The sequence below is a fragment of the Hibiscus syriacus genome, unplaced genomic scaffold (assembly GCF_006381635.1).
Source record: "Hibiscus syriacus cultivar Baekdansim isolate YM2019G1 unplaced genomic scaffold, ASM638163v2 tig00001674_pilon, whole genome shotgun sequence".
In the NCBI taxonomy this organism is placed as follows: Eukaryota; Viridiplantae; Streptophyta; class Magnoliopsida; order Malvales; family Malvaceae; genus Hibiscus; species Hibiscus syriacus.
The window spans coordinates 433,258-504,473 of NW_024061880.1; the positions used below are offsets into that span (position 1 = coordinate 433,258).

General features: G+C 33.7%; 7 protein-coding genes and 2 pseudogenes across 8 annotated transcripts; 5 read left to right on the top strand and 4 right to left on the bottom strand.

The window, feature by feature from the left end:
- Nucleotides 1–817: 817 nt before the first annotated feature.
- On the bottom strand, nt 818–4,375 carry LOC120130698. Its single transcript, XM_039147882.1, has 11 exons — nt 4,102–4,375; nt 3,939–4,033; nt 3,718–3,825; nt 3,253–3,335; nt 2,827–2,960; nt 2,548–2,597; nt 2,369–2,461; nt 1,532–1,623; nt 1,282–1,388; nt 909–1,002; nt 818–873 (listed from the first exon to the last, which is right to left on the bottom strand). The coding sequence occupies exons 1-10, from the start codon at nt 4,297–4,299 to the stop codon at nt 961–963; spliced, it is 1,002 nt and encodes a 333-aa protein (XP_039003813.1). The 5' UTR covers nt 4,300–4,375; the 3' UTR covers nt 818–873; nt 909–960.
- Nucleotides 4,376–6,913: 2,538 nt separating this feature from the next.
- On the top strand, nt 6,914–10,781 carry LOC120131164 (annotated as a pseudogene).
- A 559-nt stretch (nt 10,782–11,340) lies between these two features.
- LOC120130709 (sphinganine C4-monooxygenase 2-like) lies at nt 11,341–12,546 on the bottom strand. The gene is made up of 2 exons (XM_039147886.1): nt 12,305–12,546; nt 11,341–12,218 (listed from the first exon to the last, which is right to left on the bottom strand). The coding sequence occupies exons 1-2, from the start codon at nt 12,530–12,532 to the stop codon at nt 11,655–11,657; spliced, it is 792 nt and encodes a 263-aa protein (XP_039003817.1). The 5' UTR covers nt 12,533–12,546; the 3' UTR covers nt 11,341–11,654.
- A 1,540-nt stretch (nt 12,547–14,086) lies between these two features.
- Nucleotides 14,087–30,034, bottom strand: LOC120131183 (origin of replication complex subunit 6-like). 2 transcript variants are annotated; one of them, XM_039148238.1, is made up of 8 exons: nt 30,024–30,034; nt 15,802–16,004; nt 15,574–15,695; nt 15,392–15,472; nt 15,088–15,199; nt 14,952–15,014; nt 14,769–14,856; nt 14,087–14,368 (listed from the first exon to the last, which is right to left on the bottom strand). In XM_039148238.1, the coding sequence occupies exons 2-8, from the start codon at nt 15,919–15,921 to the stop codon at nt 14,328–14,330; spliced, it is 627 nt and encodes a 208-aa protein (XP_039004169.1). In that variant the 5' UTR covers nt 15,922–16,004; nt 30,024–30,034; the 3' UTR covers nt 14,087–14,327. The 2 variants fall into 2 exon arrangements, 1 of the variants encoding a protein (XP_039004169.1); XR_005516900.1 differs by lacking the exon at nt 30,024–30,034 and having other exon boundaries at nt 14,088–14,196; nt 14,278–14,368; nt 15,802–16,137.
- On the bottom strand, nt 16,939–20,541 carry LOC120131175 (cullin-3A-like). Its single transcript, XM_039148226.1, has 2 exons — nt 20,050–20,541; nt 16,939–19,127 (listed from the first exon to the last, which is right to left on the bottom strand). Exons 1-2 carry the CDS (start codon nt 20,208–20,210, stop codon nt 17,090–17,092), a joined length of 2,199 nt encoding a protein of 732 aa, XP_039004157.1. The 5' UTR covers nt 20,211–20,541; the 3' UTR covers nt 16,939–17,089.
- On the top strand, nt 23,188–24,440 carry LOC120131196 (ran guanine nucleotide release factor-like). Its single transcript, XM_039148244.1, has 4 exons — nt 23,188–23,389; nt 23,471–23,506; nt 23,593–23,730; nt 24,329–24,440. The coding sequence occupies exons 1-4, from the start codon at nt 23,315–23,317 to the stop codon at nt 24,419–24,421; spliced, it is 342 nt and encodes a 113-aa protein (XP_039004175.1). The 5' UTR covers nt 23,188–23,314; the 3' UTR covers nt 24,422–24,440.
- Nucleotides 30,035–37,625: 7,591 nt separating the features above from the next.
- On the top strand, nt 37,626–41,967 carry LOC120130590 (calcyclin-binding protein-like). The gene is made up of 9 exons (XM_039147805.1): nt 37,626–37,636; nt 39,348–39,440; nt 39,896–39,921; nt 40,039–40,200; nt 40,377–40,615; nt 41,262–41,501; nt 41,587–41,646; nt 41,736–41,753; nt 41,908–41,967. The coding sequence occupies exons 1-9, from the start codon at nt 37,626–37,628 to the stop codon at nt 41,965–41,967; spliced, it is 909 nt and encodes a 302-aa protein (XP_039003736.1).
- A 17,629-nt stretch (nt 41,968–59,596) lies between these two features.
- LOC120131203 lies at nt 59,597–61,145 on the top strand (annotated as a pseudogene).
- A 2,658-nt stretch (nt 61,146–63,803) lies between these two features.
- Nucleotides 63,804–64,750, top strand: LOC120130719 (HVA22-like protein c). The gene is made up of 5 exons (XM_039147892.1): nt 63,804–63,927; nt 64,010–64,036; nt 64,104–64,226; nt 64,305–64,554; nt 64,646–64,750. The coding sequence occupies exons 1-5, from the start codon at nt 63,869–63,871 to the stop codon at nt 64,712–64,714; spliced, it is 528 nt and encodes a 175-aa protein (XP_039003823.1). The 5' UTR covers nt 63,804–63,868; the 3' UTR covers nt 64,715–64,750.
- The last annotated feature ends 6,466 nt before the right edge of the window (nt 64,751–71,216 follow it).

Genomic DNA, 71,216 nt, shown 5'->3' on the forward strand with positions numbered 1-71,216 from the left:
TCATCCATTCTGAAAGTTGAATGCAAAAGAAAATAGATGGAATGTTTGAAGAAGGATAAATGAATGTGTCTTTTCCTTCACCTAGGGATTGCTTTGAAAACACTACATAATTCAGACTCTTCAAACTCATGCAAGTTGGAAGTTAATTATAAAAGGTAAAACTGTGTTTTTCATCACTCAATTTCCCCATATTTTTGTTATAATATCTTAATTATAAGAATCATAATTTAATCATTGAATTTTTTAATTGATTTTGTTTCGATTACTCGAACGTTAAACAAAAAAATAACATGGTGGCATGCACTGTTTTTTGCTGGTAGCATACACTGCTTTTTTGCTGACGCAGAAGTCATGGGTTCTTCATTTTTTTTTTTAATTTCATTTTCTTCCCCGACGATGAAACTTTAAGAGTGAAAGAACTCAAAACATGCAAAGTGGGTAGCAGATGAAAACGTGATTTTGTATCTTTCCCAGTATAAACAAAAGGAATATCATGGTTTCTAATTATAAGACATCTTCCTCACATGTGCTTTTAATGCATATGAGCAAAATATTTATTCTTCAGCATAGGGTAGCATAGACGAATGAATCATTTGGACAAAGCCCTACGTTCACCGCAGAGTGACAATAAAAACTCGAGTTTTCCTCAATGAAGTTAGTGCAGTGTGCAGGGGGCAACAGTTTTAGCAGATTAGCAAGCATTTTTAACCATGTCCATGAGTTTGTCTTCGTCAAAGTTACACAATTCTATGTAAATAGTTCCACTGGAGAATCGATGCTCATACTATTCTTTTGTTTGTTGCAAGTTGACTGATCAATTTTACACATGAATGTGATTATAACATCCATGCCGCTTGGTCCGACATTTTACACAATAACAAGGAATCTATTTTTAAAAAGCAAACCTGCATAAAGCTTCATTGTCCAAGCCATCAGCAGTTGCAAAATCTCAAATCTTTATCAAGTTGCTTGTAACAATTCCTTTAGGTCATAACCTTGCAACTGCACAACACAAGAAACAGGAGATAAATCGGTTTCTACTTTCTCTTTTATGCTAGGGAGGCGAAATTTTAGAAAGGAACAAACTTATAAAATTCCAAGGGGGCCAAAATAGATTTTCAATAGAAAATACAAAGAAAAAAAATCTAAAATATATGATAATTTAAAATTTTCAAGGGCGACTGGGCTCGGTCCATCCATGCCTGTGACATTTATGGATGCCTAGTCAAAATCATGGTCACCTAGCAAACTTCTATATATCATTTGTACTGAATATTTTACCTGAAGAAAGGTAAGAAGTAAAATCACACCCGAATTCCAGAAAGCATGGATTGTGATAGGAGTCACCAGATTGCGAGTTTGAGCATATGAAAATCCCAAAGCAGCCCCTACAAAATACCAAAAAATCTGTTGGTTTGACGCCCAGTGAAAAAGTTCATTGTTTGTATGCATTTATTTAGATGTATTTTATCAATTGTGAAGAGTGAACTCGAGCAATGATTTTTATCAACAAATCCTTTTCATATGTTACCTAGTATAAATAACTGGGGAAACTCTCCGGGAGTGAGATGTGCAAGTGCAAATGCAGCTGCACTGATAATTACAGAAACTGGCGTAGGAACCCTGAATTAAGAACAGGGGAAAACATCAAATTGTTTATTTCTGATAAATAAACTTTCACACTCGACTTTGTAATTTTTAGCCACTCACATATCTTAGTTTGGATAAAGTGAAGGAATAAATATTGTTTATTTTGAATAGTTATTATTTCTTACTTGTGTTCTTATTCATCTTTCAAATATCGAGTTTAGATTTGTAATAATTAAGTTTTTCCCCTTGTGTTATTACTTGTGTACCAAACCTAGCATCAAGAAAGAAAAGATAGACTTGTTTAACATATACTTCATTATCTTACAATTAATAACCCTAAAACGTTCCAAGCAATCCTTGTTTCAAACTGAAAAGATTTCATCCTACAAATCCTACTCTGTATCTACATTTAAATGACCACATGTACACTTTGGTAATTAACATGTCTTTCTTACTGACTAGATCCACCTTCTTCTAGTGTTCTTAGCCTTTATAGAATATTAGAATTCATTACAAAATCACTTCCTGTTCTTCCATCACCCACCCCAAATTAATTTTTCTATTATCTTGTCAGCAACTTATTTTTATAGGGTGAATAACATCTTTGAAATTAAGGGTGTGTTTTTTGTACCAAGAAAATGCTTTAAGTCCTTAAAAATTGCCCAAACTCCACAAAGTTTGTCAAAAAATGGGAAAGTTACTGTTCACAAGTTCTAATAAGGCAACACAGCCAACAGAGCTTCATATAGTCTATCAAGATAGGGACAAGTAAAAATACCACTTTGTCAGTGATGTCATAAAAAACCCTCGAAATACTGTCTCCTCAAGAATTGGAGCCAGAATACCTGTGACGCCCACCAAGCAAGCAGTGCTACAATAGTTATCAACCTGATCAATTCAACTGGAATTTCACATGCATAATACTCAAACTTATAAGCTACATATCATCCAAAGTACCTGATACTCGAGGATCCAATCAACGGAAGCAAGCGAACTAAAGCATCAGTCTGGAAAAAAATATAGCCCCAAAAGTTAATAAAGATTCCATTATGCTAGAAAGCAAATGAAGTTAGATTATATTGGTTTTAGCTTCAAGAAGACAGTAACCACTCGAAATTCCTTAGAGAGCAAAGTCATCTAGCTCATTTTCAAAAATTTAAAAATCAAAACAAACATGAGTTTAATTTACTTGATTATCCCTTTGTTAATAACAAATGGTTTGAAATTATTTCTAACCTCCCTTTGAGATTCCTCGCCACGAAACAAGGACATGGCAGCCCCTGTTAAACCAATAGCAATAACAGCACCAGCAAGACCAATCACTGCCCACAAGAGCCATCCTTTCTTTAGATTGAAAGGTTCTTTCAAATCTGAAAGGGTATACCAAACATTAGATTGAAAATCTGGAATGCAGCCTCAGAGAATTACAGTCAAGTTTGGCTTTAAATCTTTATTAAACCTCTACCTAGTATCAACACAAGTTTTTCAGCTTTACCATAAAAAACATTCAGAAAGGTTGATTAGCAGCCTTTCATGCAAATGCTCATATGAACTAGAAAGCTAAAAGAATGAGAAAATGCAATTTCGAATGTGGACTAACTTGACAATGCAACATTTTCTTGTGCAGAACTAAAGCAATTAAGAGGTTTGCGGAAAAGATACCATAGCGGAATAGGTATTCAGGAAGGGGCCCAAAAGTGTTGGCTATACCATACAAAACGCCAAGCACAACTATAGTTGTAATGCTGCAAAAAAACAGCAAACAAGAAGTGAACACTTTTAAAACTTAAAAAAGCCCCCTACGATGCAATTCCATCAGTCCAGGCTGTTGAAATACATAATAAAAGCAAGACAATCAACATGGCATAAACTGAAAAGTAAAGAAATTATAAAGCAAGTTCTACAATTCAGTTCTATGAGGAGAATCTAAGTTTCAACATAGCTCGCCAGAAAATGAAGTAAAGACTTACCCTTAGAAGTTAGAACACAATGTAAACAGTCAGAAATTGACTATTTGGAAATATTAAACTAGCGATGTTAATAACTATTAATTACAAATCACTGTGGACAACATCTACAATAATTCAGTGCGGTGATACTACAATTCGGGGTAGTGGTAATGAATACCTTTGATCCACAAACAGTATCTCAGCCTTCTCGTCCAAATTTAGTGTCTCGATATTAATTCCTAGATAAGGTATAGCAGCCGTCTCTAACAATCCTGTCAAGATAAAACTGCCTGGGAAAGTTTTAATTTCGTTCTTAACCAAATACAACAAATAAACAATGGCTAAAACAAGAGAGAGCATCATTTCAGAATCTTCATTTGAAAAGTGAAGTGAGGAAACCTTAAACCACAGGCAAGTGAAGTTAATGAAACTGTTTGCCACTCCCATGGAACCTCCCATCGCTTGAGTATCGGCCACTCAAGTTCAGTCTCTTCCTGGTATTTCAGAAAAGAAAATTAGTGTTTTACAGGTTTTGTTTGATTGTTTGGTACAAATATTTTACCTTTTCTGGGAAATTGGAATTGTCTTTTCGGCCATTGAAGAAGCAAAGTGGAAGCAGTCTCCTCCGAGTAAGCATCGAAGTAATAGTGGGGAACTTTACTCTGTTGGGAAGAATGGCGGGCCGAGTTTGTTTGGCGAAAATTCTGGGCGATGCAGAGAGACAGCATTGAGCTGCACTAGTAATCATCGTCCCAACCATTGTTTTGGTTGGATTCAAAGTTTCGACTCAATGATTTCGAGCAACAGAGCAGAGAAACAGGTGTTGGCTCTCGTGAAGTAGAGGATAAGGCTAGTGGTAGTATGGTTTAAACGAGACATTTGCTCGAAACCCACTCCATTTGGGCCCAAAACAATTTCAATTCCATTCCTCGGATAGCCCAACCCAGTAACTCGTATGATAAAAACATCAGTTCGTGCGACAAAAGTGGCCAATAGGCCAAAAATTAATCCATTACGTTATCTCCAAAATTAATTTGGAACCGAGGCAAATGTTATAGTGCAAGAAAAATTTGTTACGCTCACATAACAAATTTATTAAAATAATATTTTTTATTTAAGTTTGTCATGTTAATGTGATAACCTCCAAAAAAAATATAATTTTATATTAAAATTTATCACATCGAAGTGAAAAGTTCTAATAAAAAATATATTTAATTAGAACTCGTTACGTCAACGTGACGAGTTTCAAGTCACTGTAATAAATATCGTATATCTTAAATTAATTTTAAAAATGACCTAGTAGACTAATTTTTTTTACTGGTGTGGTCTGTTGGTCAATTTTACCCAGTTCGTGCTGCCGATGTATTTTTCTCTATTCTTGCTCAAGAAGTGTTTATGATATTATAGTTTTTTATTAATGTTACAGTTTATTTTAATATACAGTATACCATATACTAGAAAGTTATGAAATAATTTATAAAGAAAGGGTTTCGAAAAATAAGACGAGGTGAATAAATAAATATATATATATATTATAAAAATATACCAATATTAATAGGTTATGTGATACTATTATAGGGGTGTTTAAACGGGTAATTCGGCTAATCAACTGAATTGAATTATCTAAATTTCATTAACTGGTTTTTTTCTCTTTAACCGTTATCTGAATTGATTTTTTCCAAAAAAATTATTCGAACCGAACTAAATTTGGTTAATTGATCAATTAACCGAATTAATCAAAATTTATAAATAATATATATTATATTTAATATTTTTTGGTTTATTCGGTTGATTCGGTCTGTTAATTTCGAGTTTAAACACACCTAAAGGTAAATAATATATAATATTAAATATTTAATAATTTCAATTAATTAACTGATTTTAAACCAAATTAACCGAAATCGAAATTTAAAAAATCATTAACATTTAACTAACCTAACCTAAAATTAATTTACTGAAATTTCGGTTTGGGGGATTAATTCAATTTTAACTTAATAATGAGCACCCTAGATACCAATCCACCAAATGGAATGGGGGCATCGCGGGGAACAGTTTTGTCAGTGAAACATTTCTTCATGTCTCTTAATTACTATTTTCTCCATCCAGTATCTAGCGTTGAGATATATTTATATAATTAAGAAAGCAAACATAATTATCTATTTCAATCCCTCTATTCTAATTTTTCAGAGTTTGATCCTCATAAATTAATATTTCATTTTTGAAAACCTTTTACAATATGTACACAACAAAAAGGATTTTCTCATACGAAATATAGGGTGTTGGTAAATTACCTTTAAAGACCGATAGATCAATATGGGTAAAGGTCCCGAAAGAAATCTCATGTATTAATAGGGATTTAACATTTGGTAAAATAAAGCCAAAAGGTAAAGCTTGCTTGAAAGACTTTGGTAGCCAATAATTGCCCTCTCTTTTCGACATCACCTGCTTTCTTAATAACTTGAAATCTTTGCCCCAGACGTTAAACTTTTTTTAAAGCTGAAACCAAACCAATTATGAACTTGTTAAATCTCCGTCGTAATCCACCTGGCTGCCACCGTATTTTTTCATCTTTAACACCAACACCATTCGATGCGACTCACTCATTCATCAGTCGGTCTACGGTTACTCTCAATGACGGTGGTTCATTCACAGCCTCAATTTACCTCGTCGTCTTCTCTCGCTCGTCGGTGGTTCATTCACAGCCTGTCTGCCACTCCTCCTCCCGACGCGCATTGCGCAGCCTGTTCTCATGCAGAAACGAAGAAAAAGATTGGGTCAATTCCACTCAAATTATTGTCTGAATTATATAAAATAAAATTTTAAGGTGTCACCTAAAGTTTTGTTTCAATAGTTTTTCGAAATATGTGAATCCGGCTGCAATCTAAACAGTTTGATTTAATTTATTAATAAAAAAACAAATTATTTATTAAAACTATTTTTCAGAACACATCAAATCTACATAATCCTTTAAAAAAACAAATCTACATGATTAATATAATAGTAAATATTTAATGCAATCGGACTTACATATTTTTAATATATTAATATTTAAATTATTGACGAGACTGATAAAATCATTTTATCCGTATTAATATCATAAAAACTAAATTAAAAGCATTTAAATTTAAATCGATAAGGAAATATAAAATTAACCCAAAAGTATAGAAAATGAGGCATATTTAAATTACCAACCTTTTTATAAAAAAAATAACTTTTAGGAACTTTAAATATTAAAATAATCCAGCTATCAAACTAAATGCAATACGACAGACAAAGATAGAGAAAGATTTGCGTTTTCGAATTTCTTGATAGCTCTTTATCGCAATCCAGTCCCAATTAATAAAGCCACGTACAGAGCACAACGTCTTCGTGCTTTATTTTCCTCTTCTTCATCTTCATATTTGATTCTTTTTCTTTTTACTATAATTGAGAGGCTTTGGGGTTTTCTCTCTTTCCAGTGTTTTATTTACACGTATCCTTCCGTTCACTGCTACAAGAATCCCCTCAACTTCTCACATCATCGTTAAAAGATTCAATTTTGTTGACCATTTTGAGATCTTGAACCATTGATGCCATTGGTGAGTTATCTGACATTACTTTTCCTTCGATTAATCATGATGTTATTTTATTTTATTTTTTTGTTTCTGATTTAAAGATTTTTTTATCTTTCTTCTTCTTAAGAAAGAAAGAATTTACTCAAATGAGCTCTTGGCTAGTTCGCGTAAAACCAAAGTTAAATCCGCTGATCTTTGTTTTTATATACATATTTAGACGTTAAAGAGTTAGCTTTATTGTTTTACATGTTGCAGGTTAATATTTAAAAAAAGAAAAAGAAAATGGCACTGAAACCGAATTCAGCTGACGCTAGAACAAGGAGTTCGATTCAAATATTCATTGTTGTCGGATTGTGTTGTTTCTTCTACATATTGGGAGCGTGGCAAAGAAGTGGTTTCGGTAAAGGGGATAGCAAAGCTTTAGAAATGACCAAACATAGTGCAGATTGCAACATCGTCCCGAACTTGAACTTTGAAACCCACCACGCCGGTGAAGTTGGTAACTTTGATGAATCCGAAAAGCCCAAATCTTTCGAGCCCTGTCACCCTAATTACGTTGATTACACGCCTTGCCAAGATCAAAGGAGCGCCATGACTTTTCCCAGGGACAACATGATTTATCGCGAGAGGCATTGTCCCTGAGACGAAGAGAAGTTGCATTGTCTTATCCCAGCGCCTAAAGGTTATGTGACCCCGTTTCCTTGGCCTAAGAATCGTGACTATGTGCCTTATGCTAATGCCCCTTATAAGGCTTTGACTGTTGAGAAAGCTATTCAGAATTGGATCCAATATGAGGGTAATGTGTTTAGGTTCCCTGGTGGAGGAACGCAGTTTCCCCAAGGGGCTGACAAGTACATCGATCAGCTTGCTTCGGTTATACCGATTACTAATGGGACAGTTAGGACTGCACTTGATACTGGTTGTGGGGTATGCCATGCCTTTCGAAAGTTTTTCAGTTGATCTGTTTGCTTGTACTCTTGGAGTGCGTTGCTCTGTGATCTATTTAGATTTTAGGTACCGAGTCTAACAATTGGTCCTTTTTTGTAGGTTGCAAGCTGGGGGGCATACCTCTGGAGTAGAAATGTTATTGCCATGTCGTTTGCTCCTAGAGATTCACATGAAGCACAGGTTCAATTTGCTCTGGAAAGAGGCGTACCTGCTGTTATTGGCGTTCTTGGAACCATAAAGATGCCGTATCCATCTAGATCTTTTGATATGGCTCACTGTTCTCGTTGCTTGATTCCATGGGGAGCAAATGGTGAGTCATATATTCTATTAAGTTTAAAAAGTCATGCTCTTTTGACTAGATTTTGTCCGTTTAGGTGTTGCTTTAGTGAGAACTCTGTATAGAAGAAGTTGAGTAACTGATCATCATTATGGTTTTTCTATTTGCAGATAGAATGTACATGAAAGAGGTTGATCGTGTTCTTAGACCTGGTGGTTACTGGGTACTTTCAGGTCCACCAATCAATTGGAGGAACAATTACAAATCATGGCAGCGTCCCAAGAAGGAACTTCAGGAGGAACAACAAAAGATTGAGGATGTTGCCAAACTTCTTTGCTGGGAGAAGAAACATAAGAAGGGTGAAATTGCCGTTTGGCAAAAGAGGGTCAATGATGAAGCTTGTCGTGGTAGGCGAGATGATTCTAGTTTCTGCAAGGCTGGAGAAGCTAATGATGTCTGGTATGGATTGTGCTTGAAAGTTTTAAAATCATACAATTTGCAATAAAAAACAGTATTTCACGTCCTTGTTTAAGTTACAAGCAGTAGAACAGTTGCGAAATGGTAAAATTGCAGTGAAGTAGATTGCATCTGCTCTGGCAGTGTAGCTTGGGTTCAAATTAGCTTCACACCTTTTCACTTATGTCATAGTTTATCTTGTCAATTGTACTAGACGTTGCCTCATTCCTGCAAGCATTAGAAGTCAAAACCTGCAATGCATGTCTCATGACTTGGAACCTATGTCACAGGCCTAGCAGTTTAGCAATTTCATTAAGCCTTTAAACCAACTGCAATAATTATCTTCTGTTATTCTTAAGCAAGCATGGGATCCATATGTTGGATCCGAAACCTATTTGCATTCCTTTCTGAGTTCTAAAACAAATTGATATATTTTTACACTTCATATTGTATGGGCATTGCATTGGATCCCAGTAAGCTAATTCATTTTTGTTCTTAAAGTCATTTTAATCAATTTCTCTTGTGATGGTTGTTAGGTACAAGAAAATGGATTCATGTGTTACACCTTATCCAGATGTTAGTAACCCCGAAGAAGTCGCTGGCGGGAAACTGAAGTCATTTCCAGAGAGACTATATGCAGTGCCTCCTAGAATTGCGAGTGGAAGTGTTCCAGGAGTTTCTGTTGAGACGTACCAGGAGGACAATCAAAAGTGGAAGAAGCATGTTGATGCTTATAAGAGAATCAATAGGCTTATAGATTCTGGTCGGTATCGTAATATTTTGGACATGAATGCTGGGTTGGGAGGGTTTGCTGCAGCCCTTGATTCTTCCAAATTGTGGGTTATGAATGTCATGCCCACCATAGCAGAGAAAGATACACTTGGTGTCATATATGAGCGTGGATTAATTGGCATCTACCATGACTGGTAAGGCTTACTGAACTTTATAGGTAATGAGAAAGAGAGGTAAAAGGAGTTGCTTTGCATATATCATTTTGAAACGGGAGAGCAATCAAGTAACGAAAGAGGATCAAAATTTAAGCTATATAAGAAACTAAACCTAGATTTTTACCTTAGACCACTCTGGTTCCCTTAATATGGTGGCATAACTTGAACATGGTTTGATTGTCTTCCTCTGGTTCAGGTGTGAGGCCTTCTCCACATACCCGAGAACATATGATCTTATTCATGCCCATGGTCTTTTCAGTTTGTACCAGGAAAAGTAAGTATTCCTAATTAAATTGTGCATTTCAGTACTTTTGAGCATTCTATTATATATGAATTCCATTTTTTTGGCCTAGTATTGATTGGATTAAGTGAGTTCACTTTTAGATGTGATTTGTTTTACCATACTTGTGAACTTTGCTTATACTCTGTAAATAAAGCCAGGAGTTTTTTGTTCTCATGCTTTTGCTCTATTTAACTGCATTTTATTATGATTGTCACATTCGAATTGCAAATGCTCGCTTGATGCCTATATACTCCCATAGTCTGTATTCTGTAAATTCTATGGTTTTTAAATACCTGTATAGAGCTCGTCATTTTTAGATCTAGTTGACATACCATTTCTTATCATTTGAACTTCATATATTCAATCCAATGTTTGCAGATGTAACCTGGAGGACATTCTATTGGAGGTGGACCGAATTTTGCGTCCAGAAGGTGCGGTTATAATCCGTGACGAAGTAGATGTTGCAATTAAAGTGAAGAAGATTACAGCAGGAATGAGGTGGGACACTAAGATGGTTGACCATGAAGATGGCCCTTAGTTCCTGAGAAGATATTGGTTGCTGTTAAGCAATATTGGGTTGCAGGTGGAAACTCAACAGAAGCACAGTGATCGGCCATGGGGAGCAGACTTGGAAACCTTGTGCCATGATCTGCTGCTGATGCTCTCTGTTGGTAACATGATTCCGATTAAATTTCTGGCCTGAAAATTTTTGCTGAATGACTGTTCCGGTGTTAGGGAGGCAATTTCGGTAACAAAATATGGATTGATATGAATCACGGTGGGTTGGTTTGTATTAAATTATCAATATACAGCTATAAATGCTTATACGCATCCAAAGTTGCATTATATTTTAGTTTTGCAGAATGTTGGATGGCGTAGTTAATGCACGTTTTCTTTTCTGTCAACGAGATAAATAAATTCATTGCAAAAGATGAAAGATGTTTTCACTTTCCCTACCTATTGAAGTGCCATCCAAGGAGATGTCGATGAAAGCGGCTCCCCCGTACTTGGAATTGGGAGCCGAAACAATTCATTGAATATCGAGAGTAAAGGGGAAACTCATGCAACTCCAAAAGTTGAAGACACTGAAAGTAATTGTAATGATATGGAGTATGGATTTGTTCGAGATTAAGAGCTTAATGGGGAAGCCGAATCACTGCAAGTCAACACAGAGTTTAAAATGTTTCCAACCACCAAAAATCAACGTTCAAAGGCGACGTCGAGTGGGGTGTAACAGCTCGAAAGATCTCTGGTGACGAGCATAAAACAAACCATGAGGGAAATTTAGAGCCGAGAACACCATGCTGCGGCCATTGCTTCCGAGCCTACATGAACACCATGAGTTCTGGCCACTCAGTCCCTTCTTATGACTAGAATTTACTACTATCTCCTACTGTCGGCTGTCTCCTACACAAAGTAGCATGTTTACGACCCATTCGTGATTTCATAACAAAGTATGCAGAACTAAAACACTTCATTTTAACGCAAGTCTTGACATTAAATCACGAATCCGATTGATTTTAGATTCATTTCTCCTAAAAGACCAAGCTTTATTCTTACTAGTAAGTTCATGACAAATCTGACCCCAATTAAATTTACAACTTTGCAAGATTCATATTTCCAAAGCAAAGCAATGATTTTTGGCCTCAATTAATCCTTGCTCTCCTTTATAGGCTGCAATTTGAAGCCCCCTCCTCCTCTTTTCTCCACCCTATAATCCATATATGTCCCCAAGATTTTGTCCCAAAAGGGAAAGAAGGGTTGAGCAAAGTTATATTTGCCACCGTAGAGCTGATGATGCACGTCATGATACGCAACATTGTTCTTAAACAAGAACTGAAAGGGATTCCAGGGGATCCAAAATCCGCTATGGTCGTCCACCGATTTCATGATGGAGATGGATGAGAAAATGGCCGATGTCATCGGTGACATCCCTGATGCGTAAACAGCTAACGGGCTGCCGATGATGTCGAAGAGAAACCCTTCTAACGGATGACTGTAGAATGCACCGTATGCATAGTTAACAACCAGACGATGATGCTTGGAGTGCAAGTGTTTGTACAAGAACTTGTTCTGGTGCAACCATCTATGAACGAAATACTGGTAGGTATCATAAACCAACAGCGAGATGACGATCTGCCGAGTTATAATGATAAGAGAAGTCGACTGCCCCAATGAAGCTCCGGTTTCGGCATCGACGTTTCCTCTTGTCACCTGCATGAATCAATGGCAATGCCAATACAAATGAATGAATAACCCAAAGTTAGAGAAGATTGATGCGAGTACGAGTATGATGATACCATATGCAACAGATTCATAATGATGGTGGTCAAGAATTGTTGACGGAGGACACCTCTGATGACCGTTCCTTTGGATACTAAATTCTTGTTATCTCCATCTTCCTTGGGGTGCAACCTATAATTGTTGAACAAGTTCCCTAGAACAGTGTAGAGTCCTGAATAAACCCAGTACACAACGATGGGGATCAAACTCCCCTCCACCATTTCCTTTGTTATCTCCAAAGCCATAGCACAAGTTTAGAGCAGCGGAAGCTTTTCAACTTTTCCTCACCATTCTTCATTTTATAACTTAAAGAGTGTACTCATGGTCATGGGTCCACAAATCTGACAAATCTTCTATTTGGACCAATATAGTTATCGTTATATGAATAAAATAATCAGAATTTAGATCTTTATGTGTCAATTGTAAATCTATCTGCGTCGATCCACGTTAGTCATGAAGGATAAAAAATTCACGTTGGCCCAAATAGAGAAGTGTTCTAATCATTTCACTATACAACAAAATGCACGAAACTAACTCTTAGTGATAAAAAAATTATTGTTATTTTTTTAGATTTTAGATTCGAGCACTAAGAAGACTAGGAGTATTAACGGTCAATGTCAAATGATTGAGAGATATCTTTGAGCATATACTACATTGTATTTACCCAAATTAATTTAAAAAAACTATACAATAAAACACTTTTTATGTCAATTTTCTCTATTTCAAGAAAAAATAATATTGGTTTCTATTTTAAATTTTAAGTATATGATTTTTAAATGACCGTGTTAATCGGGAATGTCTAAGGAAAGACAGCCTAATATAAGGCTAAGAAAAATGTATGTGTTAACCAGGGATGTCTAAGGAAAGACAGGCTAATATAAGTTTAAGAAAAGACGCTACCAGAAATGTTATTATTCTTTTAACATTTCCGGTAGAGTACTAACTAAAATGTTATTTTTTCTACCGAAAATGTTAATATCAAAAATATTCATTTTAGGTAGCGAAATTAACATTTTCGATAGAAAAAAATAACATTTTAAGTATCGTTCTATCAAAACGTTAAAAAATATTAATATTTTTTGTAGTGGCTTTCTTTAGCCTTATATTAAGCTACCGTACAAGAAAATTACCCGTGTTAACCTCGACGAGGTCCAATACAACTATTACACTAATCAATGCTAATAATTGTTTTGAAATAGTATCATCATTTCTAATAATACATGGCCATACAAATCATAATGGGTAATGAATCAAGTTAAACCTTTTAATAGTATAAGAAGAAAATATGTTAAAAAAAAATTAATCGTTGACAACACACAAACATAATTACTTGAACTCAAGACCTCGAGAGAGAATAGCATTTCCCTTAACTACTAAATTTTCAATCCAATTGAACTTTTAAATAGAAAGATAAAAAATGTATATGGAACATTATAATAATATTAATTAAATATTTGATATCAAATCTTTTATCATTGTTGTGTGAATGATTTTGATTAAATAATGGAGAAAGGTATTAGGTATTTTGTAGTCCTTGTCTGACCCAAAGTAAGAAAGATATGCGAACTGTGAAGAATCCAAAGACGGCATAAATTATTCAGAAATGGAGCAGAGTTGTTGGCAAATAATTTTCCGAATTCATTGTTAATGGCTTCTGCCCAAAATAATTTATCTTCCAAAGCTGTCGTTATTGAACATTTCCATTACTCATAAGTCATACACCCAAAAAAAAATTCATTATATAAAGTTTTTAAGAAAAATATATTATCCTACAATCGTATGCTAAACGTTAGAATATAGAGAAATTCATAATTTCGATGCTCAATAATAAATAAATATTTCAATGTCATAAAACTTGCTTGAGAATGCTAAGAGTGGTCCGCTTGCAAGGTGCTGAAGAAAATGCACACTGATAAATGCATAAAAGTATCAGTTATGTCGGTTCTTGTTGAGTTCATCTTTTGCAGAGATTTTTTTGTTTTTTCATTACCTTCTGTGCTCTTCTTGTTAGATGACAGAACAGTTGGTTTCCATTCTTCATCAACTTTCTCTGCGTCCTTTCGCTGCTTGTAACTCGAAAACTGCAAGAAGCTGCTCATCATAGCTCTATAGTACTTAACGTACAAGAAAACAAATTAATGTTGTTGTCAAGAACAATATTACAAATTAATGTTACAGAAATTGTTTCACAATCAAATCACAATGCTCCATATCTAGAAAACTATGAAACCAACTTTCATCCAACATTCAGTAAACTAGTTTTATAGATGCTGCAGTATTACCTCTGCTCCATCATCGGATAAATAACCACCATCACTGAATTTTCTTTTCTCAGACAGATCAAAGCACGTTTCAGAGAAAACAATTCCCCATGTGTTGAAAAAAGCATATGATATTAAAATTGTACTGTAAATGGTAGAGCATCAAAAGCATATACATAGATGGTTTCCAATTCAATGGCAAGTCAAAATGGACAACTACCTCGGTTTCCTTTCGCTTCCTTGGGATTTTTTCTCTCATTTGAGATTCCAAAAACATCATGGCACAGATCTTTCATGGAGGTAGAGACCTGTATCAAACGTTCCAAACAAAAGCTTAGGGCACTAAACATCTACAAATTAACAATGGATTAGATTACATGTAGGGAAAAACCATATTACTTACACAAGAAAATTCAGATTCAGAGGTGCCACAAACCTCAATCAACCTAACCTTATCGATCTTCAGCTGTAAAGTAGATATATGTAAAAAATAAATAATGGAATAAAAACATTTGATGGAATGATTAGATGTGTATTACCTTGTGTTTTTTAGCACACAAGTAAAATGACACGGCAGTAAGCACTGGTATGGTGAAGTCTGCGCTCGCCTGCCTGGAAGAAGGCAGTGATGCCATAAACCGGTCCTTGTAGCTGACAAAAACAACAGTTAAGTCACTCAAACAGTTCAAAGAATGGTAAAAGAAAAACGTTAGCTTTCATCTGATGATCAAACGAAAACCGACTTGGATTTGTAAACCTAACAATTATGAGTACAAATCATCTAATTTTGGGATTTAATCATTCAGACATTATTTCAAATATTGAGATGGAAAAGGATCTTACAGAGATAAATCCTTCTTCACAAAAGGGATGAGCCTAACGCATCCAAATTGAATCCCCAATTCTCTAATATCCAACATTGTTCTGAAACACCAAAATTTCCCCAAATCAGTCACAATCTGAGTTCAGATATAATTCGATTTTACAATGCAAAGAAGAAACAAGGAAAAGTAGGAGAAACCCACTTGATATTTAGACCGTTCTGCAAGGAATTGAAAAATCTAGTGTAAGCCTTTTCTGACACTCCACTCAATTTGACAGCCTTTTGCCTATCAAATATAACCTCACAAAACCTACAAACCTCTCCCTACAAGCAGAACAAAAAGGGAAGGATGGAAAATAATGGATTAACACTTCAGATTTGAACTTCAATGGGGTTGAAGTAATAGGTAGTTAGAGGATGCAGTACTTACGACACCGATAATGGATGAATCGAACTGCACATCGCAGAGGCGTCGGAGTTTCGCCGCTTTTCGGACCAGCATCTTGTGTTGTGAGAGATCAAGCTTTCTCGCTATATCTGAAAGATCCATATTGGCCCCGAACCCGTTATTGGATTTGCTTTAATTCTTATATGATTCCATGGAAAACGGAGAACTAAGTCTGTGCTACTTTTCTTTATGAAAAATCAGAAATGCACGAAGAAAGATAAGTGGCAGAGTAGGCTAGAGAAGCTAAATTCAGGCGTTTTTTTTTGTTCGCGCCGTTCTTTTCCCGGTAATTCATTGGCGCCAAAATATATAATTGCACTTCATTTCTTCTTCTTCTTCTTCCTCTTTTTGGATTTTACTGCTTTCTGTAGGATTCCCCCCCCTTTTTGGTATGATTGTATAGGATATCCATTAATCATGTAAAAAAGCTATAATTAATGTATATTAGGTACAATTTATGATCATATTTAAAAAAAATAAGAGAAATGTAGATAAAGATAAATTATTTAAAAAATGGGTTAAAATCAAGATCAATTCAGATCATCAGATGTATATAATTTTATCGAAGTCTTTTTTTTAAAGTGAAAAAAATGATGTCAAATGTCGATTTTTTTGTAATTATTTACACTATTGGTATCAATATATTTTGACGTAGCATTTTGAGTATTTTAAATTTTTTATATTTATACATATTAATAATGAAATGTATAGTTTCTTCAGAAAATATATATCATATGAATACAAATATGCATCTACGTATATTTAAATACAAATTTTAAATTAAAATTATTAATTAGATTTTTAACAACTTAATTTAATAATTATAATTTAATTAAAATTTGTTTTTAATGCAGTTATAAGTATATACTCGATACAAGCCAATCGGCATTGACACATATGACCTTGGAACTAAAACACAATGAATGAATTCGACTTAAAACAACCAATGCGTAGGGTAACAAGGATAGTTAATAGGCACTTGCTCTGTCCTTGGTTTTAGTTTGCTAGATAGCCTATCCAAATCCAAGTAAAGGCTGGCTGAACTAAAGATAAAGGGCCTGTCCTTAGGGATGTGAAGGAGCACAGATTAAGCAGTGCAGTAAAATAGCAAAAGCATCAACCAACACATATCCATTCAAAGTTCAAACAAAATGGAGCTTGCTTGCATCGTATGTAAAACAGATTTTAACAACTGGGGTACAATTTCATTCGCCAACACTAACCTTTTTCCAAAAGAAACAGAGAGATCTATTGAAGCCCCGTCTTTAGGTTAGGCTAGATACCGATACAATTTCCTATCACTGCTGTCCCTTTCTAAGAATTCTCGCTCGATGAGAGACTCGATTCGTTTCTTGATCTCCGTTGGATTGACCAAGAACCGCGACTGCAACTGCTTTGTGACCTCGGCTATTACGTTGTTATGATCCAGCACCCTCCTCGATTTCATGATCCTAACAACTGCAGCTTCGATCTGCGGTTTCCTGTCCTCCTCCACTCTTTGTCGAGTCTCTAGCTTTTCGGGTTCTGATTCCTTTTGTGCAACCACAGTTCCAATCTTCACTTTGTAGAATTTGCTTGTGAACTTGTCGTTGACAAAAAATGCATCATCGGTACCAATATCTTTACTCATGGGTTCCTTCCTTAGAACATTCTTTCCCTTAACACAGGCCATCGATTGCAAGCACCTTTTCAAGTCTGAAGCAGGGATTTCAGTAGCTTGTTCGATCTCCTTGTAGCTAAGCATATCAGCATTGTTGAAAAGCATCAATACACACATTTGGTATGTTGAAACATTCAACTCATGCTTTTGACCCTTTCCAAAAGTGGCTTTTATATCTGCTGTCCCCATGTTAGTTTGCCAGGACAACCTCCGACCCGTATGGGTTCCGAGATAATATGACCGGAACTTCTCACACAGTGTTGCCATTTCAATGGGCAGGTTGCAAGTGATAGTAGGCTGAGTGGGCCAAGACCCTGTCGTTAGTACCTGAACAACTAGGGTAGGGCCATCTTCTAGCTCAGGATGGCTGGTATAAAACCATTGCATTGTGTCCTGTGAGGTTTTCATGTCTGTAAACATGCCTTCTAATTTTGAAGTAAACTGATATCCACATTCTGTCTTAAGCTTGACTATCAGACTTCTCTCTGCGTCATCAGATACAGTTTTTCCCGACAAAAGCCGCTTAGCTAAGTGTTGTTTGTAGTACTTTTCAAACACATCCTTCTCCTGCAGGTAGCGGAACAGCATCATAACTTTATCAAGAATTATCTCCACATCCTCCTCACTGACTCCTTTCAATCCTTTGCGAAGCTTATCGTCCACAAACAAGGAAATGAACTCAGGAGAACGAGAATTCAAGTTAATGAAATACTCAAAAGAGGAGTTCAGGGCATTCTGGAATGTCTTGGCATTGCTAAATGCTTGACAAATGATTTTATCATATTTGTCCCTTTCATCCAAGAGCCGCTGGACAAATTCCACTGGATCTTTCGAATTTTCTGCATCGGTAACCAATTGTTTACCAGTTTCTCTAAGGTGAGAAGTCATCACATCTCGTATCATTGAGAGACCGTTAAGAACTCTTTTAAATAAATTGTACATTCTACCCAAGTCTTCATACTTGTCATCAATAATCATATTTACCAAGCCAGAGTTCTCCATGTGGACTAGTCTCATCATGTGGTTAGCAATCATCTCCTTCTCCACCACATTAATTATCTTGGCTTCACTCTTGGCATCCAAATAGTGAACAACTCTCTCGATTTCTTCATTTAGACGTATCTCCGCCTTTTTCAGATAGTCCCCACAGTCACAGCACTCAATAAACTTCTGAGATTCAACCTTATAAAACTCCACAGAAACCTCAAGAAATGGCTTCTCAAAATCCTCCTGGTAGACAGAAGAACCCAAATCCATAAGCATCTTGATTATATTCCTCATCAAACCCCGGTCAATAACTTCACCAGTTCGCTCTCTGTGCACTAATTCAAGAAGCGTGCTCAAAAGCCTTGACTGTATTTTGCCTGAATGTATGATATTATCCCTCCACAAGTTAAGCCCAAGCTCATGAACAGGGGTTTTACGGGTATTTGGAATATAAGTCCGATCCATGTACATCAATATGTCTCGAATCATTTGCAGTGCCTTGTTGTGGTCATTCCATTTCCTGTTCAACTCTTCGAGAAACAAATCACCTTGAGCAGCTTCTATAAATTTTAATACTTCTTTGAGGTGTGCGGTCATAGTTGTAACAAGTCCAGAGTAAAGTTTCTCACCAAATTTGTGCAAAACCATATTGTACGCATTCCTGAATTCATATAAAAAAAGTCAACATGTAAAGAAAATAACCAAAATTTAATTAGCTGACGTGAAATTTACTTGGGTGCCAAAGAGAGAGATCTCACTCTTGCAAGCACATACAGAAGTTCAGCGCAGATGCAAACTTCCTCTATAAACAACTATGGGAAATTAAGATACAAATATCTGAACTTACCCTAAACTAGTTTTGAATTACAACTTGGACAAATACTTTCTAAAGTAAACAACAAAAGAAAATATTCAAATATCATTTGCTTGTTATAAAATACAAGGACAACAAAGAAAGCGTAATAGTCATTTGCTAATTGCCACTCGAAGCATAATACCAAAGAAAGCTAGTTGCTACTTGCTCTTTGCCAATCAAACACATATCAATAGTCGTTTGCATGCAAGCGAAGGAAAGAGAAATGAAGAAAGAAGCATAAATACAAGAAGAAGAAAAGTCAGTTGCAACTCAAAACTAAAGGCATGGGGGCGAAGAAAGAAGAATAAATACCACCACAATAAGAACCTTTCTTCACCTTTTCCCATCAAATTTTGTTCTTATAAAAATTTCGGGGTGAGGTTTCAGAGACATAAGATCATCCAGGAACGGGCAATGCTATTGTTCCCAAAATGAAAGTTACTGAAACAACACCTAGAATTGTTTAATTAAATCTCTTCATGCTGGTTACCTTCATACTGGTCTCTAAAAGGTATTTTCAACAACTTCGTAACCTAAACCAATATACAACCTAACCTATCAGATGAGAAATTCTTCAAAGTTTCAAGAAATTTATAAAATGTTTTTCAATAACTCAAATCCAAATTCATTTCATGAAAACATATAACGTTTTTCATCAAATGCATAGCAATAAGCAACTAAATTGAAACATCAAATTACAAAAATTTAAAAAAAAAACAGCAGAAACCTGTAAAGCTCTTCGAAACTGAGGCCACTAGCATTATGATTGTAAATCTCATGGATTGCATGCTCGAGAATTTTCCATGTCTTTTCAGCATATTTCGGATCCACCACGACCCGGTGCTTAAACGCATCTATCTGGAAATTCTTTTTCTTTTGATTACTCATTTTCTTCCCTATTTTCCTTGTTAACTTCAAAGCCCAAATATAATCCGAATGAAAACCCGCCCGGAATAAACAGATTTAACCCCTAATAAAAACAGAGGATCTACGAAACGTTTGATTAACAAGAAAAAAAAAAGCTATTGGCCGATAAATTTCGCCTTCGTATAGTAGCGCGAGGTTAGACGATTAGGGTTTGAAAATGGTAAGATTAATTTCAATTACAATTGAGATATATGTGTAGAGATACGGATTTGAACAGTATTCCCTAAAATAAATGAAACTAATAAACAGATAATTAGGAATAAATTTTAGTTATAATTAAAAATATTTATTTAGTTTGGGATACCGAAACGAAGATACTGCTGGGAGATAAAAGAATACTTCGCCCTCTTATGTTACAACGTTATTATTTTAGGTACCATATCATAACGGCCATTAGGTGACACGTGTTATATTTTGGTAATTTTAAAATTTTAATTTAAAATGAAAAATGAAAATATATTTTGAAAAAACCAAAAATTTCAAACAAAAAAAAACTTTTAAAAAACTTCAAAACTTTGAAAACTTCAATTACAATCCCTAAACCCACGGCCGAGACCGTTTGACGTCGATCGGACCTCCACCCTATAACAAACCACGCCAAATTAAACTTCGGTCAGTTATCAAATTTTATTGACACTAGATATTTAGTATAATGAGAGGGGATGCAATACTATACTATATTGTCAACATATTATCAAACATGTGATCACATATTCATGGTCTATCTTCTCCTCTATCTGCTAACACAATCTTTTTGTATGTGTTATGGGACTTGCATTCAATGTCTAAATTGTTATTGGGACAATAAGACTTTTTATTTATGAGAACTGTTTAAATGATGTAACTGATGCCTGATTTCTTTTGAACTTTGTTGATTTTATAAGTCTGTTATGATTGTGTTTTTCTTTGATGTATGTTTATGTCATTTTCTGATGTATTTTATAATTCATTATTGCAATATGTTCTGTTTGTGTTCTTTTTTCTTTCTTTCCACTTTAACTACTAACTACTTTGATTATGCGTTTTCATCAAATGTTGTCTTTGATGGATTACAATGAATAACAAATTGGGCATCCGATGTAATTAACAACATCACAACAATAAGAACAAGTTGGCAGCGCCATTGGCTTCTCGACGAACCCACCGAGTGGAAAACTACGAATGGGGGTTCAACTTGGACAGGTTCAGAAAGGAAAAAGCGAAGCACTGATAAATACGAGTGTGGATGCTCCAGTTGTTGAACCACTGATGCGAAATCGCTTTCGATTATAACTAATGGCAAACACAACTCCACCGCCATGCCAAGACCATAGGTAACTGCTTGAGACTCAACCACTCCAACATCACGCTGTCCAGGTAGACACAACGCACAACAGGCAAGAACTAGACCGGTACTGTCACGTGCAACAATGCTAATTGCCGGAGGACCCGAGGACCACGAACATTGATCTCGATCGAATCAGGGTGTAATTTTACTTCAACATGCCTGCTGAGGGGAATGGATGAAGTTTGCGCATACTCCAGTGGCATAAAACAACTAGAGGTCACCAGGTACCAATCAGGCAACATTGACCTCATCTAACAAAACATTAAATGATATTCTAAATATATTATATATGTCTCATTCAACTTGTTGTAAATATTAGGTATTTATGTATTTTTTTTCTTTCTAACTTTATTATTCATCACAACTAAATCTTAAGTTATTACACTCACTTTACATTTCAACATCACAAAAACTAAAACCCCAAACAAATACCCAAAAGCATTAACTTAAAAATCTTAAAACAATCCAGCTATAAAATTCTAAACCAATGTAAAAACTGAAATTGATAAAAATTTAACAAAGATATATTTTATGAAACACATCTTCCTCCTTTTGTCATACAATAATATAAAGATATATTTTATAAAACACATCTTACTCCTTTTTTTCATACAAGAATATAAGAATAAGACGTATCACATATATTACATTTTATAGAAAAGTTTTTGTAATGAAATGTGCCACCATCTTACATGACATAAAGTGATATCATTTTCATAGATGATTTAAAAAAACGTTATATATATATATATATAAAATACAATGAAGGCTTAAAATCATAAAACGTAAACTAAACACAAAATTATGACATTTACTACGTCCATTGACACAAGAAACTAATCATTTAATATTATACAAATATCATATAAAGAAAATGTTAAAACTCGAATAAAATATAAATACGAGCATTAATAGACGAATCACAATAAGAGCTTTAACTACTGAAAGACCACCGACAACCTTAAGTCAGAGTCGAAGTATCATGAGAAAATTATGTCCAAACGTAAACTGTGTATTCAAATTTAAATCTGATGATCCAAAACAAAAAAGACCAACATGATAACAAATAAACGACATCTTAATCTATTGAGGCGACGTTAAATACAACCTTAGAAAAAATCAAAATGACCAAATGAAGATGAAAAGGTCAAAAAAGTATTAGAATATTATAAAAAAAAAATCATAAAAGTAGAATTATTAAAAATTGAAAAAAAAGACTACATATATGAAAGTGAAAGAAAAATAAGATATATTCATATTAAAATTAATGTCATTGTGGATCAAACAAATATGAAAGCAAAAAAGGAGGCCAGCGATGATGATTGAGAGGAAATTAGGTTAGAAAACGTTGAATTTATATACTTTTGAATAATAAAACCTAAATTACAAGATTGATCAAACCAAATTATTTAGTAGTTTATTTTATTTGAATATCATATTATGGGCTTGCATGCTTAACGAGTTTATTTCAAAGCACAACATCGTCTATCCCATGGGCTCGTTTTTTCAATCGAAGTCCCTCTTTTACCCTCACAAATAAGCTTAAATTCCAAGCTGAGATGGCGTAATTCAAACGCTCCCCCCAGACACACATTTATAAAAGCACCGTACAAAAAAAAAAACCGCGCATTCTACAAAATTCTCCGCGAAAAAAACCGGACCTTTTTGTTCTTCGCCTCTTCTCTCACTGGAACTTTGGTATTCGCCCATTCAATATTATTGGATATTTTCAGTAAAAATGTCGGCAGATTTATTATCTGAAAGGCCGTTGTTTGGTGGAGCAATCTCAACTTCTTTTCCTCTTAGGTTTCAGGTTACTCATCCTCCTTTTCATCTCATGCTTTTATCACAATTTATGACTAATTCCCGTTTTTTACATTGTTCTTTATTGCAGGATGTTATTAACGTCAGACAAGTTCCCGATCATCAGGTTAGTTCACCGTTCTCCGTTATTTTTGTACTTTTTTTAAATCCGTTTATTTAGCTGATTGTTTTTCATTTTTGAGTGAACTAAAGGAGGTGTTTGTGCACCCTGCCCGTGATGAGAGCTTAATCTTTGAGTTACTAGATTACAAGCATGAAGTTGGTGATGATGGTAGCGCTGTCTGGTTTCTTCGAGATCTCGCCATTGAACAAGAGGGTGAAGGATTCGCGGTAATCTTTTATGATGTCTTATGGTAGTTTATCGATTCTATTGTAGTTAGGATATTGTAATTTGAAGCAATCGTGTATTTGAATTAGTTTCGTCAAGGTACTCTATTTTATGTTTGTTTTGATTTTACAGATTTAGAATTTTTAAACTGAAGAAACGTTGCATTTCCTATAATCGAATTCGTTGGTTTATGGCACTATTACGTAGCTTTTAGTAAGACCTTCGAACTTTTATATATTTTCTCGTCTAGAATTAGTGTGATGTTTAGTTGGTGTTTGTTCTCCTGTATTTCTCAACATTTTTAACTTATTCTGTTTTTTCTTCTATTACACTTATAATTACTATTTTTTTAGATAATGGGATATATCCTACAAAAGAAAATGATTGGTTCTGCCTATATGGCTATACCACTGTTAAAGTTACTAAAATAATTATGATACTGTTCTTTATGATTCTCTTTCTTACTTCACCGGGAGTAGTTGATGTTGGAGACATCCAGAAAATTGTTTTCGCACATTACATGATTTTCTTTGCTTGGTAATTGTTTGAGACTTGATATGGTTGTAGGCCTGACATTTCCTCTGTTGCTACATGTTTCAGTTGCTTGAGCAGTCAACAGTGGTCGAGGCTCCTGGGTTGTGCTACAAAAGCATTCCAGCCATTGTTACAACTGCAGTTGGCCAAATGGTATGAGTCATTTAGAAGGGATTTGCCTAGAGTATTCATTTCTCTATTGTTACAGCTGCAGTTGGCCCCTATATCAGACTTGATTTCTCTTGGTTAGAGACATAACAAATACTTTTGCTTTATTGTTATCAGGCTGTAATTCCATGACTGTTAAATGGTTGTATAGTATATTGTCGGGATGGTACATTGTTTCTTGGTTAATTCTTTCTTAAATTTTCCTCTCGGAATTTTTAGGGATTGGTTGTGAAACTTGGAAGCTTAGGCTCAGCTTTGTGCTTGATTTGTAGTTAGGAAACAGTAATAACAACTCTGCTGTGTTGTTAATCCGTTTACTAGTTGGACTGTTTTATTATGAGCATGGTTTTTCTTTTTTAAATAAATGATCAAATTGAAGGTTGTTTGTGCTAATGCTTGACTATAGCCCTCTCCTTGATAGGGAAGCGGTGGCGGATTGATGAACGTTGCTCTTGTTGAAGAATCAAACCTAAAAAAGCTCTAGACTCGATGAAGAACAATAAGAATGAATGAGGAAGGTGCGGCAATAGCTAGGATTCTTTAGGGTTTCTTTTAGTGCTAGAAACAAGAAAAGAAACAAGATTAAAATAAGATAAACAAAAGATAAAGGAATTAAGAATAGAGAAAATAACCAAGAAATCAAAGATCTCCCTTATGAAAGTGAACGGTAAAGATGATTGATGGCGTGGATGGATGTGGAAAATCGATGGATAATGTCCTATCGAGCCCTCCTAGTCGCAATGAAAAGGCAAACACGATAATATGGCTCTAACCAACCCTCTAGTCGCGATGAAAAGGCAAATTGGAGTGTGAAGATTAATCTCCCTCACAAGAACTTGAAAGAACTCCAGGAGAAAAAGCTTCGAAGGCACAAGGCAATCAGCACTTGCAAAAACAAACTCTTGTTGTATTATTGATCAAAGAAATCTGAATTACAAAGTTTAATAAAGTCTCTTTTATATAGGGGCTGAGTTCTAAAGGTCATAAATAATTAATGAATAAAATAATAATAAACTAAACATATATTAACTCTAATTCCTAATAAAATAATAATAACTAAAGATAATATTTTTAACTCAATCTTAATTCCTAATAAAATAATAAATCTAATCCTAAAAGATAATGCATCATCCTATATTAAGTTATATTACAAATAATCAATAAAAATATTGAAAATTCGTAATATTTACAAAATCCCGTATTAATCCCGTATAGGATTTTCTGCATGCACCGTTTCAGTAAAATAGCCATATCTTGAGTTCCCGATATCGGATTGATGCGATTCAAGAACCGTTGGAAAGATAAAGACAGACGGTTGTATCTCCAGAAGACATCTTGACTAAATAAGATCAGAATCCCATTCAAAAAGTCGTCGTAAGTCTGCTTCTATTCTGATATTCTTTTCCAATGCTTGGACAAGTGGATCATTTGAAAGAGTTATTACTTCTTCCTTTGATGTGAGCCTTGTGATGCATGTATCATCCTCCCTTTCTTCAAAAAGATTCGACCTCGAATCTGAAACATTAAAGGGAGCAACATTAGAATCATTTAATGATTCATTCACATTATACTTACCGAATATATATGCTTTGAATCTTCGAGACTTTGTTCTTCTAATAGGTTCGAGTAGAAACATTAGTCCAAAGAAGCATGTATTATGGACTCTGGTGCATGTATCATTCCCCCACTCTTCAAAAGGATTCGTCCTCGAATATGAAAATCCAAGAGAAAGAGAATTATATTTGTTGGAAGAAAAACTTTGAAACATTTACCAGGATCAATGTGATGTGTCTTTATGCGTTTTAGTCGAGGTTTCTTCTTTGTAGGAATGATTTCTTGTAGTCTTGAAACCCTCTTTTGCATACAAGTCTTGTAATATGATGTTTAGGTTGAAATTCAACATGGTGCTGACCACTGTTGGTTTTCTGTATGATTGCTTCAGATAATTTCTCCATGGTTTTATTCGTGTGTGGCGAGAATGAGTGATTAAAAACCATATCAACTGGTTTGTTAAAGTAATCCCTTAAGTCTCTTAAGTGTAGTTCATGAATTAAAAATTCTCTGGAGGAGATTTTTGGACTGTAGAACCTGTTTAGTTGGCAAGGAAACTCATATACACGATAAAACTCATTAGAAGCACTTTTAAAAGTATGGGTAGAAATATCAGAAATATCAGAAATATCCGAGTTATTATGATATAGATATTTGATATGTTCAATTCTCGGAATATTAATATGTGTTTGATAGGTAAGAGTATACCTTCGTGGTAGTGCATCATCTACTATGTTTTGTTTACCTCGGTCTTTGGACTCCCATAAATTGTGACTCTTCATTGATATGACATAGTGATTAGGGCTTTCAGGTGGTAACCCGTCAGGAGGGTCACCTAATATTATTCGACAACTCTTGGCTATGGAAGATGGTGTGGGCCAGTCTCGTGTTGCTTTTACTATTTCATCATTTACATGGATTTCCTGTGCACGAACTATAAAGCCTGTAGAGTTGTTCAAATCATGCTTCGTCATTATGATGGCGTCACGACTAAGGCTTTCCTGGATGTAGCCTTTTTGTAACAAATCCAACTCTTTGGTTTCTTCGAGATTGTATGTTTGACGAGGTATGATGGAACCTTGAATTAGATTGATTTGGCGTTGTTTTCCTCTTTTCAGTGGTAATTCGTTAGGTAGATCACCTAACACTTCTCGAAAATCCTGTAAAAGAGATGAAAACACACTAAGCAAATCCTTGTTAATGTTAGAAATTGAAACAATTGATTCCCTAAAGCGAACAAGGATGCAAGGTTGTTTGTAAAGAAGGTTCTCTCTCAATTCTTTTGTGCTCACACATAGATTTTGAGTCACTCTTTTCTTCTCACATTTAGGTTCATTCACCTCCCATGGGTCATTATTCTTTTGGCTTTTATAACTAGTGACCTCTTTTGCTTTTGCCTCTTTCTCAACTTTTTCTTTTTTTGCTTTCCCTACCTCCTCACAAATTATCATTTGATCTTTAGGGACTGGAAGTGTGTCATTCTTTGCTGGTCGTTCTTTCTCCTTGTCAGGTTTGTCATCTCTTGGCTTTTTTAGAGAAGATGGAGTAGAAGACGAGGAAGGATTTGAAGGATTACCTTGGTAAGATGATGAAGTACCTAGGTAATGTTCACTGAATTGAGATCTCCTTTGGATTTGTGCTTCGATTGTCATTGCTTTCTTTAGTGCGTCTTCAAGGTTTTCGTACCCTTGTAGATCAAGAAGATCAATGATGTTTGAGTTTAAACTGACGATGAATCTTGACACGGTGACCTCTTCTTTTTCGGTTATGTTAGTCCTATTGAGTAAGGACTGCATCTCCTTGTAGTAATCTTCAACTGAACTTCTACCTTGTCGAAGTCGGTGTAGTCGTTGTTTAACTTCTCGTGTATAATGTGTCGGTAGGAATCGGTTCCTCATGGTTTGTTTGAGGTCGGTCCAAGAAGTGATTGTTGGAATTTGGAAGTTCTGGATCTTTTTCCTTGTTTGCATCCACCAAGTTCGAGCATATCCTTCAAATTGTATGGTGATGAGGTGAACTTGTTTAGCTTGGGGGCAGTCATGGTATGCGAACATGAGATCAACTTTTCCTTCCCATTCGATGTACTGTCTGGATCGTTGTCTCCTTTGAAAGACGGGATCGTGAACTTTGGTTTTGTAAAGAGTTTGGGTGCTTGGAAACGTGGTTGTTCTTTCTCGGTACCAAAAGTTCAGCATTGTTTGGTCTTGGATTATGGTTTGGTAGATCCAGTTGTGGTTCTTGTCGTTCTCTCACGATTTCATCAAATCTTTCAATTTGAGTCGCGAGTCGGGCAAATGTGGCTAAGATAGCCGTAAGTGTCTTGTTGTTAGTGTCGCCCATTCTGAAATCATAACACTCAAAAGAAAATTTTAAAGTAAAATAAAAATAAAAGAAAGAAAATTCAACAAAGCAAGAAACCTCACAAGTCACTCCAAGAAAGTAACACAACGAGAGGCAAGTAAGCCGATCTTGTACTCTTTAAAACTCACTTTACCAAATAGTCTTTCACAGTTCGTATCGGAGTTTGATTACTAGCAAAGGCGATAAGAAAAACCTAAAAGCTCTAAGAGGCCAAACAAAGGTTAGACTCCAAGAGAACGAGAATGCAAAGAAAGAAGAAGTATGCAAACTCTTTAGTCCTACTAACACAAATAAGATAATGTGTTAGATAATGCAAAAGAACAATAACAAGGAAAAACAAAAGAACCTAAAGCACTAAGAGTCAAAGAAAAAGGGACCAAACCAGAAAACCTAGAAAACGCTGGATCAACTTGAGCAATGTTTTTGAGGGGGTTACCGGTGTCCAAAAATTTTGAAAAATTTCTTGAATGTCTTTCGATGCGTCAAGAAACCACCTGTAAAATTTCAGAACCAAATACCTTCAGTAGTATCCAGTAGACTCTGTTGAACAGTGAGTCCTCAAACAATCTGTTTTTCTTGATCACTTTTTTCGAAGTTATTCTTGATCTCCAAAATTCTGATATTTCGTGTGAATGATCTCCAATATATGAAGTTTCAATCTGGAAATTTTCATCACGAAATTCCTCCTGTAAAATTTTCAAGAAATTCGACAAGATTCTAAACCGAATCTGCCGATGAAACTTGAATGATGTATTTGAAGGCTCCAATGAACTCCGATTGGGGTGAAATTTGGACTGGGGATTACTCTTAGAATGAATATAATTTATAGATAAAATCAGCCCTAAATACCTTCGTTTGTATTTTTTTTTTGAAATTTTAGCTTTTTTGGCTTTTTTTGGCTTTTTTTTGCCTTGTTTTTTGTTTTTTTGAAAAAAATAGCAAACTAACAAGAAGGATTTAAATCTAAATTAAAATTAAATAAAAAGAACCTGAAACGCTGAATCGTTTGTGAACTAGCTCCGTTGGGGTACCTTGACGGTTTTGTGTGCAAGAACAAGCAAGATTGCTTGTTTCTCTCCAAGAATCGGCCCAAATCTGATACCAATTGATAGGGAAGCGGTGGCGGATTGATGAACGTTGCTCTTGTTGAAGAATTAAACCTAGAAAAACTCTAGACTCGATGAAGAATAATAAGGAATGAATGAGAAAGGTGGCAATAACAGGATTCTTTAGGGTTTCTTTTAGTGCTAGAAACAAGAAAAGAAACAAGATTAAAATAAGATAAACAAAAGATAAAGGAATTAAGAATAGAGAAAATAACTAAGAAATCAAAGATCTCCCTTATGAAAGTGAACGGTAAAGATGATTGATGGCGAGGATGGATGTGGAAAATCGATGGATAATGTCCTATCGAGCCCTCCTAGTCGCAATGAAAAGGAAAACACGATAATATGACTCTAACCAACCCTCCTAGTCGCGATGAAAAGGCAAATTGGAGTGTGAAGATTAATCTCCCTCACAAGAACTTGAAAGAACTCCAGAGAAGAAGCTTCGAAGGCACAAGGCAATCAACACTTGCAAAAACAAACTCTTGTTGTATTATTGATCAAAGAAATCTGAATTACAAAGTTTAATGAAGCCTCCTTTATATAGGGGTTGAGTTCTAAAGGTCCTAAATAACTAATGAATAAAATAATAATAAACTAAACATATATTAACTCTAATTCCTAATAAAATAATAATAACTAAAGATAATATTTTTAACCCAATCTTAATTCCTAATAAAATAATAAATCTAATCCTAAAAGATAATGCATCATCCTATATTAAGTTATATTACAAATAATCAATAAAAATATTGAAAATTCGTAATATTTACAAAATCCCGTATAGGATTTTCTGCATGCACCGTCTTCAGTAAAATAGCCATATATTGAGTTCCCGATGTCGGATTGATGCGATTCAAGAACCGTTGGAAAGATAAGAGACAGACGGTTGTATCTCCAGAAGACATCTTGACTAAATAAGATCAGGATCCCATTCAAAAAGTCGTCGTAAGTCTGCTTCTATTCTGATATTCTTTTCAAATGCTTGGACAAGTGGATCATTTGGAAGAGTTATTACTTCTTCCTTTTATGTGAGCCTTGTGATGCATGTATCATCCTCCCTTTCTTCAAAAAGATTCGACCTCGAATCTGAAACATTAAAGGGAGCAACATTAGAATCATTTAATGATTCATTCACATTATACTTACCGAATATATATGCTTTGAATCTTCGAGACTTTGTTCTTCTAATAGGTTCGAGTAGAAACATTAGTCCAAAGAAGCATGTATTATGGACTCTGGTGCATGTATCATTCCCCCTCCTCAAAAGGATTCGTCATCGAATCTGAAAATCCAAGAGAAAGAGAATTATATTTGTTGGAAGAAAAACTTGTGAAACATTTACCAGGATCAATGTGATGTGTCTTTATGCGTTTTAGTCGAGGTTTCTTCTTTGTAGGAACAGATTTCTTGTAGTCTTGAAACCCTCTTTTGCATACAAGTCTTGTAATCTGATGTTTAGGTTGAAATTCAACATGGTGCCGACCACTGTTGGTTTTCTGTATGATTGCTTCAGATAATTTCTCCATGGTTTTATTCGTGTGTGGCGAGAATGAGTGATTAAAAACCATATCAACTTGTTTGTTAAAGTAATCCCTTAAGTCTCTTAAGTGTGGTTCATGAATTAAAAATTATCTGGAGGAGATTTTTGGACTGTAGAACATGTTTAGTTGGCAAGGAAACTCATATACACGATAAAACTCATTAGAAGCACTTTTAAAAGTATGGGTAGAAATATCATAAATATCAGAAATATCCGAGTTATTATGATATAGATCTTTGATATGTTCAATTCTCGGAATATTAATGTGTGTTTGATAGGTAAGAGTATACCTTCGTGGTAGTGCATCGTCTACTATGTTTTGTTTACCTCGGTCTTTGGACTCCCATAAATTGTGACTCTTCATTGATATGACATAGTGATTAGGGCTTTCAGGTGGTAACCCGTCAGGAGGGTCACCTAATATTATTCGACAACTCTTGGCTATGGAAGATGGTGTGGGCCAGTCTCGTGTTGCTTTTACTATTTCATCATTTACATGGATTTCTTGTGCACGAACTATAAAGCCTGTAGAGTTGTTCAAATCATGCTTCGTCATTATGATGGCGTCACGACTAAGGTTTTCCTGGATGTAGCCTTTTTGTAACAAATCCAACTCTTTGGTTTCTTCGAGATTGTATGTTTGACGAGGTATGATGGAACCTGGAATTAGATTGATTTGGCGTTGTTTTCCTCTTTTCAGTGGTAATTCGTTAGGTAGATCACCTAACACTTCTCGAAAATCCTGTAAAAGAGATAAAAACACATTAGGCAAATCCTTGTTAATGTTAGAAATCGAAAAATTGATTCCCTAAAGCGAACAAGGATGCAAGGTTGTTTGTAAAGAAGGTTCTCTCTCAATTCTTTTGTGCTCACACATAGATTTTGAGTCACTCTTTTCTTCTCACATTTAGGTTCATTCACCTCCCATGGGTCATTATTCTTTTGGCTTTTATAACTAGTGACCTCTTTTGCTTTTGCCTCTTTCTCAACTTTTTCTTTTTTTGCTTTTCCTACCTCCTCACAAATTATCATTTGATCTTTAGGGACTGGAAGTGTGTCATTCTTTGCTGGTCGTTCTTTCTCCTTGTCAGGTTTGTCATCTCTTGGCTTTTTTAGAGAAGATGGAGTAGAAGATGAGGAAGGATTTGAAGGATTACCTTGGTAAGAGGATGAAGTACCTAGGTAATGTTCACTGAATCGAGATCTCCTTTGGATTTGTGCTTCGATTGTCATTGCTTTCTTTAGTGCGTCTTCAAGGTTTTCGTACCCTTGTAGATCAAGAAGATCAATGATGTTTGAGTTTAAACCGACGATGAATCTTGACACGGTGACCTCTTCTTTTTCGGTTATGTTAGTTCTATTGAGTAAGGACTGCATCTCCTTGTAGTAATCTTCAACTGAACTTCTACCTTGTCAAAGTCAGTGTAGTCGTTGTTTAACTTCTCGTGTATAATGTGTCGGTAGGAATCGGTTCCTCATGGTTTGTTTGAGGTCGGTCCAAGAAGTGATTGTTAGAATTTGGAAGTTCTGGATCTTTTTCCTTGTTTGCATGCACCAAGTTCGAGCATATCCTTCAAATTGTATGGTGATGAGGTGAACTTGTTTAGCTTGGGGGCAGTCATGGTATGCGAACATGAGATCAACTTTTCCTTCCCATTCGATGTACCTGTCTGGATCGTTGTCTCCTTTGAAAGACGGGATCGTGAACTTTGGTTTTGTAAAGAGTTTGGGTGCTTGGAAACGTGGTTGTTCTTTCTCGGGTACCAAAAGTTCAGCATTGTTTGGTCTTGGATTATGGTTTGGTAGATCCAGTATTGGTTCTTGTCGTTCTCTCACGATTTCATCAAATCTTTCAACTTGAGTCGTGAGTCGGGCAAGTGTGGCTAAGATAGCCGTAAGTGTCTTGTTGTTAGTGTCGCCCATTCTGAAATCATAACACTCAAAAGAAAATTTTAAAGTAAAATAAAAATAAAAGAAAGAAAATTCAACAAAGAGAAACCTCACAAGTCACTCCAAGAAAGTAACACAACGAGAGGCAAGTAAGCCGATCTTGTACTCTTTAAAACTCACTTTACCAAGTAGTCTTTCACAGTTCGTATCGGAGTTTGATTACTAGCAAAGGCGATAAGAAAAACCTAAAAGCTCTAAGAGGCCAAACAAAGGTTAGACTCCAAGAGAACGAGAATGCAAAGAAGGAAGAAGTATGCAAACTCTTTAGTCCTACTAACACAAAGAAGATAATGTGTTAGATAATGCAAAAGAACAGTAACATGGAAAAACAAAAGAACCTAAAGCACTAAGAGTCAAAGAAAAGGGACCAAACCAGAAAACCTAGAAAACGCTGAATCAACTTGAGCAACGTTTTTGAGGGGGTTACCGGTGTCCAAAAATTCTGAAAAATTTCTTGAATGTCTTTCGATGCGTCAAGAAACCACCTGTAAAATTTCAAAACCAAATACCTTCAGTAGTATCCAGTAGACTCTGTTGAACGGTGAGTCCTCAAACAATATGTTTTTCTTGATCACTTTTTTCGAAGTTGTTCTTGATCTCCAAAAATTCTGATATTTTGTGTGAATGATCTCCAATATATGAAGTTTCAATCTGGAAATTTTCACCATGAAATTCCTCCTGTAAAATTTTCAAGAAATTCGACAAGATTCTAAACCGAATCTGTCGATGAAACTTGAATGATGTATTTGAAGGCTCCAATGAACTCCGATTGGGGTGAAATTTGGACTGGGGATTACTCTTAGAATGAATATAATTTATACATAAAATCAGCCCTAAATACATTTGTTTGCAATTTTTTTTTTGAAATTTTGGCTTTTTGGCTTTTTTTGCTTTGTTTTTGTTTTTTTGAAAAAAAATAGCAAACTAACAAGAATAATTTAAATCTAAATTAAAATTAAATAAAAAGAACCTGAAACGCTGAATCGTTTGTGAACTAGCTCCGTTGGGGTACCTTGACGGTTTTGTGTACAAGAACAAGCAAGATTGCTTGTTTTTCTCCAAGAATCGGCCCAAATCTGATACCAATTGATAGGGAAGCGGTGGCGGATTGATGAACGTTGCTCTTGTTGAAGAATCAAACCTAGAAAAGCTCTAGACTCGATGAAGAACAATAAGGAATGAATGAGAAAGGTGGCGGCAATAGCTAGGATTCTTTAGGGTTTCTTTTAGTGCTAGAAACAAGAAAAGAAACAAGATTAAAATAAGATAAACAAAAGATAAATGAATTAAGAATAGAGAAAATAACCAAGAAATCAAAGATCTCCCTTATTGAAGTGAACGGTAAAGATGATTGATGGCGTGGATGGATGTGGAAAATCGATGGATAATGTCCTATCGAGCCCTCCTAGTCGCAATGAAAAAGCAAACACGATAATATGGCTCTAACCAACCCTCCTAGTCGCGATGAAAAGGCAAATTGGAGTGTGAAGATTAATCTCCCTCACAAGAACTTGAAAGAACTCCAGGAGAATAAGCTTCGAAGGCACAAGGCAATCAACACTTGCAAAAACGAACTCTTGTTGTATTATTGATCAAAGAAATCTTAATTACAAAGTTTAATGAAGCCTCCTTTATACAGGGGCTGAGTTCTAAAGATCCTAAATAACTAATGAATAAAATAATAATAAACTAAACATATATTAACTCTAATTCCTAATAAAATAATAATAACTAAAGATAATATTTTTAACCCAATCTTAATTCCTAATAAAATAATAAATCTAATCCTAAAAGATAATGCATCATCCTATATTAAGTTATATTACAAATAATCAATAAAAATATTGAAAATTCGTAATATTTACAAAATCCCGTATAGGATTTTCTGCATGCACCGTCTTCAGTAAAATAACCATATCTTGAGTTCCCGATATCGGATTGATGCGATTCAAGAACCGTTGGAAAGATAAAAGACAGACGGTTGTATCTCCAGAAGACATCTTGACTAAATAAGATCAGGATCCCATTCAAAAAGTCGTCGTAAGTATGCTTCTATTCTGATCTTCTTTTCCAATGCTTGGACAAGTGGATCATTTGGAAGAGTTATTACTTCTTCCTTTGATGTGAGCCTTGTGATGCATGTATCACTCCTTAATGATCCCCCAACTGTCTCTCGTATCTTTTACCTTCTATGATTAATTTTATTATTTATGCATAGGCTGTTTCGAAGGGACGGCAAGGAAGAGAAGCACAAAATATTATCAAGGTAACGACTGTTCCTGTGTTTCCAGTTTTCACAGTTTTTGTTCAGTTCTTCTAAATTGATAACATGTTTCTTAATGAATGTTAACGAAGGTCCATCTTGATAAAGTAAGTGTCAGAGCTTCACTGCTGCTGTTCTTTCTCAATAGCAAAAGAAAGATATATCGTTTCCTGACTTTCTGTCATTTAAGACTATGTAAATGCAAATATGATATTATAAAGTCTTTCTTAGTAGCCATTTCTTTTTTACTCAACATTTCACCACCTCCTTGACTACGGGAGTATGCCATCGATTTTGTTAACACTGTTGCTGTTACATATTATGCTGGCAGTCCTATGAGCGAAAGTGCGAGTGCAGTTGGTGCAGGATTAGCTACCCCCGCTATGCAATCTGGACTCATGCCAATGGTAGAAATCTTTAAGCTAGCCGTTACAAACTTCAAAGTAAATGACTGGGGCCTTTTCGGCCCTACCGATTAAGATATGTGCTAGGCTACCTATGGCAGGTAAAAAACCTATTTTTTTCTCCTTGAAAAAACGTTGATGTCTATCGACGTTGGTGTCCCTGTTTAGAACTTGTAAAACCTTTATACGTGCGTGTCATGGATTGATTTTTTGTTGATCTTTGGGATGTGGTTCCATTCAATAGTGATTTTGAAAAGAGTAAATGATTTGTCAAAAGAAAAGAAAAGAGTCTAAATGAAGCATTTCGTCCAATCCCCCAAAAATGGTTCATTTATAGAGAGAGAGATTATAGTAAGTTTGAAATGTCTCATCACATCAAATTCTTCATTTCCCTTTGTGCCGGTTATAATGCTGCAGTGTTTGTTTTCAATAAACGATTGCTTCATTATTATGCATTGGCCACAAACACAGACTTTTGTCCCCAATGAAAACAACGCTTTTACCCCCTACCCTTTCTGAAAAAAAAACCCGACTCGTTATTGACTGTATTTATGACACGTTATTTCCCTTAAATCACTGGCGACTTCCATATCTGATTCTCTAGTCTTTTGCTTAGGGGCAACCATGGATGACTCCTATTTCAATTTTGATTGTGTAGCTTATATCTTTGAGGCAACTTTATATGGAATTTATCCCAATAAAGTTCTTCAAAGAAAAGAAAGATAATAGTACTTTGTATATAGGTGAAGTTGGCCAAATTTGAATGACATTCCTAAATCAATCTATGGTCAATCACGTGGCACTCACTCAGTTTGGAATTAAGATTAATGTCTACATAATTCTTTCAAAAAAATATCTACATAATTATAAGATATGATATTGTCGTCACCGTTTTTCGTCCGGATGAGAAAAAATAGTACGACTATTAATAAAAATATTTGTATTTTATAAAAATATCGAGTTTGGGTCTATGAAAATTAAAAATCAATATCGTTAGTTGGTTACGCGTATAGAATGATTAGCACCTCACAGCGCCAAAAAGTTGTACTTAGTTGATTACCATATATTTAAAAAGATGGAAATCTTGTGTTTGAACTTTATTTAATAAAAAATTTACTATAAATGCAAGGTTGAAAAGGATGTTCGTTTATTTAAGTCAATAGTATTCGCCCTTAGTATGAATGTGGGAGATAAACTATTATACCCAATAACGGGACATTGTCTTGATTTTAAGAAATCATGATGCGGTCTTGAAAAGGATGTCGACCTACTTTGGGAATCACCAGTAGTTAACTCTGAGCATATTTGCGAGAAATATATCGTTAACTCCCTAATAAGTGAACATTGCCTTAGGTTTTTTTTAAATGTAATCAAACAATTGATTTAAACGCCTAATTTTACTAGATGCGTAATTTAAGGGATTTCCTACCTAAAGTTATTAAATTATGTAATTAAAGAATCTAGAGGATTAAACCTAAAATGAGTCTAATATTAACCCTAGCTAAGGATGGCAAACGGGCGAGTCGGGTGCAATATTTTCAATCCACCACCCGCCCACCACCCATAATGGGTACAAATTTTCAAATCCACACCCGCCCACACGGGTACATTCTCAAATCCATCCCCACTAGCGACGTACCCGTCTAGACCCGTATGAAAGCAAACTTAAGTTATATATAAGCAACAAACATAAAAAAACATTTCCATTAAGAAACATATCCATTAAAAAACATAATAAAATAATCCAAGGATTATCTGAGTTAAATTTTAATATAGATCTTAAAGTACATAAAACACCATAATAAAAGACATAATTAAAGTTTATAAACATAAATGACAAACACATAATGTTTTTGTTCTTTGGCACAATATTCTAAAATTTCAGGCAATACTTGTGACATCTGATACTCCAGTATTACAATCATCATTCTCTATTTCCTCCAATTGAGAGCACTCCAATTTAAATTCACTACTACCTACATATATAATAGAAAGTGGGCGGGCGGATACGGGGCGGATGCGGGGCGGGTAATGTCTCAAACCCATTACCCGCCCACTACCCATGATGGGTATCACTTTCTAAATCCAAACCTGCCCACTACCCGCTAAAATTATACCCATCCCCGCCCCAATTAGAGCGGGTGCGGTGCGGAATCCACAAAACTATACCCGTTTGCCATCCCTAACCCTAGCTGATTTTATCAACCAATTATTGAACCGGATAATTGATTTGAGCAATTGGGAATTTTTTAGCGAAAACTCAAATCAAATTAAATCATCCCTTAAGTAAAGGACTAAGATGAATTTAAAGTTAAGGTGTAGGCTATAATTGTTACCCTAATCGATTATGTTAATTGAAAATTCTAGTTAAAAGTAAGGACTAAAATGTGAGAGCTCTAAAGTCTAGGAACTATAGTGTGAACAAAACTAAAGTTTATGGACCTAATTGTGAAAAAAGTATAGGGACTAAAGTGTAAAAATCTAAACCTAAGGGGGCTAAACTTGAAAATGCAATTATTCTAAGGACTAAAATTTGAATAAAAGGATTTAAATTTGAATGAATAAGAAGTTACCTCAAATAACCTGAAATGAAAATAAAATAAAATAAAGTTAGTATAGACAATTTACAATTTAGGACTAAATTGAAATAAGGTAAGAAAATAGAGACTAAATTGCAAGTTTACATAATGTTCAGGGGTAAAATAATAATTAATTGATCATATAAAAAAGTTGTTAAATTAAAATAAATGCAAAATTAGGCATGTAATTAAATAAATAGATAGAATAAGAACCAAAATGTGAAAGCACATCTTATATCGAGGGACCCGAAAAGAAATAAACCAAAAGTAACATTAGAACATAAAATGGAAAAATAACAAAATAACGATAATTTAGTTTAATAAAATCACGAAATAAGCTAAAAATAGTGACTAAATTGTAAGAAAGGAAAGGTGAGATGGTTGCGAAGAGGGTTAACCCATTAGGCTTCAAAATGCACGCATTGAGCTATACGACGTCGTTTTGAGACAGCTAGAAAGTCCCCACAACGGTGCCATTTTAGAACACCTATAAATAAGTCATTTTTTGTTTTTTTTTCATTTTGTATTAAACCCACACACACACTCTCTCTTCCGTCTAACTTTCTCCCCTCTCTAGTCTCGTCCAGAAGCCGGCAAGGGCATCTCTGTTGTCGTCGTCACTGGTTATCGCGTCGGTCGTCGACTTCGATGGCCGTTTGCCATAAAATTTTCTGGACTTGTTCATCTCACCGCGGTGGTTGCATATCGACCTCCACTTCACGTAAAACAGCTACTAGTACTGTGAAACAAGGCCGAAACAATTCGGCTTTATGGCTCTGACTGCCTCTAGCCACCGTCCGATCGAAGCGATTTCAAGACATGATGTTCCTTTCCTTCCCGAGCCTATTCTCATCTTTTGAGATCTGTCATCAGAGGCTCCCATAACCGGCAAGAGACTTTGGTCGAATGGGTAACATCTCCTTTGTTTTTGCTCATTTTTTTTGTTATCTTCAAATAAAAAGATGAAAATGATTTTTTTGGGTATTATTTCTAATAGGAGAATATAGAAAATAAAAAAGGGTTGTTGAAAGATTATTTTTATTGCTTTATGTTGAAATCAGAGTCCCTTTTACATGTTGTAGTTGTTGGGTTTTATAGAGAACCCATGTTCAGAACAAATAAAACATTTGATTGCATATTGTTGTTGTCTTACTTTGCAGATTGCATGTGATTGTTGATGGAGGCTTGTTGCAGGTGACCAGCGGGTCAGGCGGCGGTGACAGACGATCGTCGTGTCATGTGCAGGCAGCTAGGCAACCGAATTTCACGGGATATGTCCTTGATTTTTGACTTTTTTTGTGTTTTTGTAACTTTTATAATTTAACATAATAATAATAATAATAATAATGATAATAATAAAAGAAATGGTGATTTCAGATATGAGTCGTATTGTAATAAATATTTATAACATTTTATATCGGAATTAGTTGATTAAGATATTAATAATCTGGACTCCTAGCCTAAGTGCCTAAACTACTTCCCAATAACATTCATTCGTACATATCATAGCAGACGTCCCAAAAGCAGCCGGTGGCTAAAATGTCATGCACAATGTGGCCCAACTTCTTAGGCCAGGTTTGGTTCATGGAATATTTCATTTCTAGGGGGAATGTTTTTTTTGTTGAAAATACCACGTTTGGTTTCTCCACATCCTCAAATACCAGTCAAAAATTAATACCAACAGTGTTTTTTTTTCCTGTTTCTCCAGGAATGTTATTCCCCCATCTCCCTTAGGTATTTTCTTATTCCCGTCCCCTGCTTCCTAAAATATCATTCTCCCCGTTTGGTTCTGTTGAAACAAAATTTTCTTCTTCTTCAATTTGGCGTTGATTTCTACTTCTGGTGTATTAGGTTTTGCTTGGAGCCTTCTAAAGACGAGAATTCCTTCTCCTGCTGATGACGAGAAGAAGCTTAGAGCCCAGCAATTCTCTCAAGGTTGGAAAAGAATGGCAAAAGAATTGGCGCTAGATTTGGAGGAGCTTAAGCAGCTTCAATGCATCGCGAAGAGGCCACGTATTTTATCTTTTATTTCCTCTGAGATTCGGAACTTGGAAAAGGTCCCCCCCTTTTCTTGGATATTGAAATTTTGAAGTTTTGAATAAAACGTCATCATGTTATTTTGATTCGATTCTTCATATTGAATCTAATTTAGATATCCTGAACATTTCTAGTTTTTGGGTTTTTCTTAGAGGCTTTTCACGGGGTTTGCTTTCGCAGTGTAGAAGATTTCATATTCAATGGTGTTTGGCATTTTTCTTGGCTGTTTATTGAGTTCTTTTTGAAAAAGGATGCAAATGGAGCTTCTCCTGCTGCTGCTCCACAAATTCCAATTCCTATTGCAACCTCAGCAAAGGCTCCGGTTAACCCAGCGCTGAGTTACGTTACACTCGCCTCGTTCAGCTGGGATCAAGACAACGATAAAGTCAAGGTAAGAAATTTCGATATTCTTAGAGATTTAGAACATTTTCATTGCTAGTATAAAATATCAAATCCCCAACCTTGCAACCTGAAAAGACAAATTATCCATTTGACTTATTGAACCCAAAATCTTGGTATGATTTTAATTCCATCTTTTCTTTACGAAATTTGAGAAGTTAGTCATTTCGATTTAAGTTGTTGGAATTTGGTCATCCTAGTTTATGAAAAATGAGAAGCTAATCTAATCTGAATATTAGTAGTAGACTAGTAGTTCAATAATTTATCTGCACGGATTAGCAAAACTCAATAGTTCTACTTTATGTGTTTAGCAAGAGATGGACTAACTTCTCGGTTTTCAGTTTTAATAAAGTACAAGATCAAATTCTGAAAAATTTAGTAAATTTTTGACACAATAAAAGGATGTAATACATCCCAAGTGAATTCAATTGTTATTTCAAACCAAATTTTGATTCTCTTGAGCTCGGATTGATAACAATTAACGCCCTTAGCAACTTCTCAGATTGATAACAATTAACACCCTTAGCAGCTTCTCTTAGATTTCTCTTCATCTTTGTGATAGCAGTAATTATTTTGTATTTTCATTGCATCCTCTGCCTTGTTGCTTTTTTATTGTTGATCCTATGTTTATACAACAGATATACGTATCTTTGGAAAGAGTCGAACAAGAGAAAATCCAGGCAAATTTCAAGCCGATGTCTTTTGATGTTAAATTCCGCGACGTTAAAGGTAAAAACTATAGGTGTGCTATTCCAAAATTGAACAAGGAAATCGAACCAGAGAAGTGCAAGGTGATAGTTAAGCCTACAAGAGTCATCATCACATTGTTCAAAGCTTGTAAAGGCAACTGGTCTGATCTACACTACAAGGAGGACAAGGTAATTGCCTAGATTACCATAAGATTACTTTCCATCTTTTTTTTGCCACTAAGCTACACTAATACTATTTTTCATTTTCACACAGCTGAAGCCAAACTTGGATAAAGAGCGAGATCCCATGGCCGAAATCATGAACTTAATGAAGGTAAAGTTTATTCCATGATTTATTCATGGCTTGTGTTTTATTGACAAATTCCCAATGTCTAAATTAATGCATGTTTGTGTAAATTGCAGAATATGTACGAGGAAGGGGTAAGGATATGAAAAGAATAATTGCCAAAGCATGGACTGATGTAAGATCTGGCATGACTAGTGATTCTTTAAAGGGTTTTCGTTGAATTCCATATGAAAATGGGTATTTTTGGGGTGGATTTTAGCACAATGGTCTTTTCTATTCTTATTGTAGGATATTGTCTTCTTGAAGTTGCAGAAAACTTGTTTCTGGATGTTTTTGTTCTTGGTGTGATGAAGTATTGAAATTTGGAAATAGATGATGCTTTCTCCATGTTTAAACTATTGTTGGATAAGTTAGATTAACATGATTCGTTTTTTTAGTCTCTTTGCTATTGGATTTGGTTCGGGGGGAATAGGTTCCATTATGACATGAACTCAGAAAACGTGTGGTGTTAGTATGCAGGTTATCCTATGTTTCAATTCCTTCTTGATTGCATGAATTTTGACTTCTTGGCAAAGTAATACCCTGCCTCTCCCTTTTTAGATTAGAGAGACAACAATTGTCTTTAGGAAGACTTCACTAATACAAAGTGATTCTGGTGGCCAAAGATTATGTTTATAGCTCTGTTTTGGTACTTAATTTTTCTTTTATGTATAGAATAGATTAAAACGACATGCACCTCGAGAGTTGAAACCAATAATCGAATCCAGCCGTGTAATATAATTTGTTTTTCCATGTCCTGCATCTAATAACATATCTTTCCATGAATTTGGTTGTGGCTTTTGTACCCAAATCATTATTCACCAAATAGTAAACTATTTCAAAATTTTATAATTAAATTGAAAAAAAACCAATTTTCTTTACCATGTACAAACTCAAGTTGGGGCAGGATCCAATATGTAAATCTTTTGTCCAAGATTTGGTTCATACAGGATGGGAGAATAGTTAGATCTTTAGACGAATCTACTTGAACGAAAGATAAAATAACCATATATAACAAATAAAAGGCAAACATGTAATACCCCAAAAAGTTAGACAATAACCAAAATGGAAATTTTAAAAGTTTGATGGTCAAAGTATAAAACTTGGGAAAAGTTTAGGGAATTAAGTGATAAATTTCCTAAAAATATTTTTATTCCATAATATATGGTTTACTCTTGAGATTAGAGTTTTATGGAAATCATATTGTTGGATTTGGAATTTAGTAAAGAATGAGTTAAAGCCGGCAAGGAATCGGTAAATTCTGATCGAATCGAAATTTTACAAAAATTTGAAGGATGTTATAAAATGGTTGGAAATATTATTTTAATATTTTGGATCAGAGAAAGTTGGTTTGGAAATGTGCAATTTTTCAGATTTAACCGAAACAGTGGAATTTAGTGACTAAAACACAAGATTTAAAAATTCAAGGTGAATTTCGGAAGTCAAAGACAAAATAATTTATGTTTGACTTTGTAATATGATAATAATTAGATGGATTGGTTTTATGGTGATTATGGAGATTCATTAAGGGCAAAAATGGGATTTCCTATGGTGTTGAATAAACAATTCCATTATAATTTATATTAAGCCATGTGCTAGATGAATTAACATTAGAATATCTATAATGGGGGAACATTTCAGCTCATCTTCTTCCTCCAAGGGCCGGCACATTCAAGCAAGAAAGGTAAGCATTTTTAGTTTCAATTTTGAAGCTATTTCTTGAGAATTTAACTAAGTGTGGTTAGGAAAAATATTCTACTTTCAATTCTCTACATTTTGACATGAATATTATTAGGGTTTCATGTTCAAATCTATCTTGAGTTGATGAAGGGGATTTTGATTCTTGAGTTGATGAAGGGGATTTTGATTCTTGTGTTTTAGGGTTTTGAAGAGTTAAGTGATTTTAAAGAATTGGTTGTAAGAAATGATGAAGAACCTAAGGATGAAATTAAAGAAAACAGTTTGGATTTTGATTCTGGCAGTTGGTTCTAAAATTCACCAGAAAATATATAAAAATAATTTGGAATTTATTTTTATATATTGTGTTTGTAACATCCTCAATACCGGGTTAGTGACCAAATTGTAAAGTTTTAGAAATTGGTGCTTAAAGTATGATAATTAAATAGTTCAATGATTTATTGGAAATATGATAAAGGTTATTTAGTAATTATGATGAAGGTTATTTAGTAATTATGGAATGAATTAAAGGGTAAAATGGTCAATTGACAAGTAAGATTTTTGTATTTCTTTTATAAGATAAGGAACCACGTGGAAAAGGTGAATTATCCAGAGTTTTCTTTCTTCTTCTTCTTCCTCCTCGTATCTCCAAGATCAAAGGTGAGTTTCTTTGTTTATGGATTAATTGTTGATTTTAAGGTTAGGTTTTGATTATTAGATGATAACTAAGCTTAAGGAAAGCTTAAGTTATCTTAAAATCAAAGTATGATGGAGTTAGGAGGGATTAAAGATTTGGGGTTCTTGGGTAAAATCTTGAAATAGAGTTCATTACTCAAATTGGAAGATAAATTTGACTTGTCAATGGTTAATTTAAGAGATATGAAGTGATAAAATGAGTTTTGAAACATGTTGGAAATATGGTATAATTCTTGAAGTTAATAAAGAGGGAGAGGATATTAAGGTTCAAGATGAGATAAATGAGTTTGAATAGAAGTAAGTTAAGAATACAAAATGGAATGATATATGAAGTAATTAAGTTGAAAGGAGGGGATTTTCAGGCATAAATTGGATTTCTGGCCTATGTGCATCGATGCACATTCAAGGTGCACCGATGCATCAAGGGTAAATTTCCAGAAATTGTTCAGTGTGTATCGACGCACAGGAAGTGCATCGATGCACCCTTAAAAATGGAAACATCGAATGCAATTTATGCATCGATGCATAAGGAATGCATCGATGCACTTCAAGGGAAATAGAATTATACCTTTCTTTTGGTCTACGAAATGATAGATTGGAGTATATCAATTGGATACTGATATGTATCAATGTATGATCATATAGATATCGAGCACGAACAAGTCCCGGAACGATTATCAAGTCAAGATTCAATCGAAAGAGATGAAAGCATAAAAGTGGATTGGAACTTAGTGAGGCTCAGGTGAGTGCATACAAGTTAGTTTATGATGTTTAATGGAAATAAGACTTGCGACGAGTCTATTTCCTATATTAGAATGCATTAATTTATGATCATAGGCATATGTTTGATTTGGGTATATGTGATATATATTACAATGTGTTAAATGATTGTGTGAATACATGTATTGTGATAAGTATAGGAATTAATATGAATGGTCTATATGATTGCATGGGAATGTGAAATAGGTTATATGATAGGTGACCATACATGTTAATAGTATACGTGATCAATTATAAGAATCAATATAATAGATTTATATGACTACATGAGAAAGGTGATGAGTTAAATAAGATTAGACTATAGAGTAATATGAGAATAATATATTAGTGAAGGGAATTGAGTATAAATGATGATACCAAACCATAAGATAAGTATGTACTTATAGGATAATATGATATTATATGAATATAAAATATAACTTTATGAGGAAGAATTGGGTGTTATATGATTTAGGTATGAAAATGATCTATGTGTAAGTAAATTACGTGATTATGTGACTATGTGTGAAATAGAGTAAACTAGGTAAGTATAAGGTATGTAAATATATGGCTATGGAACAAAGTATGTAATAATACAATGTTATTTGAGTTAATTAACAATAAGTCATAAGATTACATGCATATGTAACGTAAGTTATAAGTTAAGAAAATATGGGCTTACATGTATTTGCGGATATTTATATATATATATATATGAATAAGGTATGATATATGTTTATGTAAAACCATGCAAAGTGATAGGAGAAGGGAACTACATGATTATGTGATCATATGAGAATGAAATAAAGAGCCGTGTGATATATGCCATGAGATATATGAAAGAAAAAGTATATGTGATAAGTGAAAGTGAATCATATGATTATATAAAGATGTTCTACGTGCAAGTGATCTACGTGTATGTGATTTATATGGAAATGAACTACTCGACTACGTGTGATCTTATAAAAATATAATAAAATGACTGTGTGTATATGTGAATGTGTGATAACATAAAGATTAATGCCCATGTTATGTGTCATGAGAGCTAGAGGTATAGTTGGCATGCCAAGAGTCGAGGGTCTACGCGGTCCTTCGGGACATATATGTATTATTCGGAACATGTGTGAGGTCTTTTGAGACACATACTTGATCCTTGGCATATGTATATGATTCTTAAGGAATGATATGTGGTCCTTAGGGACAACCTTATATGGCACTTCAGTGCATTTCTACGCAGCACTACGATACAATTCTACGTGGCACTTTGGTGCATTTATACAAGCTGTGGTGACAGTATTAGTGCACAACCTCTATAAACTCACATATCTATAGTTCTCAGAAATGTACATGGGCTAGACAAAGATATAACAATAAATATATTACATGTGAAAAATATGCTTTTGTGATATATGTTGATATGTGTATTGCACGAGTCATATGATGATATGTGTATTGTTTGGTTACACGAAGCATATGTTGGTTAACAAGGTTAAGTTCAAGAGGATATGATCAACACATATAAATGATAGTAATATGAATAGTGAAATAAGGCTAATGATAGAAATGATGAGTGAGGAATATATGTGTGTATATGTTTTTATATGTAATGATATATATATTGCATATGTGTTACAAGGATTTGTTACATGAATAAGGGTATGAGTGATAGTAGTAATGGTTCATACATGATTACAGGCTATAGTTTATATTTTATGTTTATTACCTCACTAAGTCATCGACTTAGCGTGTGATTGTTTCACACGTAGGTTACCAAAGTGAGAAGAGTAAAGAGCAATGTGGAGCAAGACAGGTCAGTTCTTCTTACCAAAGGTCAGATCAGAAGAAAGGTGAATAATATGTATTTTAATACATAAATTTCTAGTTGGCATGTATTCAAGATAATATATTGTATAAGCTCTGAATAGTTCGATAAAGGTTTTGAATAAGTTATATGTAATAATAAATTTTAAATTACTCACTATTTTATACAAGTAAAGGTTTTTGAAAAGTCAATGTGACATTTCGGACTCGGATACGGGTTGGGGTGTTACAGTGTTCATATATGGATCTAGTTTTGTAAAAATAAACGAGGATCAATTTCAAGTTGTATACAAATATATATGAATTTTTAACTGAGGAAAGGTCAGAAAAGTCGGACAGCAGAATTATGTACAAAACAGATTTTGTTGGTGAACTTTGAAAATTCACCATAAATTGTACAGAATGAATTAAAAGGAGTTCTTTATATGGATAGATTCGTATTCGAGTCTAGTTTTTAACGGAAGAAACTGAATTGAATTCCAGTGTCTATATCAATACAGAATAATGATTCTTTAAGGGTAGTGCGAGTGGTCTGAATTCTGGAAAATTAATGGATTGTTGTGTAAGAGTTGTATAATTGATGTACTATGCTGGAAATTGTTGTTTGAAAATTGAAATGAGTGTTAGATGTGAAATTGATTATTTTGGGAAGATTGAAATGATTGGTGATTTAAGTACAACAATTGCATAGCTGGGGTACTTAAATGTATTTATGCTTTTGTAAAAGCATTTGAATGGAAATAATTTCAATGTTGGAATTTTTGGTTTTAAGAATTTAAGTGGTAAAATGGTGAAGACCATTTTGAGTAAATTGGAAAAGTTGGTTCCAATGTTATAAGGAATTATTAAGAGTTGAATATTTTGATAGATGATGAATTTCAAATATAGTATGGAGATATGGTGGAATGTATTTATGTTAGTAAAATACTAACATATGGATTATTATGAATTTGTGATTTATACAGATCATGGTTGATTTGCAATTGAAGCAAGTCAAGTATAAAAAGGGTATATTATGGACAATAGTGAGGCACAAATATTTTGAAAGACATAAAGTGTCAAGGTGAGTGCAATACATGCATGAAATTATACATAGATGTTTTATACATCATAAGGAAGACTTACGATAAGTCGACCTTGTTTATATCAGCATGATTTTATATCATTTTTTATAAAATTGACATTGATATGTTAGTGGATGAAATTTAAATGCATTGATCACTGATTTTTGCATATGATTTTTACCATGAATGTTATTTCGGGTATGAACTGCCCCATTGTTAAATATTGATAATATACTTTGCCATGGATGGATCGAATAAAATAGACTATATGCCCAAAGTAAGTCATTGAGGGACAGGGTATAGTTGGCATGCCATAGAGTATAACAGCTGCAGGTTTCTATTAGCACTATATTGTGTAAGGACACTAAGTGCAGGTTTATGTCCGGATTAGCACTATAGCGTAAGCTTAGTGTAGGTGGTGGGCACGACCTTATGTGTATTGTCCGGATTAGCACTATGGCGTAAGCTTAGTGTAGGTTTAGCAATACGGTGCAGGTATTTTACTCGTATACCCAGGGTCCTCAAGGTTTAATATTGGGCTATTGGCTATGGATTATGTTTTATTGGTTAATAAATGGTAACCATGCAAATAAGCTTATGAGCTTACGGAATAATGGCAAGTATATAGGAAAAATAAGCTTACGAGTTTATGGAATTTAAATGGTAAGTATTTTAGTAAAATAAGCTTACGAGCTTATGGGATAAATGGTAAGAGATTTTATATTATTTTGATCATGGTAAAATATTGGATATGTTAGTAAAATGATTTTATGGAAATTTGATATTTGATATTGAAAATCATGCATGAATTGTATTGCACTGTTAAATGTTTTAAATTGCCTCACTAAGTTTATACTTAGCGTGTGATGATTTTCACGCGTAGGTAAAAAGCAAAGAATAAGAATAAAGAGTTCAGAACGACATCAAGAATCGAGAGGTATATTTCAATATCAGTAAGACATCCTATTGTGAAATTTGATTTTAGATAGTGGCATGTAATTTGAAAATGTTCACTTTATTTGTTGAATTAATTTTGGAAATTTTTATAGTGATGAAAGGTTAATTTTTATGAATTTATATGTAAATTTTCGGAAGTTACTATAGCATGAACAGTAACCACGGTTTTAAACAAAATTTCCAGATTATTAAAGGGGTATTGATTCCCCTGCTACAGGGAATCGATTCCCCCACTGTTCACTGTTCACTATTCGGTACTATTCACTATTCATAATTAAATTTTTTTTGAATTAAATTATTATAATGAAACGTAATTTTATATGATATGATATTTTTATAATATCATTTACCATTTTAAGAAGATAAACTTTAAATTTCTTTCGAATCGTAAAATGGTTTTAGAAATTCGGATAACATATATAATCTGTATAGGTATAATTATACGGGTTATGGTGTTATATTTATTGGTATCAGAGCTACATGTTTAGCCGATTCTAGGACTAAAACGAGGTTGTTTTGTGTTTAAAATTGTATACATGCCACTAGGATGTCAAAAGTTATTGATAGTTGTATATATACTGTGATGATGCTTATTGAGAGTAAATTTATTCTTTACTAATGTATGATGATTCTGACTATGTTCAATGTTGAAATTAAAGACAAGGGTAATAAAGTCGAAATGGTTGAAAAGAATGTCGAGATTGAAATCGATCAAAAAGGGACCCGACATGACTTATGTAAAACATCTTAGAAGGGTGGATGTTATAAGGGATTTTTCTTCATTCTGTGGAAGAATTGTCACAGTGTTTAACAAAGTTTATGAATTGGAAGAATTGATTAAAAAGTTTGAACGACTTACAAGAAAAGTCGAATCGGATGAGGATCCAGAGGAGATATCTGAATCTAGTGAATGATTTTGAAGTTCTCCAGGTAAGCTTAAATAAGTGAGAAATATTTAAGCTAAGCATTAAATTGTTTAAATCATTGATGATTTGAGTAAGAAGAAATAAATAAGCGGTAAATATGATTTCCGCTAAAAGTTTAAAGAAAGTTGAATTATTAGGGAATCAAATGGTTATGAGTTGGATTGAGAATAAATACCAAGTCTATAAAACTTGATAGAGTTACCTTGTGAAGGTAAATATGCGAAAATGGATTGTCTAACATTCCATGCTGCAATGAATTATTGTATGGATCGAGATTGATTCTCAAGAAATTGAAAATGTTTCAACTGTTCGAGAATAATTTCTATGGATCTGGATAGGTTATACAAGTTTCCTTAAGACGAAATAAGGAATTCCAAAGTAGAGATATTCAATTCTACTTGATATCGAGTGATATTATTGTGGAAGACCTATGGGTCATGGTCACGATTATGATACAAGTGTTAGACGAACAATTAATAAATGTCCAGTAAAGATTCATGAGCTTATGTTATTGATGGATCTGACGGGATTATCATTAACGAGTTTAAGATCATTTTGATCATGAGTTGGTTGTCTCTGCATTAAGGTTGAGTTAATGGTCGCAAGAAGCGATTAATTTAGAAAAAAATGTGGAGAAATAAAAAAAATTTAATGATTGATGAAAAAGTGAAATCATTAATAAGTAATATCAGCAATGGTTACGATTAAGATGATGTACAAAGGATGCATAGCTTTTCTAGCTAAGGTAATAGATACTCAAGTATCTGAAGTAAGATTATATGTTATTTCCATAACTTGGGAATTTCCATAAGTCTTTTTAGATTTATTATTATGGGTTACCTCCAGATTGAGAGGTGGAATTCAATATTAAGGGTTATTAAGGCATTGATCTTGTATCTATGGATTCATATCGAATGATTGCGATTGAGCTAAAAGAATAAATAAACAAATGCAAGAGCTGATAAATGAGGATGCAGTAGATTGAATATTTTATACCTTGGGGTAAATAAGTATTGGTTATAAAAAAAATAGATATATGCAATTATGCATAGATTATTGAAAAGATTATTGATAGTTAAACAGAGTAACTATCAAGAACAAATATCCTATTCTGAGGATTAATGACTTGTTTGATCAGCTTAAAAAGGAGCAACAATGTTTTCAAAAATTGATATTCGAATGGGATATCACCATTAAATTTTAAAGAAAAAGATGTTCCAAAGATAGTTTTCAAGAAACGGTATAGACATTACGAGTTCGTAGTAAAGCGGTTTGGTTTGAAAAATGCTTTAGCAACATTTATGGATTTTGATGAATCGAGTATTTCAACCTTACTTAAATCAGTTTGAGGTGGTCTATATTGATGATATTCGGGTATACTCGAATACAAAAATAGAGCATGATGCTTATATTCGTACTGTATTCGAAATACTTAAGGATAAAAAGGTATACACTAAAATGTCAAAGAGTGAGTTTTGGCTATCAGAAGTTGATTTTCTTAGTCATGTTGTCTCGGCATATGGCATAAGAGCTAAAAAAATATATATTATAAGAAGAAGAAAAAACATAAGAAGAAAAAAAATAGAAAAAGAAAATGAAAACGAAGAAGAAAAAAAATGAAAACGAGAAAGAAAAGAAAAAGAGAAAAAAATGAGAGATGAAAAAAAATGTTTCACTTGTGGAAAAAAATGCGAGACTAAAGACTTTGAAGTCAACTTTGATGGAAATTATTGAGGAAGAATTTGTATTCCTCATAATAATGAGTTGAAGAAATATATTATTTCTAAGGCACATTATAGTCTCTGACTATGCATACATGTGGGAACAAAATGTATCAGAATGTAAAGAGTTATTTTGGTGGCCAGGTATGAAAAAAAAACATTACTGAGTTTGTTGTTACATGTTTGACATGTCAACAAATAAAAGCTGAGAATTAAGTGCTTTTGGAATTATTACAACTGATTTCTATTCCAGAGTGGAAGTAGTAAAGAGTCACTATGAATTTTGGTTAATGGACTACCTTTGACATCAAATAAAAAGGATTTCATTTGAGTAATAGTGACTGGTTAATTAGATCGACACATTTCATTCCGATGTGAATGGACTATGCATTGGATAAATATACGGAGTTGTATATCAAGGAAATAGTTCGATTACAAGAAGTATCAGTATCCATTATATCTGACAGGGATCCAAAGTATACTTTAAGACTTTGGAAATATTTGCATAAAGTGTTGGGTATTTGATTTAATTTCAGTATGATTTTTCATCCATAGACGGATGATAAGTCAGAAAGTACTATTCAGATATTGGAAGATATGTTGAGTGCATGTTTGATTGATTCTAAGGAATCATGGGAAAAGAAAAGTATTTGTTTTTAGTAGAATTTTCCTACAATAACAGTTATTAATTGAGTATCAAGATAACTCCGTATGAAGTTGTATATGGGAGAAAATAACGAACACCATTGAATGGGTTCAAGTTAAAAGATCGAAATCTTGTTGGCTCAGATTTATTGAAAGAGGTTGAGGATAAAGTACAGATAATTCAAGATAATCTCAAAATGGCATTTGATCGGCAAAAGTCTTATGCAGACTTGAAACGAAAAGAGATTGAATTCCATGATGGTGATAAAGAAGTTTTTCTTAAAGTATTTCCTTGGAAAAATATTTTGCGCCCAAAACGCAAAGGAAAAATAAGTCTAAGATTTATTGGACTTTATGAAATTTTTAAAAAAAATTGGACTGATGGCTTATCAGTTAACATTAACTATGGAGGTAATTGAGATCTAGAGTTGGACAAAGTACACAAATTTTTTTTCATGTGTCGATGCCTTGAAAGTATCGATCAGAGCTTTCACATGTCATTGCATCAGAGGAAATTAAAATCTGACCAGATTTGATTATAAAGAAGAACCAGTTCGGATATTAACTCGAGAAATCAAAGAACTGCGTAACAAGATGATTTCTCTAGTCAAAGTGATTTAGCAAAATCATAATGTCAAAGACGTTACATGGGAAAGAGATGATGATATGAAAATGTGTAGATATTTTCATAATAGGTTGAAGAAATGAATTGAACAGGTTAAAAATCTAATGATTAGTATGATCTTCTCAAAATTATCAAATTAAGGAGGAAAAATCGGAATTTTAGAAGTTGGCAAGACCAGAAGAGGTTTTCACAAAAGGAGTGGGCTCAACTTATTTATCTTGAGATATCGCAGAAAAAATTTATAGTTAAGGAGTGAGCATGTCTTACTAGTCAGTACAACTCTAAATTAGGGATACGAATTTACAATGAAAGGTGGAATCCTTATAAAAGGGGGAGTTAGGGTTTTCATAGAAAATTTAAAATTCGAGGACGAATTTTCTTTAAGGAGGTGAGAATTGTAATACCCCAAAAAGTTAGACAATAACCAAAATGGAAATTTTAAAAGTTTGATGGTCAAAGTATAAAACTTAGGAAAAGTTTAGGGAATTAAGTGATAAATTTCCTAAAATATTTTTATTCCATAAATATATGGTTTACTCTTGAGATTAGAGTTTTATGGAAATCATATTGTTGGATTTGGAATTTAGTAAAGAAAGAGTTAAAGACGGTAAGGAATCGGTAAATTCTGATCAATCGAAATTTTACAAAAATTTCAAGGATGTTATAAAATGGTTGGAAATATTATTTTAATATTTTGGATCAGAGAAAGTTAGTTTGGAAATGTGCAATTTTTCAGATTTAACCGAAACAGTGGAATTTAGTGACTAAAACGCAAGATTTGAAAATTCAAGGTGAATTTCGGAAGTCAAAGACAAAATAATTTATGTTTGACTTTGTAATATGATAATAATCAGATGGCTTGGTTTTATGGTGATTATGGAGATTCATTAAGGGCAAAAATGTGATTTCCTATGGTGTTGAATAAACAATTCCATTATAATTTATATTAAGCCATGTGCTAGATGAATTAACATTAGAATATCTATAATGGGGGAACATTTCAGCTCATCTTCTTCCTCCAAGGGCCGGCACATTCAAGCAAGAAAGGTAAGCATTTTTAGTTTCAATTTTGAAGCTATTTCTTGAGAATTTAACTAAGTGTGGTTAGGAAAAATATTCTACTTTCAATTCTCTACATTTTGACATGAATATTACTAGGGTTTCATGTTCAAATCTATCTTGAGTTGATGAAGGGGATTTTGATTCTTGTGTTTTATGGGTTTTGAAGATTTAAGTGATTTTAAAGAATTGGTTGTAAGAAATGATGAAGAACCTAAGGATGAAGTTAAAGAAAACAGTTTGGATTTTGATTCTGGAAGTAGGTTCGAAAATTCACCAGAAAATATATAAAAATAATTTGGAATTATTTTTATATATTGTGTTCATATATGGATCTAGTTTTGTTTAAAATAAACGGGGATCAATTTCAAGTTGTATACAAATATATATGAATTTTTAACTAAGGAAAGGTCAGAAAAGTCGGACAGCAAAATTCTGTACAAAACAGATTTTGTTGGTGAACTTTGAAAATTCACCATAAATTATACAGAATGAATTAAAAGTAGTTCTTTATATGGATAGATTCATATTCGAGTCTAGTTTTTAACGGAAGAAACGGAATTGAATTCCAGTGTCTATATCAATACAGAATAATGATTCTTTAAGGGTAGTGCGAGTGGTCTGAATTCTGGAAAATTAATGGGTTGTTATGTAAGAGTTGTATAATTGATGTACTATGCTGGAAATTGTTGTTTGAGAATTGAAATGAGTGTTAGATGTGAAATTGATTATTTTGGGAAGATTGAAATGATTGGTGATTTAAGTACAACAATTGCATAGTTGGGGTACTTAAATGTATTTATGCTTTTGTAAAAGCATTTGAATGAAAATAATTTCAATGTTGGAATTTTTGGTTTTAAGAATTTAAGTGGTAAAATGGTGAAGACCATTTTGAGTAAATTGGAAAAGTTGGTTCCAATGTTATAAGGAATTATTAAGAGTTGAATATTTTGATAGATGATGAATTTCAAATATAGTATGGAGATATGGTGGAATGTATTTATGTTAGTAAAATACTAACATATGGATTATTATGAATTTGTGATTTATACAGATCATTGTTGATTTGCAATTGAAGCAAGTCAAGTATAAAAAGGGTATATTATGGACAATAGTGAGGCACAAATATTTTGAAAGACATAAAGTGTCAAGATGAGTGCAATACATGCATGAAATTATACATGGATGTTTTATACATCATAAGGAAGACTTGCGATAAGTCAACCTTGTTTATATCAGCATGATTTTATATCATTTTTTATAAAATTGACATTGATATGTTAGTGGATGAAATTTAAATGCATTGATCACTGATTTTTGCATATGATTTTTACCATGAATGTTATTTCGGGTATGAACTGCCCCATTGTTAAATATTGATAATATACTTTGCCATGGATGGATCGAATAAAATAGACTATATGCCCAAAGTAAGTCATTGAGGGACAGGGTATAGTTGGCATGCCATAGAGTATAGCAGCTGCAGGTTTATATTAGCACTATAGTGTGTAAGGACACTAAGTGCAGGTTTATGTCCGGATTAACATTATAGCGTAAGCTTAGTGTAGGTGGTGGGCACGACCTTATGTGTATTGTCCGGATTAGCACTATGGCGTAAGCTTAGTGTAGGTTTAGCACTACGGTTCAGGTATTTTACTCGTATACTCAGGGTCCTCAAGGTTTAATATTGGGCTATTGGCTATGGATTATGTTTTATTGGTTAATAAATGGTAACCATGCAAATAAGCTTATGAGCTTACGGAATAATGGCAAGTATATAGGAAAAATAAGCTTACGAGCTTATGGAATTTAAATGGTAAGTATTTTGTTAAAATAAGCTTACGAGCTTATGGGATAAATGGTAAGAGATTTTATATTATTTTGATCATGGTAAAATATTGTATATGTTAGTAAAATGATTTTATGGAAATTTGATATTTGATATTGAAAATCATGCATGAATTGTATTGCACTGTTAAATGTTTTAAATTGCCTCACTAAGTTTATACTTAGCGTGTGATGATTTTCACGCGTAGGTAAAAAGCAAAGAATAAGAATAAAGAGTTCAGAACGACATCAAGCATCGAGAGGTATATTTCAATATCAGTAAGACATCCTATTGTGAAATTTGATTTTAGATAGTGGCATGTAATTTGAAAATGTTCACTTTATTTGTTGAATTAATTTTGGAAATTTTTATAGTGATGAAAGGTTAATTTTTATGAATTTATATGTAAATTTTCGGAAGTTACTGTAGTATGAACAGTAACCACGGTTTTTAAGAAAAATTTCCAGATTGTTAAAGGGGTACCGATTCCCCTGCTACAGGGAATCGATTCCCCACTGTTCACTGTTCACTATTCGGGTACTATTCACTATTCATAATTAAAAATATTTTGAATTAAATTATTATAATGAAACGTAATTTTATATGATATGATATGATACTTTTATAATATCATTTACCATTTTAAGAAGATAAATTTTAAATTGCTTTCGAATCGTAAAATGATTTTAGAAATTCGGATAACATCTATAATCTGTATAGGTATAATTATACGGGTTATGGGTGTTAGAAAACATCCCAAGAAAAAAACAACGAAATCTACATTACAAAATGGCATAACCCATATTTGCCATTAGTTTCATTTCCAGAGAGGAAGAAAACTTCTATAGAACTAAGCTGTATTTGTTTTGTATGCAAGATTTACACATGATCCATTGAGACAACAGAAAAAGCAATATTTTATTTTATTTTATTTAAGCATTGCAAAAAATAATGGATTTTAAAGCACAATGAGAAGACAACAATATTTTATTAAAATATTAACAAAGATAATGATGAATGACGGTGAAATATAAAATTATAGATAATATGATTTTTAGTGTTATATTTTCTTACTTATTTGAATTATATTTTTGTAATATAAATTAATGAGATCAAAATAATGATAAAGTATGCATAATTAAATATAAATATAAAAGATAAATAAATAAATTATTGTATATAGAAGATATAATTAATATTATATCTTAGATAACAAAAATAATTTACATCTTTTTATTATTATGAATATCTATGAAGAATTTTCACAATGTAAATATTTAGTTAAATATTGATGTAAAATTTTAATATATTTTTACATAAATTATGTAAAATTTAATATTAATTAAAATTAAAATAATACATGATATATTTAAATACTCAAATAATATATTATCAACAAATAGAATTTTTATATAAATAATTTTTATTTAAATATTTAGAATTTCTCTTGTTAAAAAACAAATATAGAACAAGGACAATTTGGTAAAATATACATTTCAGTAATCTTTCATTCCTCTAACCAAACACTGTAATCTTACATTCCTGCCAAACCAACCAAACACAGTAATGTAACATTCCCAGTAATTCTATTCCCTGGTAATCTTTTATTCCCACTGATAATCTTACATTCCGTGAACCAAACGCACCCTTAATGGTTATTTTTTATACATTTATTTTTTAACTTTTTTTTGTTTTGTTTTGTGGATTGTGTTGATGAGATCAGCCCTAAGATTTTGGAGGGAAGAACAAGGGGTTGGCAGTAGTGCCACGTGGTAAGAGGTGTATGTGGATGACATCAGCCTTAAGTTTAAGAAGATTCAACTGTCGAGAGTGATGTGGCACTGTCAGCCCACCCACCATCTTCGACAGAGGGACTGGAGAAGGACATTGCATTATGTGAGCTGGAATTCACATATTTGTAAATTTTCGAATTTTTTTAAATTTGAATAATTATATACTTTTAAGATATTTTAGAGATAACAGAATGAGCTGAGACTTCAAAGTAGATCGGTAAACATAAATTCAAATTCTATAAAACTTGCAGCGGTTCGTAACCATTGAAATTAACCCTATTAATGAAAACTGAATAAAACGAATATATTATGAAATTCATATAAATGTTTTAGGAGATATATTTTTTGTTCTAGCGGACTCAAAGAATTTAATATTTGCAATCAGTTACTACAAATAGAGTTAGAAAATCATCCTTTGTTAGTTTTTATTTACTCAATAATATAGAGAAAGTTTCAATCTTATTCATGGGATTTCTTTTCTATGGGATATTTTTTGTTAATAATTAGATTGATTTGTCTGAATGCAAACAACACTGTGGTGTTGCTCTAAATTTGAAGTTATGTTAATTCAGTTTTCTTTAAAAGAAAAACATGTAATAAAATTGTTTGGGGTTGAGGAGGGATATGTTGTTGGCTTTATAATAGCGGTACAACCTCCACATTATTGGTTCCATATAAAGAATCATTAATTTCCCTGTAAGAAAAATAAAATATATTTGTGCTTTTAAAACTAAGCAAATATCGAAAGTGAAACGTGTTAGACCAAGAAGCCATGGTTCCATTTTTCGAGGCTGAAATGAAAACGTAGCGCTTTGTGGTATTAGATCTACACGTAGTAAAACAATGACCAAATCAAAGTCAGATTCGTGGTTTAGACAGTCAAAACTAGAAGGTATGATTAGGGGGAATGGATAAGATAAGAGTTAGGTATGTCGGCTGTTGTTATGTGTTGTTTTTTGTTCCCTTTTAAGCTACACTTTGGCCTCTTACCCACATGCTGCTTCTCTCACTCATGCTTCATGGATGCTGCCTGTAAGGGTCTTTCTCATATTACTATCATAGACTTTAATTATATAATTAATTTTGGTGTGCATAAACAAATGAATTTATACACGTTTAATTCAACATGACTATATGATTGCTCACAAATCTCTTAATATATCATTTTCACTATTTGCAGCTGAAAAAAATCAAATATAAATTTATGTTTATACCTATCCACAATTATATATATATTAAAATCATAATAGGCAAAAAAGGGGTTATTCTTTCACCTTCTTGAACAACAATTTCATCCTGGACAAGTCACTTGGTCCCAAGATTTAGACCACTGATCTTATGAAAATGGTCCTCCTACAACTACACAAAACTTTAAAATAAAATGAGTTAGAAACCCTTTTTATGGCAAAAATGGGGAAACTTTGGGTATATGAGCTTTTTAAACAATACTTGTACAGCCACATATGTCTACTACACACACACATATGTTTATGTAATATTGCAGACTGTATGGCTCACATGTTCAACGATGGAGACCTGAAAAGGGTTGGGTATGACTCAGATTTTTTTCATTAGCTAGCCTTCACCATTGATTTCATTCTTTAAAACTCAGAAACTTTCAAGTCATTGAGAGAGATTAAGGCAAATTTGATACCATGCTTGGTTGAAATTTTAGCTCGAGTAACCATTTCTTCTCACATCCAACATAGTAGGTTCATATATTAATCATTTTCATTGTATTATATTATGTATGGGGAAATCGCATTGAAAACCCTTTTTCTCTTTAAAAAAAACTAAGATTAAAGGCAAGAGGCAATCATTACTACTTTACAAGAATTGAATGTAATCACTTGATATTATAATAACAGGTATAAAGATTATATATATATAGTTTTTTATTTCTCTGATAAAATACATTAAAGATCATTGAATCATACTAAAATTATTATTTTAATTGATAAACTTGTAAAAGTTATAAGATGATCATTAAATTTTATTGAATTGATATTGATACAAAATATCATTAAATTAATCAAACTTTTACACTTATTCTAACATTACAAATTTTATAATAATGTGATAAATTTAATAGTTATTTATAAAATTTTGAAAATTTAATGACCAAAACAATCATTTGATTATAGTTCATTAACTTTTGGTGTATTTTACTCTTTAAATTTTTAACGATGGAGAGAGAGTGTTATGGGGATGGGCCCTGAGTCTCAGGACTCCACTGCTTTTATGAGTGAATGATAAAGAGCACCGCACGTGGAGCTGAATCAAGGACTGTCCAACCACAATAAAAGCATACATGCATATATAGGTAGATATTGCATGATGAATTTAGAAGAAAAGAAAAATAGAAAATTACAAAAATATCCTCAAAGAAACAAAATATTACCCAAAGAGAAAATCAGTGCTTTTCTTTCATAATTCTCACTCATTGAATTTGTTGCTTAAAGCTTGGCCTCTTCCCTTATCCTCTCTGTCTGTGTCTCTCTCATTGGTGTTTGCAGAGATAAGGAGGGGAAACTGAGCTGCAATCTTCTCCCATCTAAAGGGAATTCCCAAGCAGCACATGACAACATTTTTGAGAAAAAGAAAATGACCCAGTAGGCCACCAAAGTGACTGAATTGAGGGTCACCTATGTACTAGGAGAGCCAAAAACAAATATAATCCCACACATGATCATGGATGAAAATGAGATCCGCAGGCCCAACTTCCCTCTTCAGCTCCTAGAAAAGAAGGAACAACAACAAGAGCACACCGGTAACGCTGAGACGAGCTCCAGAACTACCTCGGAACCGCCCAAGAAACCTCCCCCTAAGAGGACGTCAACGAAAGACAGGCACACCAAGGTGGAAGGCCGTGGTCGCCGCATCCGTATGCCGGCCACGTGTGCCGCTAGGGTCTTCCAGTTGACGAGAGAGCTCGGTCACAAATCGGATGGCGAAACCATTGAATGGTTGCTTCAACAAGCTGAGCCTGCTGTGATTGCTGCTACGGGGACAGGTACTATTCCTGCTAATTTTACGTCCCTTAATATTTCACTGAGAAGTTCAGGCTCTACCACGTCTGCTTCCCACTTGAGGAATACTTATTTAAATCCAAATTTTACTATACAACAATCGAGGATGGAAGTGAATGGGATCAAAGGAATGCCCTCGACTGCTCATCTCAACCACAAAGGAGGGTCTTATTTCCGGGCGTTGCTTTATCGTCCGAAGATTCATTAAACTTTCCTAGTAGTAGTAGCACTAGTTTCAACGCTTTCTTGCAAGCTAAGCAAGAGATTCGGGACGCTAGCGTTGACGTCGCAGAGACAGCAGACACCAGCATAGGGAAAAGGAGGCCGGAACAGCAAGAATTGCAACAAAATCAGATGGGGAGTTACTCTATACAATCTAATGCCGGTTCGATTCCGGCGACTCATAATCCTATTCCGACAACATTTTGGATGTTGGCTAACCCCGGAAACCAAGTCATAGGCGGGAGTGGAGCCGGGGATCCCGTGTGGACATTTCCTTCTCCTACTAATACTAATATGTATAGGGGTACTATGTCTAGTGGGGTACATTTCATGAATTTCGCTACCCCAATGACTCTCCTACCTGGACAACAATTTGGTTCAGGAAATGGTGCTGCTGCTGGTTCAGTTACCGACACTCGTTTAGGCATGCTAGCGTCGCTTAATGCTTATAGACGATTCCGGGTATCAACCCTTTCGAGTCTCCAGCCAGCGGATCACTTCCACACCACGGCGGAGAAAACAGGCATGATTCAACTAGCTAGTGTTCGGTTCGGCCATGGCATTAAAGCAATTACAAAGTCTATGGCTTGGTCATGCTTTATTCGTTTTCTTTTTCACTTATATATTTAGTAGTACATATATGTGCAATTTGCAACACAGGCTCAAGTTTGAATGCTATGAAACTGATTTTGGTGTGAGTATAAATTAGATTATTAAACATTTTCAACATCACATAACAAAGTTAATCTTCAGGCTCAAGGGAAAACGAGAGTAGATTTCTTTAGGTTAGATTTAAAAACTCATCATTAGTTCACTAAAATGGTGGGGTTTTCAGTGCATTTAATCACCGAGTAACTGCATTTGAGGTTTGGATTAAGAAATAGAGAGAAAAAGGACACACGTGATGAGAGATTAATTGTTTCTCACGTGGAGCCTTTGGTCCCTAAAAGCAGTAAGCAATCAGTAACCAGCAACAGCCTCATTCCTCCTCTTCTTCATAAATGGAAGTAATCTGCTGCTCATACACACACTCATTGTTTGGTTTATTATTAATGTCGCTATCACTCACACACACACCGTTCAACATGCGGTGGCTCAACTCTATTTATTTATTATTAATGGAAGCCCTACATAACCCAACAAGTGGGGATCTTCTTCTTCTTCTTCTTCTTCTTCGTTATTTTTCTTGTTAGTATCGGAGGAAGCTATTAGAATGGTGATTTCGTTTAGGTCTTCTATATTGGGAAAACTTTATATGGGCAGCATATCTATGAAGATTCCCGGTCTCAAAATGAGTAGCTCTTATATTTCTCCAACTATATAACTAAGTAGGTAGGGTTTCTTTTGTGAGTTGCACTTGCACGGCCTTATGATTACTGCTTAGGACATCGGTATATAGTCAAATAGTAATAAATTAACATTTTGGTCCTTGATGAATCCTATTATTTATGTCTTAGATCCCTGTCAGATTGCTTTGTTTTGCAGCATTAGCTAATAATTCAAGACTGGGCTGCATATATGTCAGTGTAGGGTAGTTATGATTGATTTAATTAACTAGTCAGGTACCTACTTCGTAGTTACTACTGTCTAAGAAGGAAAGGATTGTAGTTTGTATTTGACCTAGTTACAATAAGTTTTTATTATATCATGATGAAAATTTATATAAAAGGTAAAGAAAATTGCTTTTTGAGCTGGCGATGGTGCTGCTAAAGTCTAAACTGGGTGGTGCATTTGAATGGCATCTTTGCTTGCCAATTAACTGCAGCAAACCCTTCATGATATGGATCTGCTTTGATTATACATCTTTTTGAAACAACCCTCCCACACTTTTCATGGAGCATGCTTTCTATGCCACTGGTAAGTTCCTCACTTATTCAATGCAACCCAAACTTCTCTTTTAGGGACTTTGATAATTTGAATTCGAAATTAGACGATGGTTTCTTTCTCTTTTTTTTTTCATGCTTCATGTGAAACAAATCCTACAAATTTGAGTAAAAACCAATTTGTGTGGACTCGCTCAAAAGGATCGTCATAACTCATAACCTAACCACGCAGTCCATTTGTTTGTAATTATGTGATCAGGTACCATAAATGTTTGCAAGTGTTAGGACCATGAAAGTAAACACACACATGGTTTAATTAATTTCTCTCCACAATCACTTAATGCATTACTTTTGGAATATTCAATCAAAAGTAAGTTGGGGTATATATATATTATCTTAGTCATTATATATTTTGATAATTATTCAATATTTAATTCATCGATCAATTAATATAGATTCAGATATGTAAAAATGTATAAATGAAGATAATTTTTTTAACATAATTTATTTCATAACAATGTTAGTGTTTAAATCCTATGCATTATTTAAAAGACCTAATTATATCTCATCCTGCTAAATTTATTGGTAATTCATCTCGTCCTTTATCATAAAAAAACTGATTAGCCGTTCCTCTAAAAGTTCTCTCATGGATGATGATTTTAGCAATACTTTTCGCTGTAATTTCATGACCTTGATTAATCTTTATTGCGTGATTAAGATTAAAGATTAACGATGTCAATATATTACATTTGAACATTCGGATACATTTGGTAAGTTCATGTATGCTTAAAATATATATTTATACCATTAAGTAGTTTAAATGATAATAGGAAACGTTGTCAAAAATTAAGTTTATAAAGTATGCACTTCAAAAAAAAAAAAGTTTATAAGGTATGCATATATTGTCAATTGATTATAAAAATTTTGAACAGATATTATATTATAGAGATAGAGAATATTGAGAGAGAGAATATTGTTTTCATCTATGTGTGTACGTACAATATATGTATACAGTGTATATAAAATTTGAGAGTCTTAAAAGTTGAAACATAAACCCAAAATTTTTGCATGAATTCATGGTCCAACGTCAATTCAATAGATTTCTCGAAGCCCAACCAAACCAAGGCCGTAACCTAGCTATGCCTTGCTTGCTTAGTGCACTGCAGACCATGATTTTAGGTAGCTTCTCGATAACATCATTAAAGAAAATATAGGGAAAATGCATACGGATTATATTTATTGTATTCAAAAGGTAAATAATTAATTTATTAAAACTGGTATTCATATCTTTAATCGATGTTATCATCTCATATGTGACATGTTTGGGCTGGTCTTTTGATGTAAGGGAACAGATAGATGATCCACAGGTGATAAAATTCAAACAAATTCGGTGCCTCTTTTACCTTACAGCATAAGATTCTCCGATTCAACCATTACCCCACAATTCCTCTAATTATTCTTCTTCACTTTCAAAGTTTAATCCACAAACCTTTCACATTAACTCCCCTCCCTTTCACCACAACTTTAAAGCAAAATACAAAAGCAGTCTGCAAAACCATTGAGTGATGGGTAACCAGCGGAACTTTCTTCAAGTTGTTGCCAAGAACTTTGATGTTCTTGCTTTGTATGTCTCTTTTCTTGCAACCCTTCACTTCATTTTCCACTTTGTCGTCCTTTTTCTAACTGGATTTTTGTATTGTTCACAGGCCATTGGTCACTCTTGTCTATCCTCTGTAAGTATGAGTTTCCCTTCTTTGAACCAAGTTGACGTTGTTATCACTTACATTTTTTCTGTTGCAGATATGCTTCCGTTAAGGCCATAGAGACGAGGTCCAACAACGATGATCAACAATGGCTGACCTATTGGGTCCTTTACTCTCTCATCACACTTTTCGAACTCACATTTGCCAAACTCCTTGAATGGTAAGTAAGCCAAAAAGCAAGTTACCTGTTTTTTTTTTATGTGGGAAGAAACTGAATTAGTGTTTGAATCACATGCAGGTTCCCGATTTGGCCATACGCGAAGCTGATATTCACATGCTGGTTGGTGCTGCCTCACTTCAATGGCGCAGCCTACGTTTATCGTCACTTCATTAGGCCATTTTACAAGAACCCTCAACGCGCCACCAGTACATTGTGGTATGTCCCTCGAAAGAAGAGTATTTTCAGTCAGCAGGATGACGTTCTAACTGCTGCCGAGAGGTACATCGAGGAGCACGGCACTCACGAATTTGAAAGGCTTATAACCAAGGTAGCATTAACTCATCTCTATATATTAACACACGTGGTTTGGTTATAAAAGTATTAACAACTTTAAAATGTTATTTATACTTGATTTGCAGGCTGAGAAGGAAGAGAGGGTACGACGCAGCAACAATTACATGATCTTTGATGATGATTACAGATACTGATCTCTTCCTTAGTTTATCAACTTTCTCATATGCGGATCTTCTTCTATTTGTTTTGTTTTGTATGATCAGTGTTTGGTAAACTAATATTTTTATAACACTAATCTGGGAGATAATTAATATAATATTTTATAATGGTGAAATGCAATACTAGCTGACGGCTGACATGCTTCCAATAACAACCAACATTTGTCTGCGAGATCCACCAAATCCAGTGCTAGTCCTCCCTCTTTCACGTAATTACCATTGCAAAGCCCTGTATTTATAGCTGAAAGTGCAATTTTAAAGATTCTTCGTCGAAGCCATTTTCACCGCCAAATTTGCTGGAGTAATGTAGTGAGAAAATGAATTTATTGATATACGGTGGTGAAGACATACAATCTATTTTTCAAACAGGGTTAATATTACAACGGTAACTATAAGTTGTGTGTCTTTGGAAAGGTCCACGGAAGACATATAATCTTCCTTCGTTAGCTCTCGTATTTGTCTTTCTCTGTCTTCCCAAACTCCATACAAATAACGTTGAATCTTTCACGTGTCTTCGTAAGAAGGTCAAATACTTCATACACCACGTACCGTAAAAATCACTTTATTTGAGAAAATTACTTATTATTATAGGAGGAATTCTTTCCACGTCGTTATTGCAGTGATTTTACCTATTTTCAGCGAATTCACGCAAAACAGGGTTCTTGGGCTAGTAAGGGTGTAATCAATGTCATTAATAATCCAAATAGAAACTATGGATCAGGTTTGTATGCCATGGAGCAGAGCTTGGTCCAAACTGAATGCATATTAACGGCATTCCTTGTACTCCGAGTCTCCCAGCTCCATATATATAGGCATGATAAATTTGTTGAAAGCTTGATTGCAATTTCTAATCAGAATTCTAATGCATTAAAGAAAATTCAAGGAACAACAATTTGGTGTGGGGTTTGATTTAGGAAATTTAGAAATGGATAACTACAGTGTGAGAGAAGTTCAAGAAAAGCAAAAAGGAGATGGACAAAAACAAGCAGTTCCAGCCTGTTTACCTCCACGCCTCCTTTCTGGCTACCTGATTTCGACTACTCAACAACCTCTTCTTCATTCTTTTACGGCTAATTCATTGTTAATAGACAATTCTATATAAATTAAATAATATCATAAAGTTTAATTTATAAACAATAATAATTTTAATAAATTATTATGATTTAATTCTTATAGAACCTATAAAATTAATAATTAAAATATTTCTAAGCATCGTAAAAGTTTATAATTTAATTTATATCACAAAATATCTTATGATTCCGTAACTGAATGTATGTAAAACTTGAAAGTAGCATTGTTGAAGGTTACAGAAGGAACAATTTTTCCCCAAGGAGAAACGGGAAGAAGAATCTTTTAAATAGACCCAAGTGGAGATAGGAAATAGTGAATAGTAAATGTAATGGGAAATTTTGATGCGTATGGTAGATGCCACAGGCCCAGCCAACTTGTCTTTCTTTGCTTATGATCCACATAATTTCTGTAGCTCCGGCCCATTCCTTTTCTTTTTCTCTTGTCACGACTCCATCATGCAATGGGGGTGTTTTTACACCCTTTACTATTCAAAATAATTATGTAAATTTTTCATAAAAATAAGACACATTTAAAAAAATGTAAAAACCACGCTCACAATTCAAAACCGACTTCAATTTCACAAGTTTTGAGATATTTAAAATTCCGACCAACTAGAAATCAAACACAAACTTCCATTAGTCAAATTTTTTAACCCATTTGAATTTGTGCGATGATTGGTGCTTGCTTGAATTATATATATAACGAATTGAGGTTTGATAGGGCATTGCAATGGAGAAAAATGCGCAGACAATGAGATTTATTATCTTGATTCAGTGATCGGTGCGTAGGGTATTTTGAATATATTGTATGAGATGAGAGGTTTGAAATGAATGCCGCTATAGGGTTTAAAAATTGTAAAATAAAAATATTAATAGGTTTGATAATGTAAATTATGATGATTTGGGAATATGGATATTCAACATGATCATACACCGTTGGTATGGCTATCTGTTATCATGGATGATGATGATACGGATGAAGTGTGTGAGCATCCCACACCAATAAGACATTCATCATCATGTATTATGAATTTATGAATTTATGAATTGATGAATGTGACACTCAGTGGCAGAGCCGCTTGGTCAGGCTGGGAGGGTTTCCACCTGAAATTCAATTTTTTTACGTTGTTTATTTTATTGATATTATTTATTTTAAAAAAATTTATATTCACTCTAAAATATAAATTTTTTATGATTAATTATTTATTTTGTAAACAGTGTATATCATAAAATTTTATTTAAAATTTTACGTTGTTAATAAAAAAATTTAGCTGACGCTATTCTCATATGTAATGAGATAAGCGGAGGTAGGGTAGTAGACTCACCCCAACGCTAGATTTAAAGTAACTTCTGTGGAATACTTCCGGCAGTCAAAATTATGAATTGCCCACTACGAAATTCGATTCACTATCACAAAATTAAAAGACTTGTGTTTTTATGTTGTTAATATATATATTTATTTATTTCAAAAAATATTTCTAAATCTGTTTGTGTGAGTACTCATCGTCATCTCACATCTCAGGTAGGTCCCGTCTCTGTCGAAACAGACATCAACAGTAGATATTTCGCTTCCTTTCTGGGTTCCAACTCCAACTTCTTTTCATTTATTTTCATGTTTTCTAATCATCTGCACGCCAAGCAACGGGCCAATAATTAATTGTGTTTGGACTCATTGCCTGTTTTTGATTGTTTTTTTAATTTCTACGTGGAAAAAAGCGACAGTCACCACCTCCAGTCAAAGAGGAGAGAGGATTCTGATAGGCCTTATTAAAATAATAACGCCATAAAATTATTTATTGATGAAAACCTCTCGTGCAATTTTTTTAATAGAAAATTAGTCTCTAAACTACTAACCTAAGATGATTTTACATTCTATAAAAAGTACTTCATATTTTATGTTTTACGAAAAATAATTTTTTTTATCGTTTTATTAAAAAATATATTTAATTTAAAAATTTGATGGGTCGTGTGTTTTGAGAGATACTTTTTTTTAAAAATTCTGTTTGAAAGATATTAGTCCAATAAATGAAATTTTAAGGATTATTAAATCAATAATGCCGATCTCAGAACTGTTTAACAATGACCTTGGAGCGTGCCCCCACACCCTTGGTTGGCGACTAAGATATTAACGAACAAAAACTTACCCCACAAAAATTAAAGGTACTCAATGGCAAAAGAATCTTTATCAACGTTCCACGATAAGGCGATTATTAAAATAAATGTTATAATGATGGAGGGATTATAATTAATTTCGAGATACATGTAATTTTTTTATTTTTTTATTGATCATCAATAATATTTTAATTAATAAATTGTCACCGTCTTCGGAAAATTACTTACATGGTTACATTGTGCTCCTGAAAAAAGAACAAAGAGAAAAACTCTAGAACAAAGCCTGTTATATTTTGTGCACATATGAACCAAAAACAATATACGTTACTATGTTATGATATTTTGATTAAACTATAAGTGAAGTGATACCAAAAATTTTATCAAACCTTTGGTTAACATTAGTTATGTAAGTTGGACCATCTATGAAAATAGCATATGTTCAGTATGACATTTTTTATGGCAATAATAAGAATAATTTGGGATTTAAATATGTATGTTAATTTGTTTTTGCTCATTAAAATGCGTATATTTATTGCGTATGTACGATCGTTTAAAGGCTTATCACCCTACGTACGTAAAGTTTGCTTTTTCTTTTTTTGCCTTAAAGGAAAACTCTTAATTTTCATAATACTGTTCTTAATGAGGGATAAATTAATTAGGAAATTCGAGAAAAAATATGAATAATCTACCCTTTTTAAACACTTTAATTTATAATGAACAAAGGAACATAGGGAAAGTAGTGATATTTTCAAAGAGAGAGGGCTCCAAAATGAATTAACCCAAAAACTTAAACCCCTTCATTTTTTCAAATTTGCCCCCACACTCCCCAGCTTTTCTCTTTTCTCTAATTGTTACTGCTACCGTAACTTTCATCTCAGTAATTTTGCCTGGCCATAATACTGACAAAATCCACGATATAATGTTCTTGAACTTTTTATTTCACGAGATAATATTTTGGATATATTATTTGTTGAGATAGGGTGAATTCTACAGTGAAGCCGTAGGTTGTCGTGCACTCCGGGCGACCAAGGAGGTCGTCATGCACTCCGGGCGACCAAGTATGTCGCCATGCACTCCGGGCACCAATAAACCGAGCTATGCATGCATGTGGGAGCTGTGCATGGGCCATGCACGTCGATGTAGGTCGCCATGGAGTCCCGGCGACATGGTAGGTCCTAGGAGATTCCTGCCCGGCGACCAAGCTTTAACCCTCTGCTCCCTCATGCATGTGTTGCATCCATAGCTGGGAGATTCCTGCATCCGTAGCTGCATGCGTTGCATCCATAGTTGCATTATTGCAGCGTTAATTTAGCTGCTAAATGCAGCAAATATTGATGTTCAATTGCAGCCTTTCAACGCTCAATAGTTACACGATTCATCGCTAATATTATTTGCTTCAACAGTTAAATTTAATGACGTTGTCCAACGCTTATTTGCTTTATATAAAGGATATAGGGTTTAGGATAGAAGCAGAATCACATATAAACTTTGTCGAGAGAAAGAAAAGGAAGAAGAAGAAGAAAAGAAGATAAAGGCTCAAACATAGTTCGTGAGGTAATTTTTTATTGTTTAATTTAGTTTATTATATGAAATTATTAGTTTGTTAGTTTAGGGTTTAGGGTAAAACTAAAATTTAGTTAATTAGTTTGTTAGTTTAAGTTATATTATATTAGTTTGTTAGTTTAAGTTATATATTATATTATATAAAAAATTAGTTAATTAGTTTCTTATTTTAAGTTATTAAATATAAAAAATATTTAATTAATTTGTTAGTGTTTATTAAACGTATATTAGGTTGTTTGTTGAAGTTGAAGTTATATTATAAAAAAAATTAATTAGTGCTTAATTAGTTTGTTATTTTAACTAAGTTATATTATAATAAAGAAATAGTTTATTAGTTTAAGTTATATTATAATATATTAGATTATATAAAATTAATTTGTTTAATTTATTGTTGTTTAAATAAATATTTTGTTTACACATACAGGGCATTATTCCACAACATTTGTCCACATACAGATTGATTCGAAGAAATAAACAAGAAAGGAAAGAAAGGAAAGAAGAAGACATAAATACGTGGGTAATTTATTATTTTTTGTTGTTGTGTATGTGTAAATTAGTTAGTTAGTAAGTTTATATTAGATTATATAAACTAATTTGTGCGAGATAATTTATGTTTAAAAAATATTGTGTTTAAAAATATTTAGTAAAACAAAATATTGTTTGATATTTTAAAAAAATAAAAAATATTATCAAACTAATCATTATTATTAGTAATCATTACTAAATGATTAGTATCGAATCTAAATCATTAAATATTTATAATAAATAATTATTAGTAATCATGATTAAATCATATATTTATTAAATCATTAGATTAATAATAATTATTAAATCATTATTAGTAATATTAATAATCAATCAATCAAGTTAAATAACAAATTTTATTTGATCATTAATATAATAGTATATTATATTTTATTTAATTATTTAATGATTTATGAAATTAACTTATCTAATTTTTTAATCTAAATTAATTTATTTTTTTATTTGTAGAGAAAATGAGCAATAACTTTTTCACGAGTGTCCATTATAATGGACATATTATGGAAAATGAGGTCGGAGTAGTTTTTCGGTCTGAAAAACCAATAAATATGATGTTAAAAAAAGACATCACATTTATAGAAATAAAGTATAAGATAGAAAGAAAAATTCGAGTTGCAGTTGATGGTTTGAGGTATAGGTTTATGATATGCCCCAACCCAGTCAGATATGCTGCAGTTCCACTTGAAGAAGATGATATTGGAACCATGGTTGGATTACATGAGTCAACCAATATAGCAATTATTGAGTTATTTGTTGATGTGCGTAACATATATGATGTTTCTGGTTCATCAAGAGGTGTGGCTCAAAATCCATCTGAAATGGCTTTATATAGTCAGTTTGAGGAGCCGACATACATGTTCCCGAACAGTTTTATGGCACTATTGGAAAGTGTAAATGAAGTTGGGGGGACATCTGCAGCAGCAGAGTATGAGACGAGAAACATACCGGAATTGGTTGTTGATATTGATGCTGAAAATCGATGGGGAGAAATTCATGATGATTCAAGCAAAGATGAAGAAACCGAAGAATCCATTCTGGGCGACGATGAAAATATTTTCGGTGGAGGTGCAATTGATGAAGTTCCGGCACCGTAGGAAGCTACTCCTCACATGTACGAGATAGACTATGATGGATGAGGGCACCTGAATTCCCAGACATGCCACATTTACCTCCGTACCAAAGACTGAATC

Coding starts and splice junctions, on each gene's coding strand:
- LOC120130698 (XM_039147882.1), bottom strand. CDS start 4,299: ATGGTTGGGACGATGATTACTAGTGCAGCTCAATGCTGTCTCTCTGCA. Junction 2,598..2,826: donor GCGAGGAATCTCAAAGGGAG/GTTAGAAATAAT, acceptor ATTTTTTTCCAG/ACTGATGCTTTAGTTCGCTT. Junction 1,003..1,281: donor TACTTCTTACCTTTCTTCAG/GTAAAATATTCA, acceptor TGTGTTGTGCAG/TTGCAAGGTTATGACCTAAA.
- LOC120130709 (XM_039147886.1), bottom strand. CDS start 12,532: ATGGCTTTGGAGATAACAAAGGAAATGGTGGAGGGGAGTTTGATCCCC. Junction 12,219..12,304: donor TTATGAATCTGTTGCATATG/GTATCATCATAC, acceptor TGATTCATGCAG/GTGACAAGAGGAAACGTCGA.
- LOC120131183 (XM_039148238.1), bottom strand. CDS start 15,921: ATGGATCTTTCAGATATAGCGAGAAAGCTTGATCTCTCACAACACAAG. Junction 15,015..15,087: donor TGTGTGCTAAAAAACACAAG/GTAATACACATC, acceptor TCTACTTTACAG/CTGAAGATCGATAAGGTTAG. Junction 14,369..14,768: donor GGAAGCGAAAGGAAACCGAG/GTAGTTGTCCAT, acceptor AGCTTCTTGCAG/TTTTCGAGTTACAAGCAGCG.
- LOC120131175 (XM_039148226.1), bottom strand. CDS start 20,210: ATGAGTAATCAAAAGAAAAAGAATTTCCAGATAGATGCGTTTAAGCAC. Junction 19,128..20,049: donor AGTTTCGAAGAGCTTTACAG/GTTTCTGCTGTT, acceptor ATATGAATTCAG/GAATGCGTACAATATGGTTT.
- LOC120131196 (XM_039148244.1), top strand. CDS start 23,315: ATGTCGGCAGATTTATTATCTGAAAGGCCGTTGTTTGGTGGAGCAATC. Junction 23,390..23,470: donor CTTTTCCTCTTAGGTTTCAG/GTTACTCATCCT, acceptor TCTTTATTGCAG/GATGTTATTAACGTCAGACA. Junction 23,507..23,592: donor GACAAGTTCCCGATCATCAG/GTTAGTTCACCG, acceptor AGTGAACTAAAG/GAGGTGTTTGTGCACCCTGC.
- LOC120130590 (XM_039147805.1), top strand. Junction 39,922..40,038: donor TATTCCCCCATCTCCCTTAG/GTATTTTCTTAT, acceptor CTGGTGTATTAG/GTTTTGCTTGGAGCCTTCTA. Junction 40,616..41,261: donor AAGACAACGATAAAGTCAAG/GTAAGAAATTTC, acceptor TTTATACAACAG/ATATACGTATCTTTGGAAAG.
- LOC120130719 (XM_039147892.1), top strand. CDS start 63,869: ATGGGTAACCAGCGGAACTTTCTTCAAGTTGTTGCCAAGAACTTTGAT. Junction 63,928..64,009: donor AACTTTGATGTTCTTGCTTT/GTATGTCTCTTT, acceptor TATTGTTCACAG/GCCATTGGTCACTCTTGTCT. Junction 64,555..64,645: donor TTGAAAGGCTTATAACCAAG/GTAGCATTAACT, acceptor CTTGATTTGCAG/GCTGAGAAGGAAGAGAGGGT.